The sequence below is a fragment of the Glycine soja genome, chromosome 10 (genome assembly GCF_004193775.1).
Source record: "Glycine soja cultivar W05 chromosome 10, ASM419377v2, whole genome shotgun sequence".
Classification (NCBI taxonomy): Eukaryota; Viridiplantae; Streptophyta; class Magnoliopsida; order Fabales; family Fabaceae; genus Glycine; species Glycine soja.
The window spans coordinates 14,297,320-14,369,408 of record NC_041011.1 but is presented as its reverse complement, the minus strand read 5'-3'; the positions used below and the strand labels follow the sequence as shown (position 1 = coordinate 14,369,408).

Sequence of the window (72,089 nt, the reverse complement as noted above, 5' to 3'; positions counted from 1 at the left end):
CCCAGTTATCCACAAAGACCATCCCTAAATCAACCACAAAGTCTGTCTACCGCACTTCCAATGACGAACACCACCTTTCGCACAAACCAAAAACACCAACCAAAAAATGAATTTTTGCAGCGAGAAAGTCTGTAGAATTCACCCCGATTCCGTTGTCATATGCTAAACTTGATCCCATATCCACTCGATAATTCAATGGTAGCCATAACCCCAACCAAGGTTCCTCAACCTCCATTTTTCTAAGGATACGACTCGAACGCAACGTGTGCTTATCATGGAGGAGCCCCGGGGCATTCCATTGAGCATTGTATGACCCCGAAGCATGAAGTGTGAAGTCTAATTGATACGGGCTGGCTGAAATTTGAGGAGAATCGCTTGTTGAATCCTAACATTGACAAGCAACACCATACATGGGGCAATTCTGGAAGCTGTTGTTATGACTCATCAGGATTTTCAAGTTTATGCCATTATTATAAACCACAGTTACAATGCTAAATGATATGGATAAAATGGACATCCTTGTCTCTCTCATCCTCTCACAAACACATCTTTGCTTATTCAACTTCCACCGGAATGTGAGTGTAAGCCATTGGTCTGTTTGCTCAAGCAACCTGCGCTCCTGAGTGTTGACTTCCAAGACCGTTCAATCAGAGATTACTCATCTTGCACATTGGTGGGGGTGTCGTAAAACGACGAGTAAAGTAAAAAAAAAAAAAGAAAAAGAAGAGGGGGCATTTGATTGACTGTGTTTTCAAGTAAAAATATAGACGTTCATGTGACTTCATTTTATCATTCCGGAAAGTTTGTCTTCTTAGAGAAGCGAGTTGTCAAGAATAGGATGTTGGACAAATGGCCTCAGTTATCTTAAGAAAGGGGGGGTTGAATTAAGATGCAAAGACTATTCCCCAATTGAACTATCACTCTTTCTTTTTGGATTAACAATGCACCCTTAACATGAGTTACTCAAAAGACAATTCAAAATAAACTTCTTTAAAGCAAAAGATAAATAGCAATAAATAAAAAAAGAAGTTTAAGGGAAGAGAGGAATGCAAACTTGATTTATACTGGTTCGGCCACTTCCCGCGCCTACGTCCAGTCCTCAAGCAACCCACTTGAGATTTTCCACTCTCTTCGTAAAACTCCTTTTACAAAGTCTGAACCACACAGGGACAACCCTTCCCTTGTGTTCAAGAATCCTCTACAACAAGAGACTCTCAGTCTCTTAATCCCTTTTCAGAAGTAAGAAGAAGAGAAGAAGAAATCTCTCTTAAAAGGGATAGATTGTACAATGAAGACCAATCAAAATTCCTTATTGAATATGCAAGTGGTTGACCAAGGAATCTTTTTGAGAGGATAAGACAGTTCAGTTCAGAAAAACTCTTAATCTTTTGAGAGGATAAACTTTGTGGGCAATGAAAACTCTCTTTAAATTCGTGCTTCCAAGCCACCTTTGATGCTCATTCATAAATCATTTGAATAGATGTGACTCTTGGAAATTATTTTCCGAAAATCCCCTCTTGTAATCGATTACAAGACTTGTGTAAACGATTACAGGTTTTAAAAATTTGAATTAAAACATTTTCAACTGCTGGTAATCGATTACCAGAGTGCAAATCTCAATTTGAAATGATAGAATTCTTTGGTCAAACCTTTTGTTTTTCAATTTGGAAACTTCTTCCTAAGATTCTAGAGATCAACTTGATCATATATCTTGATTTCTTGTCTCGAATAAAACTTAGAAGCACTTGATCCTTCGGCATCATCAAAACATCAAAACATATTGCTTCTACATAGGAGTCATTTGACTTAATCCATCAACTGAAAAAATCCTTCAACTATTTCTCGTCCTTGGAAAATTCTTTTTGCAAAAATCAATTGCTTCTTTCATTCTCCCTTGCTACAAGGTTGTGAAAACAAAACAACGATGGATACCTTAGAGCCCTACACTGGGGCAATGAAAGGCACTATGCATAAACCTCAAATGAACCTAGGGGCAGATTAGAAGTTCTTACCCAATAGGTTCCTTGCTACAAGGTCATGACGAAAGATAACAATTGGTACCTCAAAGCCTTACACTGGGGCAATGAGGGGCATCGTGCATGAGCCTCAGGTGAACCTAGGGGCAGATTAGAAGTTCTCACCCATCGATGTTTTTTTTTTTTTAAAAAAAATAAATAAATAAATAAAATAATAATAAAAAGGGGACAAACCCTGGGATTTCAATGGATTGATTAAACATCAAACGGCTCCATTGCCGTCACTCCAAAATGGTCAAGTGACTAAATCAAAAAGAACATACACTCTAAGGGATTTCCCGGAGAGATTTGCAAAAAGATAGGATGAGGTTGCATGAATTATCACCTCTTTCAAAAGGACAGTCAATCTGTGTTTTCCAAAAAAAATTAAATCAAAATCAAAATCACAAAATAGGGAAAGAATGTCATGAACGTTGTACAACTTTCCGTTACATTGCATTGTTTCATATGAAGTCTTCATTTACCGCATTTCAAGACAAAGGTTGCATGCATCTGCATCCCTAAAAATCATGTTAACTGCATAGATTTCCTACATCTAATATCCAGTCATGTGGATTTGGGATGACCGACCCTCTCGATGAGTCGATCTCTTGCTTTCTCATAAGGGTGAACCCTTGGGTACTAGTACCCTCACCTTCAGAGGACTACACGTCCTCGCCTTCAGAGGACTACACGTCCTCGCCATCATAGGACTACACGTCCTCGCCTTTAGAGGACTACGCGTCCTCACATCAGAGGACTACACGTCCTCACCTTCAGAGGACTACGCGTCCTCACCTTCAGAGGACTACGCGTCCTCACCTTCAGAGGACTACGCGTCCTCACATCAGAGGACTACACGTCCTCACCTTCAGAGGACCACGCGTCCTCACCTTCAGAGGACTACGCGTCCTCACCTTAGAGGACTGCACGTCCTCACCTTCAGAGGACTGCGCGTCCTCACCTTCGTAGGGCTACACGCCCTCACCTTTAGAGGACTACACGTCCTCGCCAACAGAAGGCTGCACGCCCTCACCATCAGAGGACTGCATGTCCTCACCTTCGTAGGGCTACACGCCCTCACCTTGAGAGGACTACACGTCCTCGCCAATAGAGGGCTGCACGCCCTCACCTTGAGAGGACTACACGTCCTCGCCAATAGAGGGCTGCACGCCCTCACCTTGAGAGGACTACACGTCCTCGCCAACAGAGGGCTGCACACCCTCACCTTGAGAGGACTACACGTCCTCGCCAACAGAGGGCTGCACGCCCTCACCTCCAAAGGACTACACATCCTCGCCTTGAGAGGGCTACACGCCCTCACCTTTAGAGGGCTACATGTCCTCATTTTCAGTGTGCTCGACATCCACACCTTAAGAGAATTTAAGGTCCTCTGTCCTTAAATGCTTAACCGAGACTCGTGCTCCCGGTTAAGGGGCCAGTAGTTTCCTTTTATCAGTTTCTGGGCCACCCCCTAATATTGGAGGGCGGCCAACTGTGCGAGCACAACCAGAGAGGGAGGCTATCACGCAGCTACTATGCATACCGGGGCATGATTTCACCCGTGCCGCTGAAAGAGATGAGTGTGGATCATGCGCACCAACATGACTACTCTTACACAGATATAAATGACGTTGTTACTTAGCAACATTCTGCCCAGCGACCGTAATGCCAATCTCCCCCTGCGGAAGTATCAGTTGGTCTGTGCCGTCCCGACATAGGTAGGTATGCATTATTTCCAACTAATTTCTAATGCCATCTACTATTTGCAGGGATCGCGCCCACAAGACACCCAGTGGACCCGGAAAAGTCCAACAGGACCCTGGGGTTTCCAGCTCTGGTTACGGGCCTCTATCAGTCCTACAAGGTGCCCGTACCCCCCCGGCAAGGTCACGTCATCATAGGTAAGTATGCACATCGCTCAACTGATTTCTGATTTCATCTATTGTTTGCAGGGATCGCGCCTGCAAGACACCCAGTGGACCCGAAAAAGTCCAACAGGGTCTTGGAGTTGTCAAGCTCTAATTACGGGCCTCTGTTAGTTCTACGGAGTGCCCGTTGCCCCCAACAAGGTCATTAGGTCCCGCATTAGTCGGGCTTTCATCAAGAAGTACTGCGCCCCCAGGCAGGCGCAGGGCGAAACACCACAGCAACATTGGGATGGCCGGTAGCGGGCAATATACACACCGCCACCACCTCTAGAGTTCACCTCAGCTCATCCATAAAAAGGTTAGAGCGTTGCCTACGACATTTGGCCGACCAATAGGCGACCAAGTCCAAAGCCAAAGGTAAGCAAAGTACTAAGTCCATGACCGACAAATCATTAGGCGTCCAGCTCAAGACGTTAAAGAAGCGCTACTAGGAGGCAACCTAGTAACTTTTAAATTTCTGCTTGCTATTTGATCACCTTTTGTTTCTCAAGTCATATTGGGACACACCTAGTTGCTCATGATCCTAAGAATTTAAATAAAACGACCACAAGCTCGGAAGGTAGTCATACCTCATAAATATATGTATGCATGTTTAGGTAGCAAGATACCTTAGATATGCATGTATGTAGCAAAAAGATACCCCGCAAAATATATATATGTATGTTTAGGTAGCAAGATACCTTGGATATGCATGTATATAGCAAAAATACCTCACAAAAATATACACATGTTTAGGTAGCAAAAAAAACCTCATGAAAAAAAAAAAACAAAAAACGAACAAGAAAAAGAAATAAACAAACAAATAAAAAAAATGAAAAAAAAGGAGAAAAAAGAAAAATAAGTTGTCTAGCTGAAAAACCAACATGCTTTTGAAAAGAGGTGACTTCCAACTCTTCTTTGAAAAAAAATTCGCTGATCATAGCTAGTTTTTGAAAAAAAAATGTGTGTACACCTGAAGGGTGAATGCTGTGAAATTTTCCCGAGTACCCAATATGGACTCGAATGAATGCACAAATTGATAAAAAAACATATTTTGGAAACATTGGGTTGATTTAAAATAGAGGAAATGAATCCTGAGCCCTAGCATCACATGACCATAAAAATTTGACACTTGAGTGTCCGCATAGGTGCATGCATGACCAGTTTTGCATAAAATTTCCAAATCATCATTTTTGCATTTGTGTCATGGAAATAATGTGGGGCATCCCTTTTATCCTTGAACCAAACCAAACCCTGACATGTATCATGTCTAGCCATTCTACAAGTCTTGAGCCGAAATCCTGACTCACCATAAACCTTGACCCAGGGTGAGAATGTCAATCCTTACCCTCGGAAGCAAAAAAAAGGAAAGAAGGAAAATTTCCAATCAAAGAGAAAGCAAAAAAAAGGAAAGAAGGAAAATTTCCAATCAAAGAGAAAGAAAAAAAAGAAAAGAAGGAAAATTCTCAATCAAAGAGTGGGAGAAAGCAAAAAGAAAAGAAAGAAAATTCTCAATCAAAGAATGGGAGAAATTAAAAAAGGAAGAAGAAGAAGGAAAGAAAGCTCCTGATCAAGGATCGAAAGAAAACAGAAGAAATGTGCAGAAAGGTCTTTGGACCGGACAATATCTGAACAATACAGAATTGTCACCAAATGAACGAAAAGAAGGAAAGGAAACCATGACCTAAAGTGGTCTTCTCCCTTTAATTGCCAACCAAAATCTTGTGTGCTAGCGACTTTTTTGCCCCGCACTAAACCAAAACAGAAAAGGAAAAAAGCCAAAAAAAAAGCCAAAAAAATCAAAAGCCAAAAAAACCCACCAAAAGAACCCGTTTCCAAGGGAAGTCCTATTGATCCATGATCACGCATGTAATCTTTGATTTGATAGGAAATGATTTGTAAAATCAAGTCATGACATGTCTATGGTTCGGAATTAGGATAAAACACTTATCTGTGCGAGATTGATACACTTTGAGTGGATTTCTTCTATTTTTGTCGAACCCAGTGTTTCCTCTAAATGGTCATTTAGAAACGAAATGCTAAACATCCAAAATCTCATTTATGGTTATGAGAAAATTTCATCAGCATACTCTCCTTCCCCGATAGACGCATTGTTTTTCACTCAAAAAAGCATATGCTGCTCTAATCAGTTGGAATGTTTGTCTCTTTACTAAAGCATGTTTGCATTTTAGTGGAGAAAACACCGAGACTTTTTCAAGTCTCACAAGTTATCCAGAACTACGTAGGTCTGAGTTCCTCATTGGAGAATACGTAGGAGCAAGAGCCTCGCTTTTGTCGACCGCACTGCTTTTTGTTACCATGACCCAAAAGCTGGTAGCCCGCGGAGACACCTTACGGTTATCCGCACCTCGTCATCCAGTGATCCCAAGTGTGATTGACGAGCGGAGGCCAATGTGGTCATCTGCGCCCTTTCCGGAGGTGTTAGCATTTTCTGGTGGAGACTTTTTCAAGTCTCACAAGTTATCCAGAACTACGTAGGTCTAAGTTCCTCATTGGAGGATACGTAGGAGCAGGAGCCTCGCTTTTGTCGACCGCACCGCTTTTTGTTACCATGACCCAAAAGCTGGTAGCCCGTGGAGACACCTTACGGTTATCCGCACCTCGTCATTCAGTGACCCCAAGTGTGATTGACGAGCGGAGGCCAATGTGGTCATCTGCGCCCTTTCCGGAGGTGTCAGCATTTTCCGGTGGAGACTTTTTCAAGTCTCACAAGTTATCTAGAACTACGTAGGTCCGAATTCCCCATTGGAGGATACGTAGGAGCAAGAGCCTTGCTTTTGTCGGCCGCCCCACAATCTCTGTCATACTGACCCTGAGGTCATGTGACATGCGGAGACAAATTATGGTCATTTCGCACACCTTTTGCCATTCAGACACAGTCGTGTCCGATGGCACGCAGAGACAAATTATGGTCATTCTGCACCCTTTTGTCATCCAGAGGCGGCGGGCCCGATGACATGCGGAGACAAATTATGGTCATTCCGCACACCTTTTGCCATTCAGACACAGTCGTGTCCGATGGCACGCAGAGACAAATTATGGTCATTCTGCACCCTTTTGTCATCCAGAGGCGGCGGGCCCGATGACATGCGGAGACAAATTATGGTCATTTCGCACACCTTTTGCCATTCAGACACAGTCGTGTCCGATGGCACGCAGAGACAAATTATGGTCATTCTGCACCCTTTTGTCATCCAGAGGCGGCGGGCCCGATGACATGCGGAGACAAATTATGGTCATTCCGCACACCTTTTGCCATTCAGACACAGTCGTGTCCGATGGCACGCAGAGGCAAATTATGGTCATTTTGCACCCTTTTGTCATCCAGAGGCGGCGGGCCCGATGACATGCGGAGACAAATTATGGTCATTCCGCACACCTTTTGCCATTCAGACACAGTCGTGTCTGATGGCATGCAGAGACAAATTATGGTCATTCTGCACCCTTTTGTCATCCAGAGGCGGCGGGCCCGATGACATGCGGAGACAAATTATGGTCATTCCGCACACCTTTTGCCATTCAGACACAGTTGTGTCCGATGGCACCCAGAGGCAAATTATGGTCATTCTGCGCCCTTTTGTCATCCAGAGGCGGCGGGCCCGATGACATGCGGAGACAAATTATGGTCATTCCGCACACCTTTTTGCCATTCAGACACAGTTGTGTCCGATGGCACGCAGAGACAAATTATGGTCATTCTGCGCCCTTCATCAATCGCGGCCAACAAGCCCGTTGACACGCGGAGATTTACATCATCTTCCGCGCTCACAAGATCTGTCATACTGACTTTTGAGTCACGCTGACGGGCAGAAATACCCGAGTGGTTATCCGTATAAACATTCTTTTGCTATCTGTAAGACAGAACGCTTGATAGCATGCACAGACTGACATCGTCTTCTGCACCTTTTGTTCCCCCGGGAACAACAAGTCATTTGCATGCGGAGATTTTATGGTCACCCGCGACTCTCGTCAACCGAGAGGAACGAAATTAGTGTCTTATCTTTACTTTCCTTTTATCTCCAATAAAAGACAAGTAAAGAGGGGCAACTGTCATACCCTAATTTCGTCCGGGGACCTTTGCTTGATGACATGCAACTTTTGTTTGGTCCTTGTGAGGTGCTTGGCACCCATCATTAGGCAATTTGTGAAATTCCGGGACATGCCGGAAAACAAAAGAAAATATTGATGCACAATCCGTAAGGTTCCGTGACACACCGGAAATCAAATGGAAGCATCGTTGCACAATTAGTGAGGTTCCGTAACATTCCGTAAGTCAAAAAGGGGATGATTATGTAATCCGCAAGGTTCCGTAACATTACGGAAATAAAACAAGCATCGTTACAAAATTCGTAAGTTTCCGTAACTTTACGAAAAAGAATTACCAAAAAAAAGGGCAGGGGTGTACTTAGTAAAAATGGGGGTGCAAATAGCAACCAGGCCCACTTGGGCCTTCCAGAAGATTCCTCCAGAAGGCTGTTGCTTCTGGAGGAAGCAACCTTGCTCGCCTGGGCGAGCTGGGTGGCAAGCTTCTCCCCCAATTTTCTATAAATAGGGGGAGAAGTGAAGTGAAAAAGGGTTCAGCCCCTTAGGCACTTCTCTCTCTTTCGAATTTGCTTAGAAAAATTGTTTCCGTGAAGAAAATCCAAGCCGAGGCACTTCCGTAACGTTTCCGTGAGTGATTTCGCGAAGGTTTTCGACTGTTCTTCATTTGTTCTTCATCGTTCTTCGGTCTTCAACGGGTAAGTACCTCGAACCAAGCTTTTCGATTCATTCTATGTACCCGTGGTGGTCCACATTGTGTTTCGTGTATTTTCCTTCTCGTTTTCATTTACTTTCCGTACCCCTTTTGACGTGCTTAAGCCATTTTATTTAAGTCATTTCTCGCTAAACCTAAAAAAAAATATATTTCCACCGATTGTTTGAATTGTATTATCCGTTAACTTCGGTTAAAATGAATTCCGATCGTTCGGTTGTGCCGTAACCACGTTGGAAATAAAAAAAAGAGGTAAAATAATAATATAATTATCAAAAAAATGTCTTTTAGTAAAATGAAGCGGAAAATCAATCGGACGTTTTCTCTTTGGGATTTCTCATTCTTAATTGAATTGACTAATAACTAAAGTGAAACTAAGGCTAAAATCAACTCGCCTAGTCAAGCTCGTCCACAAAAATAGGTTTTTGAAAGTTTATCATTTCAAATTCTTACTAAGTAAAATGGATCATTTTTAAGGTCCAACGCCTTAAAATGATCACCTTTCAAGTAAAAACGAATCACTTGATTCACGCATAAGAAAGAACTACGTAGGTCTGATTTCCTCATCGCAATTGAGGAATATGTAGAAGCAAAGGGGAACACCCTTGTCGACCACAAAAAGAGAAAAATATAAAAAATGGCATGAAAGATATAAAAACGTAAAGGGACTGTAAAAATCAAAGTCATGTTTGCACATTCGATTAAAGGCTGTCGTCCCTTGTGACGGACGTGTGGGGTGCTAACACCTTCCCCGTGCGTAAATACAACTCCCGAACCTTTCACTTAAAAGTTCGTAGATCGCGTCTTTTCCGGTTTTTCCGACGCTTTCCTCAAATAAACGTTGGTGGCGACTCCGCGCGTATTCCTTTCGTGGAACACGCAACCCGTGAGTCTCGCGTCGCCCTCCCGTCAAAGGGTAGGTTGCGACAGGTACAATAGTACGCATCCTACAACTGCTCATTGTCATCCCCATTGATGACCCATCTTTGAGTTCAAGAGTTGTTTATGCCGATGATTTTTTTTAATAATTTATATTTGTAATAAAATACTCTTATAGTGTTAAACGACTTTTTTTTCCTATTTTCTATATCATACTTTTAGTACTTATATTGTGAGAGATTTTTAAAATTAATCAAATATTTTGTAGTAACACTAAAAAAGGGTCTTTTATTCTGAATCATAACAAACTACCTTAAAAATCTTAATTAGACATATATTTGAGCAGTTTTATAATGTACATTTGATTCCTTTAAATATTTTTCTTTTTCTTTTTTGGCACCCCGACACATCATTTACAACTCTTATTGAGGTGACATATCGTGTCACCTAATAAATATTAAATATAAAGTATCCAAAAATACAAATAAAAATAAAATCCTAACAAAATCGTTGATGTTTTTCTCTCAATCCCTCTTCATCTCCAAAACCACCTTCTCTTTCAACCCTTCTTCATCCCTAACTTCTCATTTTTCCTTGTCAAGATCATTTAAATACCCTTTGCACACTTTTGCATTAAAGCCCTTTGTTTGATTTATTGTTTGATCCGAAAAACAAAAAACTACCTTCTCTAGTTCTTGGGGCTATTGTCCATCGCAAGTTAAAAACAATAAATCATGACTGATGATAATGCCACCTCTAGCACCACCATGGACAAAGTATGAAAAAAGTTGACATCCTCTACTTGAATTGATGATAGGGGTGTTAGCAAAATACAAAAACTATTTCATCATCTTTCTCCTCTAAACCATAACTTGATTTTTTTTTTATTTCTCTTCTTTTTGCAAAGGAACACAAGCATGAGTTACTGTGTTGATTTGATAAAAAAAAATATTGAATTATTATCATTAAGTTCTCATTAAGTTCTATTGAGAGAGACACATAATGAGAGGTAGCCAAGCTTCAAATATTTGAAGTTCTAGCTAGTACACTTGAATTATTATCTTTTTTCTTAAGCTCATTTACCTCTGCCTGGTAGTGGCTGGGATTGAGTAGGCTTATGTGACAGGGCAACAGAGATTGGGAAGTTAATTTATGGTTTTGGGTTGCAGATGAGTGATTTCAGTGATAAGCTAATGATAAAGTTTCTGTGGGGATGTAACTGTGTTTAGATGTTTTGAAGGTATTTCTAGATTAAAGGTTAACATTCATAAGACCTAAACCTTGCTGACAAGATGAAAATGGTTATGGGGAGGCAAACTTGCTGAAAGAATTTTAAGTGTCATGATTTGTTGGCTCTAGCTATCTGCTTGGAGCCAACTATGTAATTGGATTTTTGGATGTTACTATTATTCATCAATTAGTTACCATTGTCCGCAACGTTTTCAGTTTAGAGTGGGGGCATGCGGACAAGCATGTGAGTATGACTATGTACTATGTAGTGCATATATTGGTCATGGGAGAAAAGCCTATTGGCAAATGACTAAATTGATCTTTCTCCCAAAAGAAATGACAGGAATAAACTCTTTTAAGCACACTCCTTCTTTGCATCTTCTATTGGTCAAAGAAAAGGCATGAGTGGAATCTTAATAATAAAGGCACTTTCTAAATGATAATGTTGTTCTTCTTTCTATGATAGTACATGATAATGGTAGAGGACGTAGCTACTTGTTACAATATAACTACCGTGGTACTCGAGTCAAGGGAAATCAGATAAAGTAACAGTAGTAAAATTGTGGACATCTGATTAAGTGGAGTCCTTGTTTTTTACAGTGTGGGAAGCGTGTTAAGTACACATATCTCCCCCAACATTTTCACATCAAAGAACCAAAGTAACAAAAAGCAACAAATAATTGCTTCCTAGAATATATGCACTATTTTTCCTTTAAAATAAGACTTTGATCATGTATGGTTATTAGTATTAGAGTAAATTACTCTAACATGTCTTTAAAAAAAAATTATAACCACGAGTTTTTGTGAAATTATACATTTTTTTTACATTTATACTAATTTTCTTAATTATTTAAAAAATATTAGACCAACACTTCTTCTATATTACACTAATTCCTCAAATGTTGCTAAAAATGTTAAAAAAAGATGAAAATTTTGTGTAATTTCACAACTAAGATGATTAGTGAATTTTACTCTACTCTTTGATTTATTTTTTTCTAAAAAAAACAGTAGAGGAGAACTAGAAGAAATTAAGTACTAAAAAATTACCGAAATTTTTTCCCAAATCAAGGCTGGTCCAAAACACTATCTGCTGCAGCTTCTACCTGATACTCATTTTGAATATTTGAAGTTTTGAACTGACCTTTCTAGTTTCGACACACAACTATTCAATCAATATAAAAGAGAATCAAACTTCAAAATGCTGACACATAGTTCACCTACAAGGCTACTCTACTGAATAAACTTCATAATAATTGATGAAAGTTTTTTTTTTTAACTAACATGGTACTTTCTGTACCTGGTCTTGGCTACTTCTGATTAAAAAGTGCAAATGCTATGTTGAAAGAACCAGCACAAGGACAAGGACAAGCGTGAATTATAATAGAAGCAGAGGAAATAAGGGGGGACACAGAGGATGGGATTTTTGTGCTTTTGTGGAAACTTAAGATACCACCTAAGGCAGCGGTATTTACATGGCGGCTTATCAAAGACCTCTTACCAACGAAGATGAATCTAAGAGGGAGACAAGTAGAGATAAGTGACCCAATGTGCCCGTTATGCAACAATTCGGAGGAGGTTGCAGCACACCTTTTCTTCAATTGCAGTAAGGTCCTCCCCTTGTGGTGGGAGTCACTCTCATGGGTTAATTCAGTGGGTGCTTTCCCGAAAGAACAGAAAGATCATTTCATGCAGCACAGCAGAAGGAATGCTACACGAACAAAAGATATAAGATGGAGCTATTGGTGGATAGCCCTCACAAGGACCATATGGCAACATAGAAATAAGGTGGTCTTTGATAACCAAACTTTTAATGCAAGCAAGCTGATGGATGAAGCGCTTCTTCTAGTCTGGTCCGGGCTTAAAGCTATGGAGAAAGATTTCGATACACATTTTAATCAGTGGTCTTCCAATTTGACAGATGCCTTTGTGTAATTAGAAAAGGAGGGTACATGCTGAGACCTCTTCCAAGAGGTGCAACATATATGTACTTAAGTTATGGGGTGTATCTGGTCCATAATAGCTAAATGTTAATTTCATCTTTTGAACCAGCTATGTGTTTAAACTATACTTGTACCTATAGTACCTCTCGTACTCTTTTATATATATAATATATATCTACTTTTGCTGAGCCAAAAAAATAGTGTGTGTTTTGTGCAACAGGAGCAGGAAAATTCCACGGTGGTGCGGAAGAGGTTTCTAAAGGAAAAACATGAGGAAAAGACAAAATAGCTGTTATATATAAGCTGGAAGCAAGTCCTAGTTATTATCATCTAATGCTAACAGAAAAAATAACTAATGTGGCACACAATTATGACGTGATATCATATGTTGCTAAGTTAGTCATGTAAAAATACTTGCTTAATATGACGTGAAAGATTAAAAAAGGTCAAGTAGTTTAGTAAAAAGAATTGAATGGATCATACGTCTTGATCCTATATGTCACAAAGGGTCATTTTAGAAGACCACCAAAATAACACATTATGCAACCCCTTAAAATTGCATGTCAGCTATTTCCATTAGTAATTGTATGATATTGCGACAAAAGGACATAATAAAGATCATAGTAGAGGGTTCAAAAGAACAATTACATGCCATGAATAAAAAGGAAAAACGCATACATGTTTTCAGGCATCATACATGTTTGTCATTTGTGGAATTTGAAAAATATTTTTAAAACTATTATAATAAATACCAATTACTAGAAAAAATAAACAAACCTGCAAATAATTAAAGGAGTTCTTCACAATGTGATTCTTTGGTGCCTAATTCAGCCAGAAAAATAATAAAACTTTAGTCAATCAACCACATCTATGACAAAAATTTGCCTAATATGTACAAACTAATTTGTGCTAATCAACTTCATATTATAAAAAAAAAATTGCAAGGCATTTACTAAAGAAAGCAGTGAAGACAGAGTTTCAAGACTATTCAACCCCAGCTTAGATAATCTGCCGTAGACTACCCTAGTATGAATAGTTTTTTCCTAGAATTTTGGTTCCCAAATATCTCCAATTTCCACTTTTAATATATTCCTTGGTAAAGTATTCAGCAACTGCTCCAAAATAGCATGGGACTAGTGGCTTTGGAAATGGAAATAGTGACTCCAAATATTCTGTTTTTGAAAAATCAGAAAGACCAAATAAAGAGAGAAAGGTTGTGGAAGAATGCAACTGACAGAACAAGTATGACTAAAGGAAAATTATCAAATATCCTGCAGCGTGGAAAGAGAAGCAAAAGAGATTCAAAGAAGCTACAAAATACGACATAATTGTTCAATATCCTCTACAAAATCAAGAGTTCACTAAAAGAAACTGACAACAGCAATAATCAAACCCCCTATTTTATCCCCACCCATAACAAAAAAAAAACTCCTCCCAAGTAAATTGAAATAAGCTCATAACTGAGAAATGCAAACATAAGCAAGAGGAAAATCATGAAAAATCCATCATATACAGTCCACTTTCTTGCTTTATTTATTTTGACAGAAAGAAAATATTCATTTTTATAAAAGCAAAAGGCAGTTCTTCCAACAAAACCTGTGGATCCTCAATGGCAATAACACTTGGTTGTCCTATGTTTAAAAAACCTGAGAAATGACAATGGGAAAATTTTAATAACCTATAGGGGATAAATTATACAACATAACAGAAAATAACATTATTTCACAACCAACAATTTCATTTATTCATCCAGTACGCCTATCTTGTAAAATTTTGCTTGTCATTCCAGTTAATGTCATGCTGTATATGAATATATAATTGGATTTTAAGTTTTTTTGTCTTAATCACATGTATCTTCCACTTGAGACAATCTTTAATTTCCAACACAGATCACCATTATTGACAGTAAAACTCTCCCTTCAAGTATTTAAGACAACTATGTACTAGGATTCAAACAAAGTAATTGGATTTTAAGTTGAAGCAATATGTTTGACAATGTTTGCATTGTTGGATAAAATATTGAATTTTACTACTAACAAAACATAAATGAATCATCACTTCAAAATTAGTTTTAACCAAGATTGATTTCAAAAAAACCATTTTATCCAAATCATTTTAAAACTTTTATTAATAAACATACAAACATGAGCAAGAATTTAATAACACTTTTCGTATATTAAAGAAATTGGAATATTAGTGAAAATAACATAGAGTAACAAGATGTTACTCCTACAGGACCTGATGCTTTTGGTCTTTCTGCATTATTTTTAGTGGTGGAAAGTGCAAACTATATGATCTTAAGGTATATCTGCCCTAAAGATCTCATAAGAATCCTTGTTAAGAAGGATCAAAGAATTGAAAGTGCTAATATCCTGCCAAGTTTAGTTGATTGCAGAGTTTTAAGAGTTGTTGTAATACTTTATTTTATATTGTTTTATCTTAATTTTAGGCACATGTAATTTTTGGTTTTAGATTTAAGATAACTATCTTAATCTTTCAAAAAAATTCCGATGACCCTAGTTATTGAACTTGTTTTGCTGCCTTTTTTGTTCTCTTTTATTTCTTACTTATCATGCAGCTGGTATATTACCTAGTTTCCATGTTTCTTTTATTAGTCTTCTCAAGAGGAGGCTATAAAACAGAAGGATGTCTTGGCTACAGAAGTTTCCTCTCTTAGAGGAGAGTTGCAACAAGTAAGAGATGAGCGAGACCGGCAATTATATCAAGTACAAACTTTAAGTTATGAATTAGAGAAAGTTAAAGAATCTAGGAAACACTTCTCCACTGAATTGGACAGCTTGACCTTAAAAGCTAATGATATGGAGGTTGGTTTGTATACCTTATTTATTTTTATTAAATATCACACCATTCTGTCATTGTGGAGTCATGAGAGGATGAGCTTCCATCCTCCAGGAAAAATGTTCTTTGAAAGATAATCAGATAAAGGCATTGGAAGAGCAACTAGCAACTGCGGAGAAGAAACTGCAGGTAATCAAGAATTTTTTTAAAAGTTGTATACTACTAGGTATAGAACCATTTGATATATTTGTTAGATAAAGAATGTGAAATTTTACCTAATTGCTTAATTCTTTTGTTGGTCCTTGACATATACATTATGATGATTATTTATCTTATTCATAGATTTTGTTCCTTGTTAGGTGTCTAATATATCTGCATACGAGACAAGGACAGAGTACAAAGGACAACAAAAATTTGTGAATGAGTTACAAAGACGCTTAGCAGATGCAGAATATATACTTATAGAAGAGGAGAGGCTGAGGAAAAAATTACATAATACCATTTTGGTAATTCCCTGAACCAAAATGTTGATAATAATAATAAAATAATAATTGACACCTTAATAATCTTCATATTAACAGGAGTTAAAAGGGAACATTCGTGTATTCTGTCGAGTGAGGCCTTTATTAGCTGATGAAAGTTGTAGCACAGAAGGCAAGATTTTCAGTCATCCAACATCAATGGAAACTTCTGGACGAGCCATTGACCTAGCCCAAAATGGTATATTTGTTGTGATCATGTATTTTAAACAATTCTTATTTCATTTTCCTTGAATTAGATTGTGCTGTAAAAATATCAACTCATGTTGCTCTTGTTTTGTTCTTAGGCCAAAAACATTCTTTTACATTTGATAAAGTTTTTACACCAGAGGCATCACAAGAAGAAGTTTTTGTAGAAATTTCACAGCTTGTACAAAGTGCTCTTGATGGTTACAAGGTAATTTCAAAGTTCTTCTGTCATCTCTAAAGCACTATTCATTTAAAATCGTATATACATATGGATCAACCATTTAATGCACTATTATTAGTCAATTTTGGAAAAGCAGAATTCTAAAACCCTTTATTTTCTATACTCACTTTCATGTTGTATTGTATTTTTGCCCTTCTTTGCCCTTTGATTCTTTGGTTCTGACATATCAGTGTTATGAGACACATGTCTATCTGTTAGATTTGGTGTTGGATGTTTCCTTTCTAGCATGAATGTTTGTAAATCAATATATATACTATATACATTGATGTCTAATAATATGGTGATGTTTTTTCTTTTCCAAGTTTGCATCTTTGCCTATGGTCAGACAGGGTCAGGGAAAACCTATACAATGATGGGAAGGCCTGGACATCTGGAGGAGAAGGGCTTGATACCTCGTTCATTAGAGCAAATATTTCAAACAAAGCAGTCTCAACAACCTCAAGGCTGGAAATATGAAATGTAGGTAACAGAGTATTTTTCTTCTTGATTTTTCACCATTGCAATGTGTATAAAATTTTAAATATGACACAAAATTGCTGATAAGGTTTTCCTTGCAAAATTTATAGGTGTCAATGTTGGAAATATACAATGAAAGGATCCGTGATCTGATATCTACAACAACACGCATGGAAAATGGTACTCCTGGAAAACAATATACAATCAAACATGACGCAAATGGAAATACACAAGTTTTTGATCTCACAGTAGTGGATGTTCATAGTGCTAAAGAGGTTGCATTTCTTTTAAATCAACCTGCAAATAGCAGGTAACTAATTTCTAGTGTTTATTCTATTGTCTTGTAAGGTGTAACAAACTATTGCATCTTTTAGCTATATATGAAGGTGATGCTATGCTGTCCTAATTAAGGAGATAATAAATTTTACACTCTTCACAATTTTTCAAGTTGGACACAGAGGCAAATCGCATGTACTGATATAAGATGTCGTTGCCCATTCTCTATGGCTTTCTTTCCCTATTCCAAATTTCCAATATTTTTTTTGGTCTAGATTAAAGTTATCATTCACTAAGACAATCTTATTGGAATCTAATAAAATGAGTACAAAACCAAATTTCCAATAGCTAACAAGCCACAGTTAACAATGACAGAATCAACATCCAGAATTCTGGATCTATGTTGACACATCTATCATAAAAATACAATATCTATTTAAAATTAAAAATATATGAAGATTGGTTTTATTATTAGGAATTGCATACCATAATTTTAATATTATGCAGGTGTTGAAGAACAAAATAACATTATTTCTATGAGTTGACAATTTGAACTAAACACAGGTGTGAAATATGACAATACGAAAAAGTCTGAAGAGAGCCCATATAATAACAGCCTGGAACCAATAGAAACAGATGCAAAACTGTATTTCAGATTCAGAAGATACGCACCGTTTTGTACTTAGTTTCTATGAGTGACCTTTTCGTACTTAGTTCCAAATAGCAGCCTGCAGTTGATAGATGTATACTATAGTAACTTGTTACACACAATTTATTTTTTTCAAAGGATGGTTATCACAATACATTTTTCCCGAGCAGAGTTTCCCCACGATAAGTGTGAACAACACTAGTACAGTAACATGAACAATGAGTGGAAAGGGATTGCAGCATGTTCGAAAATCACTTTCTCAATATCAGCGTCTTAGAGCATGTTTGGAAATCAAATGGGATACCAATTGGGAAAGAGGGTTTCTAGTTTAAGTAAAGGTACAACCACAAACAATTCAAATACTAACAATTAAACATAAAAGGGCACGATTTTCACTTATTTTGCTTCAAATCCTTTTTGCATATTGAACGATGACATTGTCAGGGCAAGTGAACAAGTCGATAATCACATATTCAAGCATTACCAAAGAACAACTCAAAAACCCTTAATACTATAACATATTGAACCATTTCCAAAACAGAACTCAAAAACATCGACATCCTTACCTTCAGGAACACTCGAAAGGTGGCAACGCCACTCAAAAAGGCACGACTTCGGCTACGTGGCAGTGGTGGGAGCAGCAGGTCCACTTCAGCTTCAAGTACTTCATGGCGGGAAACAAAACGTCAAGGTGGTAGCGGGACGGAGTTCACGACGGGATGAAGTAGTTCAGGCAATAGCGGGGGCGCTAGGTTTTTGGAGGGTACGAGAGAGGGTGTTTACCGCGAGACTATATAAACTACAAAATTTACGACGGTGTTTAATGACACCGACTTTGTATGTGACTATTTCTAGGACAGTGTACCTACAAGCACTGTCTTTGATGACTTCCATCAAAACTACAACGACGGGGTTATAGACAAATGTCGTTGTACAACAAACGCGCCACATAAAAAACTTATATAATTACGTAAATGCCACCGTGTTGACAACTACGACGGGTTCTTCAACACCGACGTAGAATGTGCGTCGTCAAATCATATTTTTCTAGTAGTGTTGGTTCCTTTATTTTTTCATTGACACTTTTCCCTTCTTTTAAATGGGTGTCATTTTGAAGTGGCAAACTTTGCTTTATCTACTTGTGTGTAGGAGTTATTTTAATAACATAGATGCATGTCTTAGCCCCATTTGCAGAACTGTTTGGATAGGGAGCCAAACATTAAGAAGAAAGAAATAATCTTTAAAGGATCTTCAAAATTAATAACGGAGAACTCTCTACTTTGCCCTTGTACAGTTTAGTTGGTGCTATATTTTTTATTTCATGATTTTTTTTTCTATGTAGTTCTAGACTTCTAGTGATATCTTTTGCCATTATTTTTATTTTACAATTCTTTTTCTTTATATTTTTTCCTTTTTGTCAAATGCATGACCATCAGTATCTACCCATTGGATGTTATTTGTAGTGGTGTAGCTCTTCTCATTCATCAGTATCTACCCAATGAACATTGGCTCAACTTCTTTATGAATCTACAATGCTACCTAGAATTCAGCCTGACTGGCCTGCTAGACTATCACAATGATAAATCAAAAGTTCAATCACAAATAGGTTTTGAGAGCAGCATGTGCATACACACTTGTGCATGATAAAAAGTAATTTGATAAAGTAAACAACAACAAAATGATATACAGTTAAATGTCTCCTTTTTTCATGGGGCAATAGAAAGTTTACCTGTATTGCCAGCAGTCTAATCAAATGAAACCAATTAGCACTCATTTTTTATGCACTTCATACAACAAGAAGGTACTTGTCAGATCAAACCACAATCATATGCCATGTACTCATGCTTTTCCAAGATTAACATTTTGATTTATAATCAATGTTTTCATAATATCAGAACTTTCCAAAGCTCAATTTCAAAACCATCCATAACTTTCTCTATTTCTCTTACATACACACTCTCTCTCTAAAAATTCTTTAGTGCAATTATCTATTCTTAAATTCATTAGAAGAGATTTTCTATGGACATCATCGAATAGGCACACATCAAATTGACATTTCATCAAGCAATAATGGACAACAAAGGTGATTTCATATTCAAGCATTAAATCCTAATTCCAACAAGTTCATGTGATTTATACACAAGAATGAGAGTCAAATAGAAAAGAGGTACAAAAAACTGATATAACAAATCAGAAATAATGAGCGTCGTAATTATGCTTCGCAAACCATGGCCATCTTATGTGCGTGCTTTATTACACAATCATGATTACCTAAACGGAAAAGGAAAAAATGATCAAATCACAATGAAATAAAAAATAACTGAGATCGTGGCAAAGAAAACCAAAATTTCAAACTCGAAATCCAAAATCACAAAAACGCGAGCCATGCAAACGAAATCCAGCAAGCAAAACAACAAACTGTCAAGTAATTATCCAAAAATCGATGATTTTTTTTTTGAAAACTACAATATCAAGAGACAAACATTAAATGAGATATGGGACCCAACAAATTTTTTTATTTCAACTAACAAAACTTACAAAAGTTTGTGTTTTACATGAGTAGAATTTTTTACCTATTTAATACAAAAAAAAATTACCCAAATAATACAAATATAATTTTTTTTAAACAAATGATATATAAAATAATGTACACGTTACAAAATCTAAACAATGTTTTTTGTTTTTTTTTAATACTTTTTTCTAAATCTTTAGAAATCTGGGAATCGATTATTTGTATAAGTTTGTTTCTATTTGACAATATTTCTCTTCGTCAAATACTTAAAAGGTGGATGTACACTCCAACACAATGCAAGCTTATGAATGATATGAATCGAACTCATTTGCTATATTCAATTTCTAATTATAATTATTATCCATACTTTATTTATTTATTTATTTTATCAAGAAACATTTAATGTGAATTTAATTAATTAAAACACGTCACTTAGTAAATCATTAAAATTTATACATTAATTATATTTTTGTATTAAATTAAATAATATAATAATGAAGGAAAAATCCCTCGAGAAAAACATAATTTATAGAAATGAACCACTCCTCTCACATTAAAGTTCTACCAACACATGTATGGGGCGTATACAAATATTGTTTTTATCAGGCGTATGAGAATGGTTCTATAGTACCCTTTTGAGATCCTATCCATTGTTATCCATATTGATGATCCATTTTTGTGCTCAAGAGCTACTCATATTTTTTATACTAGTAATAGGTATAATTTTTATTTGTAATAAAATACTCATACAATGTTAAATGGTTTTCTAGAATACTTTTTAATGTTATTAATATAATATTTATAAATAGGTACATTTGTCTTGTTTGTTATTTTATTAAAAAAAAATAAGCTATTTAGAACAAGTAAAAGTCAAACACATATTTAAGAAAGTTAGATTTGAAGAAATGTATTAGTATGATAAAATCTATGGTATGAGCCAATTTTTTTTATTTAATTAAAAATGTAAATATATATTTTTTAAAAACATTTTGAAAAACAAAAGTCAAATGTATAAATAAGAATGTTAGATTTGAAAAAATTATTTTTAGTATAACAAAATGTATGGTATGACACAATTTTTTTATTTACTTAAATTTAAAGAAATTTAGCTTTAAATCATTTTGAAAAAGAAAAATACAAACATATATAAAACAAATTAAATTTAAAAATTATGATTATAACATTTAATTATGTTAGTATAATACATTTAATAACATTGGAGCTAATTTAATCCATCTTTTTCTTCTTTTTCTACATTATACTTGATAATTTCTTTTAATTCTTATAGGTACGTAGTGAATTTATTGTGATAGATTTTAAAAATTAATCAAATGTTACGGTGGTAACACTACAAGAAAAGGGGCTTATACCGACAATCATAACAAATTGGCTTAAAAATCTTAATTGGCCATATATTTTAGAAGTTTTAAGCTGTTTTTAAACTTTTAAATATTTTTCTCTTGCTCTTGTGACCATTGGCCATCGCAAGTAGAAAACAATAAATCGAGACCGATGATAATGCCATCATGAGCACCGCCATGGACAAGGAATGAAATAGGTTGATATCCTCTACGTAAATTGGTGACAGAAGCATTAACAAGGTACAAAAAAATTCCATCAACTTTCTCCTCTAAACCTTACCTTGATTTTTTTATTTCTCTTCACTTGCTAAAAAATGCAAACACAAGTTATTGTGTTGATTTGATAAAAAAAAATATTGAATTGGGAACTAATCTTTTGCTATCAACTTAATTACTAGAAACATTTAAATTGCTTAAACTAAGAGCAACATGACAGATTTTTTTTTTGTTTTGAGCTTTTATTGTTGATAGCTAACAATATTTATTTATGGTTGCAATGTATTTTCATGCTAGATCATTAAATATGTTTCACAATGCAGAATAATTTATTCTTCTTAAGAATTGTGATTTTTAAATTACACTTGAATCTAGATTGGTCTCGATTTAGGCACAAATTATGATATTTTCCGGATCAACAAAAATGTTTTTGTTTGGACATTTTTTCTCTGTACATAATATTAATTTATGTATATCTAATTTTTAATATTTCTATTCTTTATTGTTATTTTATTTTTCTAATTATCATGTGATGTCTTGGATTTCATTTGTTAGGTTTTTTATCATTCTAATCACATTGATAATGATGTTGATTCAACTATGTTATTTTTTTCTGACCTTTCTCTTAAACAATAGTCAAGATGTACATGTGATTGATAACACCAATTCAATATATACCCTATATTGTATATAAGATTATATTTATTAGACAATATTTGCCTTCATGAAATACTTGATGTTAAATATAAAGTATCCAAAACTACAAATAAAAATAAAAATCCTAACAAAATCGTTGATGTTTTTCTCTCAATCCCTCTTCATCTCCAAAACCACATTCTCTTTCAACCCTTCTTCATCCCTAACTTCTCATTTGTTAGCTTTTATTGTTGATAGCTAACATTTTTTAGCTTTTATTGTTGATAGCTAACATTTTTTGTCGATGATACCATTGTATTTTTGGGCTAGATCATTGACAATATTTAACCATGCAGAATGATTTCTTCTTTTACAGCATTATGATTTTTCAATCACATTTGGATTTAGATAGGTTCTGATTTAGACACAAATTATGATATTTTCTTGATCAACTAAAAGGTTCTATTTGTACATCTTTTTGTCTGTATATGATATTAATTTATGTATATCTAATTTTTAATATTTCTATTCTTTATTGTTATTGTATTTTTTTAATTATCATGTGATGTCTTTGATTTCATTTTTTAGGTTTTTTTATCATTCTAATCACATGGGTAATGATGTTGATTCAACTATGTAATTTTTTTCTGACCTTTCTCTTAAACAATAGTTAAGATGTACTTGTGATTGATACACACCAATTCAATATATACCCTATACTGTATGTAAGATTGTATTTATTAGACAATATTTGTCTTCATGTTAATTTAACTATGTGATTTTTCTCTTGACATTGTGAAACGATAGTCAAGGGAACCTATGATTGATACGGTTGAATTCAATATATATCCTTTATATATTGTGTATAAGATTGTTTGCATTAGACACTATTTGTCTTCATGAAATACTTGAGTGGTAGATGTACACCCCATCACAATTGTAGCTTATGAATGAGACCCGTTCAGATTGATAGCTATATTCAATTTATAACTATAATTATTTTGCATACTCTTTTATTTACTTATTTAATGTGAAATTTGTTAGAATTTAATTATATGAATTGAATAATATAAAATATATCATTTACTAAATCATTAAATTGTATACATTAATTGTATTTTTGTATTAAATTAAATAATACATTAATAAAGGAAAAGTCCCTAGAGCAAAACTTATCTTTTTGAAATCAACCACTCCTCTCATATTACAAATGCGGGTATGAGGGCGGTTACATGTATTGCTTATAATGCGAGTATGAGGATGTTTACTATTATACTTTTCCTACCCTACCTATTGTCATCCTATTGATGACCCATTTATGTGTTGTTGCTCATGATGATGATTTCTTTATACTAGTAATGAACATAATTTAGATTTGTAATAAAATACTCATATAGTGTTAAATGATTTTTTTAGAATAGTTTATAATGTCATTAATATAATACTTGTCTTGGTTATTATTTTATCAAAATTTTAGAAACATTAGTAAATATGTTATTTTGAAAAAGTAAAAGTCAAACAAATATTTAAGAAATTAGATTTGATGAAAGGTATTACTATAATAAAATCTATGGTATAAAGCCAATTTGTTGTTTGATTAAAATTTTAAATAAATTATTTTATAAAACATTATGAAGAATAAATTTCAAATATACATATATATATATATATATATGAAAAATTTATTTGAAAAAGTATTAGTATGATAAAATGTATGGTATGACACAATTTTGTTATATAATTAAAATATCATAATTAAAATACCATATATTAGTTTTAAAATATCAACCATATATAAAAGAAACTTACATTTAGAAATTAAGAGTATAATATTTAATATTGGTAATAAAATTTATTGAATACTATCATAGCTAATTTAATCTCTCTTTCCCTTTTTTGTACATCATTCTTGATAATTTCATTTAGTGCTTATATGAACGTAGTGAGTCTATTCAGAGAGATCTTAAAAAAGAATCAAATGTTTTGGTGGTAATACAACAAAAGGGGGCTTGAATCTTTTAAATGATTTTCTTTTTCTTTTTCTATTTTTGATTTTGTAATTCTTGGTTGGATTTGATAAAGCTTTTATGAGATCCTCTTTGAGTGAGTTTCAGGTCATCAAAGCTTTTAACATCAATATTCATGCACCCAAGGCTGGTAAAATCTTTTCATGGTTCCGTTCGCTATGGTAGGTTATTTCATGATTACTCTGGTGGTTTCTTAGGAGGATATGTTTCATATGTGGGTATCTTTCTTTCTTTACAACTGAACTAGAGGGAGTTGTTTTGGCTATTTCTATAGCTCATTCCAAAGGTTAGGGCAAGCTTTGGCTGGAGGTGGATTCCCTTTTAGTCCTCAAGGCTTTTAGTGTTATCAATGTGGCTCCTTAGGATTTAAGAAATGTCTGGATGAATACTTTATTCTATTGTGGCCCAAATGGAGTTTCGTGTCTCCCATATTTTCTGAGATAGTAATGTATGCGCTGATCATTTGGCTAACTATGGTGTAGAATTACTCTATTATGTTGGAAGATAAACTTTGAATTTGGATGAGGTGTACAAGGGGAGATACTTGGTATTGCAAGGACAAAAAGATAAAGGTAACCTTTGTTATTTGGATGGACAAGCCTTGAAGAGAAACCATGATTGCAAAGTGAAGAAGAAAATGAAGTTTTCTAATATTGTAGAAGTGTTGGGAGATACTTCCGTTGGAGGAGGAGTTTGTTCACTTTCAAATTGATCGAAGGATATTTCTCTTTTGGCTTGAGGGGGAGAATTGTAGTGTTTCAAGCGAAAAAGATAAGGTGCATTTAATACATAGTGGGAATTGAATTTTTATTACAAAGGTTTAGCTGGTTTAAATACAAAGTGAAAGATTGCATTTTACTAGATGAAACGTATTTGATTCGATGAATTGGAAGTTGTTTTTGTTTCAACTTCCTAGAGAACTTATTTATTATAGTCAGTGTCAATCTTCACTATAAATAGAGAAGAGAATTAATGGAGAAGATACGCATGAAGAGAGTGTGTGTGAAAAGAGAGATTGTGAAACAAAGTCACTTTGTTGAGAGAAAAGTGTCTTTGTGTGAGAGTGTTATCATTTCTCATAACCGTTGTGACATCCTCTACCCCGACATATAAATAAATAAATAAAATATATTGGTAAACAAAAATCAAATGGGTAAAAGTTTCACATTCATTTCAATTACCAAATAAACTCATTAAAAATATATTCGACTCAAAATAAGGCCGTCAAATTTACAAAAATATTTTGTTAAATCAGTGAGGTGAAATAAAATAGACTAACATCATAAAATTAACATAAAAACTTATATCCCAATGTTACATCTTATCAGAGCGTTGTGTCCCGACGTCCTTCAGCACAATATTCCTTAAAGCAGTTCACCTAGCCATCTGCTCCCCCGAACACAAAGTTCAAGATCATTACAGGATCCAAACACAAACAGCAAACTGGGAGTGAGTTATCACATTCCTAACTAATAGAGAAACAAGACAACTAGATATACATATCATATAAACCAAATAAAATTTACTTACATGTAATTCACGTAATTCCACCACTTTGTCATTCAAAGTTCACTTTTCATCCATCAATCACACTTTTCAATCATCAATCACATTACACAAGAATCACATGCTCTGATCAAGACATAATAACACCTCAATTTCATAATAAACAATTAGCAAGCGCATGAGACAATTATGCTAAGACTCAAGCCTACATGCAATGTGGTACCATGCCAGTGAAAAACCACCCTGGGGCGCTTAGGAGTACATAACAAGACACACCACACAATGGGTTTGCCAGGTCACTCTCACTAAGTAAAATCATAGGGAGACCAGTCAGGGTCACGATGTTTTGCGAGAATGCTCCAACCATATGGGATCAGCAAAGGCTTAAAGAAGCACTCAAACTCGATGACCCCCAAGGCCTACACTCTGAAGAGTCTGTCAGGGCCTCTCCCTCCTGATTCAGGTCCAACCCCTAAAATCATTTTAGCACACAGACACTGCTAGTGAATTATACAATACCCACGACCTCACACTCATGTCTTAAACACGTACAACATATTGCGCTACAATTTAACACTGGTTCCTAAATAGGAACCTACACTTTCTCTTTAACACTGATTCCTAAATAGGAAACCTACACTTTCTCTTTAACACTACGCATTTACACTTTTCTCCAGATAACACTGGTCGGGTTATTGTACAATTCACAGCTTACAACACAAATAATGTCACATCAAGAATTAATCACACAGTTATTCACAACCAAAACTCATTCACAATTTCACATCTCATAATGTCACAATCCACCATCACATGTTTTCACGTATCTCACAATTCAACACCTGTTCTACTTTACACTTTTACTCAATCTCAATAACAATATTATAATCTCAAGCCAACATATTATTCCACAATTCATCACATATTTCATTTATAAGCACTGCTCATGAATTATACAATATCACGACCTCACACTCATGTTTCAAACATGTTTAACACAATTGCGCTACAATTTAACACTGGTTCCTAACTAGGAACCTACACTTTCTCTTTAACACTGCGCATAAACACTGGTCGGGTTATTGTATAATTCATAGCTCACGATATAATTAATGTAACATCAAGTGTTAAACACATTCACTTATTTACAATCGAATATCATGTCCACACTTTAACATCTCATAACATCACATCAACCATCTCATAACATTCCTAATGATATTCATAAGGTACAACATACACATGTTCATCAAATTTAACCATAATATTCTCAAACTCCAACACTTAATAATTTTTGGAATCATACTATAACACTCTACAATATTATTTACATAAATTATTAATATAAATAACAACCTCTATATATATATAAGCTAGCATACATCATATTGAATCACAAATTACAAAGTAAGCTTTCAATGCACAAATTCTAAATAATTATATGAACACTTTGGTCAATTTCAATTATGATATTAACTTTTTAAATTATATATAAAAACCTAAACAGCAAGAAAAAGAGAAAATACAAAATCAATATCTCTCTCTAAATTTCTCCTTTATTTCAACAATTCATATTAATTAGAAAAAGTACTCGATTTATAGGGTTCACGCTCAACACAATAGCATATCAATTCCACAACAATTGGTCTGTCAAACATATATAATTCATTGTAATAATTATAAGGATAAAATGAAAATTACAAAAACACCCCAAAACTCATTCCAATTGATATCTCTAAGGATCCCTACACATATTCTCACTAATTCCCAATTGTGAATACCTCTTCCCTTACCTCTAAGCGGACTCACGTGTCTTCAGCCAGCGATAGCAGCATCTCTAGCGGTTCTCTGAGATTCCTCCAATTTTTTTCCTCTAGCTGCTCCGATAGAATTCCTAAACGTTAAAGAGACAGAGAAGGGATTGAAGCCTCCACTTGTACTGTCACCATGCGATTTATTTTTCTCCCTCCACAAATATTATCTCGCAAATCCCAACGGTGAAAGCGTGTGAAATTGAATTTTGAACAACATATCTGGGTTTCTACGGGAAAGGAAAATGCTACAATGCGAGGGGTATTTCTCTTAGCTCATACATAATATCGAAATTCCCAACGGTGAGAATGCTCGTAATTGGGTTGCGAACGTGGTGCTCAAATTTCACGACGATCCAACGGTGAACGAGTCCGAGATCGTTGTTTTTCTGAGACAGGTTAGGTGGCCTGCGGGAAAAAGAGAGGGTTTTGGGAGAAGGGGGAAGAAACAACATTGTGAGGCAGAGGAGGCTGTCTGAAAACTGACCTAGCATGTTGTTATTTATAGCTAGGGGCATTTACGACCTATTGTTTACTCTATTTATTTATTTATTATTTTATAAAAACAAACTTTATTTTATTCTCTATCAAACAAATAAATAAAATACCCTTCTTATTTTCTCTCAAATCATTATTTTAATTAATAATTATATCTCCTTATTTATTTATTTATTTATAAAATCTCATCATTTATTTTAAACTCTATTTATTTATAAATAACAATCCTTTTTAATCTAGTTTACGAAAATTGGGATGTTACAACCGTTGAGTGTGGTACTCAGGTTTGTAAAGTGATACACTATTTGGGGTGGATTACAATCTTCTAATCAATTATGTGATAGGAAAATATTATTGAGACAGTTCCGTGGACGTAGGTAAGAGGTGTCGTACCACGTTAAATTATTGTGTTTGTTATTATTTTTCTTCCGATGTAATCTTTGTTGTGTTCTCATAATCCTTTGTAGGTGTGAGTAATTTGAGGGAGTGTTGATTATAGAACAAATGTTGAGGGAGTGTTGATTATAGAACAAATGTATACCTTCCTTTATACATGTTATTTCCCAAATTGTTAATTAAGATAACATCCACATTCCTTTTATATTGGTCTTGCTAAATATTGCTCCTTATTCTCGATAAATTATGATCCTTACAAATTCAATGAATATGGGACCATAATTGATTACTATCTTATAAAGTTTTTATAATATTGAATGTATTACACTTTTAGAATAAGTTAATTTGCTCAGTGAAAATTATTTGGATGTGTTGAATTTGAAGACTTGGAGAAAGATGAGGTTTCAAAAAACAAGGCAAAACAAACAGACATAAACGAGGTTCAAGAAGCATTAAAAACAAGGTATAATTTTTTTTAATAATCCTCCTATTTATTTACTAGGCACTACTAATAAATTTAGTCATTTTTATACTTTTTAGTGTATATTTAATTTCTGATCAACTATATATCTTTAACTTTTGCATTAATAGTTCTAAGAAGACTACTTCGGTAGAAAAGAAAGAGATAGTAGCGGGAGAGAGTTCAACATCTACAACGAAGAAAAGAAAAACTTTACTAATTAGAGCTTCTAATGACATTGATGTATCATAAGCTACTTTTTTATTCTTAATTAGTGTATATTTACTTTTTTATAACCTGAACTTATAGTTTACTTCTGAGTTTTAGATACTATGTAATAAATTGTTAATATATCTTGTTTGTAACTAGTGGTCTTGTTTGCTTGTATCCAGGTCATTATGGAGCTGCGTAAGAAACGGCGTACGACAAATAAAAGCTTTGGAACTAATTAATATTGACCAATGACGAGACAATCTTAAACTATATATTGGGATGCCTTTAATTGTTGTTTAATTACTATGCCATTTTGATTTTGTTGTTGCCTCAAATTTCTTGTTAAACTTTTCCATATTTTTTAATTCCTCTATTTACAACTAGAATGAGAATCAAACATGTCATAAATGCTTGAACTTTAGATGATAATTTGCAACTACACATTTAGTTGGAATTGGTAAGAATTTTTTATTTCAATATTCAATATTCAATTTTGCTATTTCTTTTATCACTAATTGTGAAAGTTTGTTTATAAAATGTGAGATCAACACTTGTAATCATTCTCGCATCATTTTACCAACAATTGCATAATGGAGAAAAATTTTCTCTGTTAATTTTTACGATTATTGGTATTAATATGGTATTAGTAGTATCATTCACCATATTGACTTGATCTGTTTGTGTCAATTCACTCTCAATCTGCTTCTTCTCTTCAAAGGAAGACTTGAAAGTCATTTTTTCTATATCCTTTCTGTAAACATGGCTTGGTTCTTGCTTCTTAGTCATTGATTAGTGTGAACTACAAGTCTTAACCTGGGATTACATAAATTGAAGTTTTTCCATCCTTCATACATTGTGCTCATTATATAGATCCTTATCTATTCCCAGAACAATGAGGAGCAAGCCAACCATTTTCGTTCAAGTCTTCCATTTTCATTGAAGATGCTCATACGAAATTCTAAGATGGTCTTACACCTTTGAGTTGCTCGCTTGGAAGGACTGTGCATTTACACCTTTAAGCCACTTATTCGAATTAAAGATGGTCTTGCAAAACTTATATCAAAAATTGGGAGACTCAATTTTGTAGCTTTACCTTATCACTGGAAAAGGAAGAAAAGTTAGAGAAGGCAACACAATCCTTGGAAGACTCATCCAAAAAGTGTGTTGAGAATTAAGATTGCATGTGTAAAATTGACAATTTCAACTAAAAATTATGAGTTACAAGCTTACCAGAAGCGCCAATCAGTGGACTTTGTTGTTGGCGATTTTGTCTGAGCTATCATGAGTAAAGATCGTTTACCCACTCATTAATACAACTAGCTTATTGCTAGAAAAATCGAGTCATATTCATAGTTCTAATGCTTTCAATGTTAATTTCCTTATTGTGGTAATGCTTCTTCTGATGATGAGATGGCTTTTGATCTGTGGATGAATCTTCTCCACCCCGAAAAGGATCCTGCAGTGCAAGATTGACCAAAGTTGACCCAAAAAAGTCATTCGTGTCCATTTTTTTACAAAGGAGTACACTTTTTTGAATGGAAATGACCTTCTAAGGAGACTGCATTCCCTACTAGCAATGTGTTGATTGATATTTTAGCCAAATTCTATTGTTAAAGGGTAAAATTTGCAATTTTATCTTTATTGTTTTTTAGTCAAATTCTATCGTTTAAGAGACCATGAAAATACCCTTTGCACATTGTTCCATTAAAGCCCTCTACTTATTATATTTTGTGATCTGGAAAACAAGACCATACCTTCTCCTACTCTTGTGACTATTGGCCATAGTAATTTAAAAACAATAAATCGGGACTAACGACAATGCCACCTTGAGCACTGTGACACCCTCTACCCCGACATATAAATAAATAAAATATATAAAAAATATCGGTAACCAAATTCACACGGGTAAAAGGTTCACATTCACTTCACTATTATCAATTAAAACTTATTAAAAATATATTCGGCTCGAAACAAGGCCGTCAAAATTTCCAAAAATATTTTGTTAAATCAGTGAGATAAAATAAAATAGACTAACATTATGCAATTAATATAAAACTTATGTCCCACTGTCACATCCTATCAGAGCATTGTGTCCCGACGTCCTTCAGCACAAGGTTCCTTTAAGCACTTCACCTAGCCATCTGCTCCCCCGAGCACAAGGTTCAGGATCATCACAGGATCCAAACACTAACAACAAATTGGGAGTGAGTTATCACATTGCTAACTACTAGAGAGAAACAAAACAACATATAGTAGCCAAATACAATTTACTTAGCATATCTCACATTATTTCATCACTTTGTCATTCAAAATTCACTTTTCATCCATCAATCACACTTTTCAATCATCAATCACATTACACAAGAATCACACGTTCTGATCAAGACATGATAACACCTCAATTTCATAATAAACAATTAGCAAGCGCATGAGACAATTATGCTAAGACTCAAGCCTACATGCAATGTGGTACCATGTCAGTGAAAAACCACCTTGGGGCGCTTAGGAGTACATAATAAGACACACTACACAATGGGTTTGCAGGGTCACTCTCACTAAGTAAGATCATAGGGAGACCAGTCAGGGTCACGATGTTTTGCAAGAATGCTCCAACCATATGGGATCAAGATAGGCTTAAAGGAGCACTCAAACTCGGTGACCCCCAAGGCCTACACTCTGAAGAGTCCGTCAGGGCCTCTCCCTCCTGATTCAAGTCCAACCCCTAAAATCATTTTAGCACACAGACACTGCTAGTGAATTATACAATACCCATGACCTCACACTCGTGTCTTAAACACGTACAACATATTGCGCTACAATTTAACACTGGTTCCTAAATAGGAACCTACACTTTCTCTTTAACACTTGTTCCTAAATAGGAAACCTACACTTTCTCTTTAACACTGTGCATTTACACTTTTCTCAAGATAACACTGGTCGGGTTATTGTACAATTCACAGCTTACAACACAAATAATGTCACATCAAGAGTTAATCACACACTTATTCACAACCAAAACTCATTCATAATTTCACATCTCATAATGTCACAATCCACCATCGCATGTTTTCACGTATCTCACAATTCAACATCTGTTCTACTTTACACTTTTACTCAATCTCAATAACAATATTATAATCTCAAGGCAACATATTATTCCACAATTCATCAAATATTTCGTTTATAAGCACTGCTCATGAATTATACTATACCACGACCTCACACTCATGTTTCAAACATGTTTAACACAATTGCGCTACAATTTAACACTGGTTCCTAACTAGGAACCTACACTTTCTCTTTAACACTGTGCATAAACACTTTTCGGGTTATTGTATAATTCATAGCTCACGATATAATTAATGTAACATCAAGTGTTAAACACATCCACTTATTCACAATCGAATATCATGTCCACACTTTAACATCTCATAACATCACATCAACCATCTCATAACATTCCCAATGATATTCATAATGTACAACATACACATGTTCATGAAATTTAATCATAATATTCTCAAACTCCAACACTTAATAATTTTTGGAATCATACTATAACACTCTACAATATTATTTACATAAATTATTAATATAAATAACTACCTCTATATATATAAACTAGCATACATCATATTAAATCACAAATTTCAAAGTAAGCTTTTAATGCACAAATTCTAAATAATTATATGAACACTTTGGTCAATTTCAATTATGATATTAATTTTTTAGATTATATATAAAAACTTAAACAGAAAGAAAAAGAGAAAATAAAAAATCAATATCTCTCTAAATTTCTCCTTACTTTATTTCATCAATTCATATTAATTAGAAAAAGTACTCAATTTATAGGGTTCACGCTCAACACAATAACATATCAATTTTACAACAATTGGTCTGTCAAACATATATAATTCACTGTAATAATTTTAAGGATAAAATGAAATTACAAAAACACCCCAAAACTCATTCCAATTGATATCTCTAAGAATCCCTACACATGTTCTCACTAGTTCCCAATTGTGAATAACTCATCCCTTACCTTTAAGCGGGCTCACGTGTCTTCAGCCAGCGATAGCAGCATCTCTAGCGGTTCCTTGAGATTCCTCCAATTTTTTTCCTCTAACTGCTCCAATAGAGTTCTCAAACGTCAAAGAGACAGAGAAGGGATTGAAGCCTCCACTTGTACTGTCATCATGCGATTTATTATTCTCCCTCCAAAAATATTATCTCAAAAATTACAACGGTGAAAGCGTGCGAAACTGAATTTCTAACAACATATCCAAATTTCATGAAAATCCAACGGTTAACGAAACCGGGATCATAGTTTTTCCGAGATAGCTCTGGGTTTCTGCGGGAAAGGAAAATGCTACAATGTGAGGGGTATTTCTCTTATCTCAGATTGATCGAGGCCGTACCCGAATCAAATAAACATGAAAATGCAGTAACTAGGAAGTGATCCTAGGTCGTTTCCCAACGAGCAGTGACAAGCCAAATGTTCATAATATACTTGCAGTAACAGTAACGATGGGGGGGGGGGGGGGTTGGTTATTTGGTAATTAAAGAGCAGACAAATAAAATGGAATACGAAACTACTAATATTAAAAACGGGTTGTTTCCTCTGATTCAGAAGCCACTCTCTTATCCTGGGTTATGGAGAATTCGTCCCTAACAGTCAACCACTTAATCCAACCCTATTTCAATTTACTAAGCGAAAATCAACTTAGGGTTTTCAATACGTGATTAGGCACCATATACACCAGTTAGCCCTTCGTCCAATAAGCATGAACGCAAGTTAGGCTCAGAGGCAATTAATCGAACACGAAGCGTGCACTGATTAATATTCACGAAATTGGGATAACTGGTGAAGGGAAAACTGCCAGGAAACCACATTACAAACGAAACCTCAAAGAGAGTTGGGCTTCGTCCTCAAAAGGAAACAACACCAGAAAATCTAGCCTTCCATGGATTCAAACAAAAAACGCAAATGAAACATGAAGCAGAAACGTAAATGAACAAGAACGTAAATGAAGCAGAAACGTAAATGAACAGAAACGTAAATGAAAGTAGAAGAAGAAGCAAGAATGAACTCGTAATTAGAAGCAGAAAACGAAAATTTGCATTAAGAACGAAAACTGTAACAAGGGCACAAAAAAACGTGAAAACCTAAAACCAAAGCTCTGAATAATGAAAATAGCATAGCAGAATAGAATGCCCTCACGAATCCCAAGGCAGCTATTTAAAAAGAGTCACTCAGAGTCACTGGGCCCTATTACAATACTCTGGCCCAAAACGAAATAAACACTGAACAACATAAAATAAAATTGCGAAATTTCCTAATTAGAAATTAACTAAGGTAAGCGCTGCTTTATTTGCCCTCTTCAAGTCCACAACCAAAATCCGGATTAAGCCCAATGTTTCATTAATTCCTGAAATTAGATTAAAAACATCAAATTAGCTAAATGAGCCCAAATAATAAAACTGCCTAATTAATTGACAATTAAGACCAATCAATAATTAAAATGGTGCAAAAAGGGTTTAGAAAATAGAAGAAAATGATGGCACATCAAAACCCCCCATACTTAGCCTTTTGCACTCCTGGGCAAAATGAAACAAAGAACAAAATCCAAGGATATGAAAGGGAGACAAACAAAAACATTCACATATTTCTCAATGAACATCAAGGAATGAAAGGAATGGGTAACATCTAACATAAGGAGATCCAAAAAGTCAAGACATTCATGAAAATCATCCAAGCAACCCAATCATGGCAAAATAGTTAATCAGCTCAAGAATGAAAAGTGATAAAGCCTCACAAGATATACACTCTATCTCTCAAGTGTCTAGGCTACTATTTACCCTCAAAGCACCCATGAAAGCAAACACCACATAAACTTGGCAAGATTCTAAAATTGACAATCAACCCATAAACACAAGCACATGAGGATCAAAAGGTCTTTTAAGGTTGTAATGGGGTCAAGGACAAGGTATGGAGAAATATGGAATAAGTGGCTAAATCCCAAAGGAATAGAGGAGCAAAGGGGAATAAGTGCATATTAAAAAAAATAAAAAGAAGTAAAGATAAAAATTAAACATGAAGAGTAGAACCAAGAGTTTCATCATTCTTGTGCCATTTAAGATCTTATTCACTCAACTTTATTGCTTTTCTTTTTCTTTTTTTTTCGAATTTTTTTTTTCGATTTTTTTTTTTTTTTTACTCTTTAGCCTTTGAGAAACAACATTTCATTCAGCATGTCCAACATTTAACCAATATACAATGTACATCAAGTATGGCCCAAAATACATCATGAAGCATAGCCAACAAAACAAGTTGTCCAATGAAACAAAAACCCCCCACACTTATTCCCAAAACAATTCCAAAGCTCCAAAATTCCTTAAGGATATGGTAATATCATGGTTTTTCACTTAAGGCTTGCAGTGAGCTTCAAAACAAGGAAAGGGAAACAAGGCTCAAAAGGGCTATCAAAGGAATTAATTCAAGGTAAGTCCATTTGGCTAGAAGCTTATAAGAACAACATTGCCTTAATCATTTCCAAATATGCATGTGAATTAGGACGCATCAACAAGAATCAAGCCAAGGCTATTGTGCAAGCAATCAATGGGGCAAAACACACCAAATGATTATAATGATGGATGGCTCAAATTCTCACAAAGGTAAAATCATCACTTTTAAATTGAGCTTTCAAAACTATCATGACATGTAGAGAAGAATCAAGGATTTCAAGTCACAAAATGTCAAGAACTTTTATTTTCAAAACAATTACCCATTTCTTGAACATATCCTGTAATTCAAAGAAAAACATGCAAAGTCGTACGTGCACATGAAATTGACCCAAAATATTAAACTGAAAATCCGACGAAACTAACAACATTAACAAATTAACACAACTAACAAATTAACAAAACCAACAAAACTAGAAAAACCAAAGAACACTCCCCCCCATACTTAAACAACACATTGTCCTCAATGTAGCACAATTAAAAGATTAAAAACAATTAAATCATCAAAGAGAATCGGACAAGTGTAATAAAAGCAAAGAAGGAGATAGGAAAAGAAAAACTCCCTAAGTCATGGTGGAGGAAGAGTAGGGTGGAGTAAGGAAGTCTCTTCCACCACTACGTCCACTAAAGAAGGATTCGTGAGGAATGGCTTAAGTCGATGTCCATTGACCTTGAAGCTCTTGTTTGTGGAGTCGCTTTTGATCTCAACTGTACCATAAGGAAAAACATTAGTAACAACAAAAGGACCAATCCACTTAGACCTCAACTTACCACTCATGAGTCCAAGCCTAGAATTATACAATAACACTTTTTGCCCAACCACGAAGTCTTTTTTAACTATCATGCTATCATGGAACTTCTTGGTCTTTTCTTTCTAGAACTTGGCATTCTCGTAGGCTTCTAGGCGGATTTCATCTAACTCACTCAGTTGCAACTTCCTTTCCTCGCCAGCTTGATCCATAGAGAAGTTGCAAGTCTTCACTGCCCAGTATGCTTTGTGCTCAATTTCCACTGGAAGATGACATGCCTTTCCAAAGACAACCCGATAAGGAGACATTCCTATGGGTGCTTTGTAGGCAGTCCGATGTGCCCAGAGAGCATCATCAAGCCTGGTACTCCAATCTTTCCTGCTTGGTTGCACAATCTTCTCTAGAATTCTCTTGATTTCCCTGTTAGAAATTTCTGCCTGTCCATTAGTCTGGGGGTGGTATGGTGTGGATACCCTGTGTACCACCCCGTACTTTTTAAGCAGGGCATGCATTGTCCTGTTGCAAAAATGGGTTCCTTGATCACTAACAATTGCTTTTGGTACTCCAAACCTGCAAAACAGATTAGACCTGACAAAGTCTACGACAACTTTAGCATCATTAGTTCTAGTGGGCTTGGCTTCCACCCATTTTGAAACATAATCAACTGCAAGGAGAATATAAACATAACCAAAAGAGACAGGAAAAGGACCCATGAAATCTATACCCCAGACATCAAACACCTCACAGAATAGCATAGGTTGCTGAGGCATTTGTTGTCGCCATGTAAGTGTATTTCCTGCTCTCTGACACTGCTCACAAGTGCTGCAGATCTTCCACGCATCTTTAAAGATGGTGGGCCAATAAAAACCACAATCAAGCACTTTGCGAGCTGTCCTTTGAACACCCAGATGACCTCCCGGTGCGGAAGAATGACAGAACTGCAGGACTGAGTCAGTCTCATGATCTGGAATGCACCGTCTAATGACCTGATCACTGCACAATTTCCACAAGTAGGGGTCATCCCAAATAAAATGCTTAGTATCACTTTTAATCTTATCTTTTTGGGCCTTAGATGCTAAGGAAGGAAAAACAGAGGCAACTAAATAATTGACAATGTTAGCAAACCAGGGAGTAGAAAGAGAGTCAGAAATACTATACAATATATACAAATGATCATCCGGGAAATCATCCCGAATAGGTGAATCTGCATCAGAGACACGTTCGATCCGACTCAAATGATCAGCAACTAGATTTTGTGCTCCGCTCCTATCACGGATCTCCAAGTCAAACTCTTGGAGCCAGAGCATCCATCGGATCAACCTAGGCTTAGAATCAGCCTTCTTCAACAAGTACTTTAGAGCTGCATGGTCAGTATAAACAATAATGCGAGTACCAAGCAAATAAGATCGAAATTTTTCAAGAGCAAAAACTATGGCTAGAAGCTCTTTCTCAGTAGTAGTATAATTTGCTTGGGCAGCATCTAAAGTCCTAGAAGCATAATATATCACCCTGGGAAATTTATCAATTTTCTGAGCAAGGACAGCCCCCAATGCATAATTTGATGCATCACACATAAGCTCAAAAAGGGCTGTCCAATCGGGTGCCTGGATGATGGGGGTGGTAGTCAACGCTCTTTTGAGGCAATCAAAAGCCTCTTTGCATCTGTCATTAAAGTCAAACTCCACCTCCTTTTGCAACAAGTTGGATAGTGGAAGGGCTACTTTGCTAAAATCCCTTATAAAGCGCCTGTAGAATCCTGCATGACCAAGAAAAGATCGCACCTATCGCACACAAGAGGGGTAAGGCAATTGTGAAATAACAGAAATTTTTGCAGGATCTACTTCAATGCCCTTATTGGAAATAATGTGGCCTAAAACTATACCTTGCTCAACCATAAAATGACATTTTTCAAAATTTAGAACAAGGTTAGTTTCAATGCATCTATTCAAAACTTTTTCCAAACTATTCAAACAACCATCAAAAGAGGATCCATATACAGTGAAATCATCCATAAACACCTCTATGCAATTTTCTAAAAAATCACTGAAAATACTAATCATGCACCGCTGGAAGGTACCAGGGGCATTGCACAGACCGAAAGGCATCCTCCTATAAGCAAAAGTGCCGAAGGGGCAGGTGAATGTGGTCTTTTCCTGATCCTTATGAGCAATAGTAATTTGCATATAACCAGAAAAACCATCAAGGAAACAGTAGTGGGATTTACCTGCCAGGCGTTCAAGCATCTGGTCAATGAATGGCAGGGGAAAATGGTCCTTTTTGGTAACCTGGTTCAGTCTCCTATAGTCAATGCAGACTCTCCAACTGTTCTGCACCCGAGTAGGAATCAGCTCCTCCTTCTCATTTTTGATCACTGTGAGGCCAGTCTTTTTCGGCACTACCTGGACGGGACTCACCCATTGGCTGTCGGAGATAGGATAAATGATTCCAGCTTGCAAAAGCTTGGTTATCTCCTTCTTCACTACATCAAGAATCACCGGGTTGAGTCTTCTCTGTGGCTGTCTTACTGGTTTAGCTCCATCCTCTAAATTTATTCGATGCATACATGTGGATGGGCTAATACCAGGAATGTCCGCCAGGGTCCAGCCTATAGCCTTCTTATGCTTCTTGAGAACTGACAACAACTTCTCCTCTTGCTCATCAGCAAGGGAGGCAGATATAATCACTGGAAAACTCTTGCTATCATCCAAGTAAGCGTATTTTAAATTTGATGGCAGAGGCTTCAATTCTGGTGTGGTCGGCTGGACAGTGGTAGAAGGAGATGGTTTCTCAGCCTTTACCTCATAAAGAAAGTCAGAGGTATGTGTACTTCCTGAAACATGGTTAGTCCTATCTGACTCTATAAAATCAATCTCAAGAGGTAAAACACCACCACCAGGCATGCAATCAATATCACTCTCAGATTCACTCTCAGCATCAAATTCAGACATATGATCAAGTACAATTTCAGACTCAATGCATGAAGAGTGAGAGGCATGCAGATTAGAATAAAGATCAGTCATGTATTCATCAACAACATGGTCAATTATTTCAGCACGAAATACAGAAAGATCTTCAGATGGGTATTTCATAGCATCCAGAATATTAAAATGAACAGTTATATCACCAAACTCCATGGACAGTGTGCCTGCATAAACATCTATCTTAGTTCTAGTAGTTTTCATAAAGGGTCTGCCTAGAATGATGGGAACTGATCCTTGAGAAAATCCATCTTCCATATTCAAGATATAAAAATCAACAGGGAAAATCAGTTCACCAACTCTAACTAAGACATCTTCTATGAAACCAACAGGATAGGCAACACTTTTATTAGCTAAATGAATTACCACATCAGTTGACTGCAAGGGACCTAGAGATAGAGAATTAAAAATCGACAGAGGCATAACACTAACAGAGGCTCCTAAATCTAGCATGGCATTGTCAAACTTACTATTCCCTATAATACAAGGTATGCTGAATGTACCTGGATCTTTGCATTTTTCAGGAATTTGAGGAACAGATTTACCAATCAATGCGAAGACATTTCTGCCCATGCTAATTCATTCACTTCCTTTAAGCTTCCGCTTATTAGTGCACAGCTCCTTCAAGAATTTGGCATATCTTGGAATTTGCTTTATTGCATCCAACAGAGGTATGTTTACCTCTACTTTTCTAAACGTTTCCAAGATCTCCTTCTCTGCCTCTTCCATTTTTTTGTTGGAAACTGCTCTTGGAGGGAATGGAAGAGGGGGAATGTGCTGCTTCTGCAAATCAGAATTACCTGTGGAAGAAGATTCACCTGCACAGAAATTGTTAGGTAGATTTTTGTCATCACCTTTTTCTGGAATAGAGTGAAGTTTGGAAGGTTCATTTGCAGATGAGGAAGGTGCTACGGGTTGAGGTCCTTGACACTGCTTTCCCGACCTCAATGAAATGGCACTGACATTTTTGGGGTTTTGGACAGCTTGAGAAGGCAGCTTGTCAGAATTCTGGGACTGTTGTTGATTCAATTGAGTAGCTAATTGTCCCATCTGATTGGTTAAGCTCTGAATGGAGGCTCTGGTCTCTTGCTGAAACTGCATGTTCTGCATAGTCATTTGCCTCACAAGTTCTTCGAGGGAAGGTTGTGGAGGGGCCTCAACTGTTGGCTGTTTCTGGGGTTGTTGCTGTTGTTGGATTGGTGGAGGAATGTATGGTCTACTTGGGCCAACAGCATTTTGGAAGGAAGGAGCAGGCTGCTGTTGTTGTTGCTGAGGGCTGGACCATCTGAGGTTAGGGTGATTCCTCCATCCAGGGTTGTATCTGTTGCTGGAAAGGTCATAATTGCTCTGCTGTGGTTGATTTTGCTGCTGAGGTTGAGGAGGTCTATTGTAAATATTTGCAGCATAAGCTTCAGGCTGCTCAATTGCTCCAGGTTGCTGCATGGAAGGGAAAAGGTCTGTATGGTGGTCAGCAGAGGAGCACAAACCACAAACCCTTGCGACAGGTACAGATTTCTGATTCAAGGCCAGCTGGGTTACCAAGTTGACCAACGCATCCAGTTTGCCTTCAAGCTTCTTAGTTTCAGATGATGCAGATGGGTTTGTAGCTACCTCATGCACTCCTCTAATGACTATGGCATCATTTCTGGCGCTAAACTGCTGGGAGTTGGAGGCCATCTTCTCAATTAAATTTCTGGCTTCAGCAGGAGTCATGTCTCCAAGGGCTCCACCACTGGCAGCATCTATCATACTTCTCTCCATATTACTGAGTCCTTCATAAAAATATTGGAGAAGAAGCTATTCTGAAATCTGATGGTGGGGGCAACTGGCACATAGTTTCTTAAATCTCTCCCAGTACTCATACAGGCTCTCTCCACTGAGTTGTCTAATACCTGAGATATCCTTCCTGATGGTTGTGGTCCTGGAAGCAGGGAAAATTTTTTCTAAGAATACTCTCTTAAGGTCATCCCAGCTCGTGATGGACCTTGGAGCAAGGTAATACAGCCAGTCCTTTGCCACTCCCTCTAATGAATGAGGAAAAGCCTTCAGAAATATGTGATCCTCTTGGACATCTGGGGGTTTCATGGTGGAGCAGACAATGTGAAATTCTTTCAAATGTTTGTGCGGGTCTTCACCTGCAAGGCCATGAAACTTTGGAAGCAAATGAATCAGTCCAGTCTTAAGAACATATGGGACATCCTCATCAGGGTATTGGATGCACAAGCTTTCATAGGTGAAATCAGGTGCAGCCATTTCCCTTAGAGTCCTCTCACGAGGTGGAGGTTGTGCCATGTTCTCAGAATGTGCAAAATCAGAATGCTCAGAATCAGAATGCTCAAAATTATAATGCTCAAGATCAGGATGTTCAAAATCACCAATAACAGAATGCACAGATTCACCAGTTATGGAATGCTCAGAATGATCAAAAGGTATAAAATGATGCCTAACTAATCTATGAAATGTCCTATCTATCTCAGGATCAAAGGGTTGTAAGTCAGATGGATTGCCTCTAGTCATACACTACATTCAGCATGCACACAACTAGTTGCCTTGTCATGTAAATAAAGGTGTAGGTTTGAACTACAGCTACCCTCAAATGATATTCAAATGACTTGAAATTTTGTGAGCAGCCTTATAAAATGATGAGAAGATAGCACAAAAAATTTCAGACAAAAATTCAAAGTCTAACTATGAAAGCTAAAATTGGTAGGTTAAGAAAAATAAGTGAATAAAACTTGAAAAATAAAAAACTTTTGACAGAATCGCTTTTTTTGGACGATGGAGACCTCAGCCGGCCTATGGCGGCGGCCACGGCGTGGGAAATTTTTTTCTACCCCAAATGCATATATAATAATTGCGATTCTGATAACCGGAGCAAAAGTTATGGCCGTTTGAAGTTTTGACAAACACAAAATTTGCTAGTTTTTTGGAACTTTCAAATCTGACCAAACTAAAGGCTCTAGCTATTTTTCCCACAAAATATGGATTAAAAGAAGTTACCACAAAAAAATTCAGCCAAAAATAACAACCCTAGCTACTAAAACAAAAAATCCCAATTAATTCAGCATGGGTGGTCGCTAAAATCCGTCTCTAATTGATTTCTACTACTACTCTGTTTTTCCGCAAGCTGATTTCTACTATTACTCTGTTTTCAAGCACAATCTTCACAGCAAAACACCCAAGACTGAAACAGGGGAAATGCTTAATGGTAAAACTGAAACAGAACACACATTAAACAAAATACCAGGACACTAATCAACACTAACACACATACTAACACAATACTAACAATTAAACATAAAACACGAAAGGATTAAACACACAGCACTAGCTAGCTATTATGAACCTTTGGACACTGCTCCCCGGCAACGGCGCCAAATTTGATCGAGGCCGTACCCGAATCAAATAAACATGAAAATGCAGTAACTAGGAAGTGATCCTAGGTCGTTTCCCAACGAGCAGTGACAAGCCAAATGTTCATAATATACTTGCAGTAACAGTAACGATGGGGGGGGGGGTTTGGTTATTTGGTAATTAAAGAGCAGACAAATAAAATGGAATACGAAACTACTAATATTAAAAACGGGTTGTTTCCTCTGATTCAGAAGCCACTCTCTTATCCTGGGTTATGGAGAATTCGTCCCTAACAGTCAACCACTTAATCCAACCCTATTTCAATTTACTAAGCGAAAATCAACTTAGGGTTTTCAATACGTGATTAGGCACCACATACACCAGTTAGCCCTTCGTCCATTAAGCATGAACGCAAGTTAGGCTCAGAGGCAATTAATCGAACACGAAGCGTGCACCGATTAATATTCACGAAATTGGGATAACTGGTGAAGGGAAAACTGCCAGGAAACCACATTACAAACGAAACCTCAAAGAGAGTTGGGCTTCGTCCTCAAAAGGAAACAACACCAGAAAATCTAGCCTTCCATGGATTCAAACAGAAAACGTAAATGAAACATGAAGCAGAAACGTAAATGAACAAGAACGTAAATGAAGCAGAAACGTAAATGAACAGAAATGTAAATGAATAGAAACGTAAATGAAAGTAGAAGAAGAAGCAAGAATGAACTCGTAATTAGAAGCAGAAAACGGAAATTTGCATTAAGAACGAAAACTGTAACAAGGGCACAGAAAAACGTGAAAACCTAAAACCAAAGCTCTGAATAATGAAAATAACATAGCAGAATAGAATGCCCTCACGAATCCCAAGGCAACTATTTAAAAAGAGTCACTCAGAGTCACTGGGCCCTATTACAATACTCTGGCCCAAAACGAAATAAACACTGAACAACATAAAATAAAATTGCGAAATTTCCTAATTAGAAATTAACTAAGGTAAGCGCTGCTTTATTTGCCCTCTTCAAGTCCACAACCAAAATCCGGATTAAGCCCAATGTTTCATTAATTCCTGAAATTAGATTAAAAACATCAAATTAGCTAAATGAGCCCAAATAATAAAACTGCCTAATTAATTGACAATTAAGACCAAACAATAATTAAAATGGTGCAAAAAGGGTTTAGAAAATAGAAGAAAATGATGGCACATCACAGATATAATATCGAAACTTCCAACGGTGAGAATGCTCGGAACTGGGTTGTGAACGGGGTGCTCAAATTTCACAAAGATCCAACGGTGAATGAGTCCGAGATTGTCATTTTTCTGAGACAGGTTAGGTGGTCTGCAGGAAAAAGAAAGGGTTTTGGGAGGAGAGAGAAAATACGAAATTGTCATGCAGAGGAGGCTGAGGAGTCAGTCTGAAAACTGATCTATCATGTTGCTATTTATAGCTAGGGACATTTTCGACCTATTATTTACTCTATTTATTTATTATTTATTATTTTATAAAAACAAACTTTATTTTATTCTCTATCAAACAAATAAATAAAATACCCTTTTTATTCTCTCTCAAATCATTATTTTAATTAATAATTATATCTCCTTATTTATTTATTTATAAAAATCTCATCATTATTTTTAAAATTTTATTTATTTATAAATAACAATTCTTTTTAATCTAGTTTACAAAGCTTGGGATGTTACAAGCACCGTCATGTACAAGGTATGAAATAGGTTGATATCTTCTTACTGAATTGGTGACAGGGGTATTAGCAAGGTACAAAATATTTTCCATCATCTTTCTCCTCTAAACCCTAACCTAATTTTTTTTATTTCAATTCACTTGTAAAGGAACACAAACACGAGTTACTGTGTTGATTTGATTAAAAGAAAATACTGAAATGGGAACTAATCTTTTGCTATCAACTTACCATAAGCATTTAAACTACTTAATTAAATTATGAGCAAGCTAATGATTTTTTTTTTGTTAAAAAGCTTTCATTGTTGATAACTAACATTGTTAATTGATGACCGTGATGCATGTTTGTGCCAGATCATTGACAATGTTTCATAATGCAGAATAATTTATTCTTTTGCAGCATTGTGATTTTTCAATCACACTTGGATTTTGATAGGTTTCGATTAAGGCAAAAATTATGATATTTGCTTGATCAACTAAAATGTTCTTTGTACATATTTTTCTGTGTATATAATATTAATTTATGTATATCTAATTTTTAATATTTCTATTATTTATTGTTATTGTATTTTTCTAATTATCATGTGATGTCTTGGGTTTTATTTGTTAAGTTTTTTTATCATTCTAATCACATTGGTGATGATGTTAATTTAACTGTGATTCTATTTTTCTAACCTTGCTATGAAATGATATTAAAGATGTACTTGTGATTGATACAATCCAATTCAATATATACCCTATATTGTGTATAATATTGTTGGTATGAGATAGTATTTGTTTTCATGAAATACTTGAGGGGTGGATGTACACCCATCACAATTGAAGATTATGAATGAGATCCATTTATATCAATAGCTATATTCAATCTCTAATTATAACTATTTTACATACTTTTTTATTTACTTATTTTATATAAAAAAAGTGATTAATGTGAAATTAATAAGAATTTAATTATATGAATTTAATAATATAAAATATATCATTTAATAAATCATTAAAAGAAAACTACATTTGAAAAACTGATTACAATAATTAATACTATTAATATAATATATTTAATACCATTAGAGCTAATTTAATCCCTTTTTTTCCTTTTTTCTACATCATACTTGATAACTCCTTTTAGTGCTTATATGTGCGTAGCGAATCTGTTGTGAGAGATTTTCAAAATTAATCAAATGTTTTTGTAGTGACACTACAAAAAAGTGGTCCTTTACTTGCAATCACAACCATCTGCCTTAAAAATCTTAATATGAAATATATATTTCAGCAGTTCTATACTGTTTGAACATTTTAAATGTTTTTCTTTTTCTTTTTTGACACTTGTCCTAGCATGTCACTTATGATTCTTATTGTGGTGGCATGTTTTTTGTTTATCGTGTCACCTTCATAAATATTAAGTATAAAGTATTTGAACAACAAATAAAAATAAAACCCAAAATAAATCCTTGAAAACCGATGTTGATATATGATAAGTTAACATCGGTTTCTTCTAGAAAACTGATGTTAACATTAACATCATTTTGTTAACATCGGTTTTTTTTTTTTATTGAAAACCGATGTTGGACATACATTTTAAAATATATCAGACGTGAGCCCTATTTGTTCGCGCTTTCTTCTTCTCCATCTAAGCTCTCTTCTTCTCTATCTAACCTTCTTCTTCTCCACCTAGGTACATTTCATGACTCTTTCTTCTCTGTAACATGTTCTATTGAATACCTAGGTCTGTTTGGGGAACTTGTGCTCACTGCAAGGTCCTTTGTTTGTTTCTACTACAAGGATTTGGTTTGTGGAACTGGTGCTCACTTTGTAGTTTGTTTCGGGTGTTCACTCACGCTCATAGGGTCTCATTTTGATCGAGGTAAGTCATGCTCACTTTGTAGTCCTTTGAATGCTTAATGTCTATTGTAATGTGTATAGCACCATGGCAGCCACTTCGCACTTTGAGTGCGATGTTCCAATACTTGTGACCACTGCAGTTTTGGCAGAGTTTCCAAAAGTAGAATAATGGGTAGCATAGTGTAGTGTAGTGTTGTTCGTTTTGATTGAGGTAGCGTAGTGTTCCAATAGTTGTGATCACTGTACTTGGTCTCATTTTGATTGAGGTAGCATAGTGTTTTTCATTGGGGCAGGGCATGAGGAGATTGAATAATGGGTACGTAGTGTTATCACAAAACCCCTAAATTCTTCCCTAGATCAGAAGTGAGCACAAAACCTGATAAATGACTAAGATGTCTTGCTACATGATGGTTCAAGTTATGCATTGTATCTTCTTGAGCCAAAACAATGTTGTGAGTGCATGATTTGTCTCCCAGTGACAAAACTACACTTGCAGTGATCAACCAAGCTTCCTATGTGCACTAGCAAATTAAAAAGGCTATGTGGGTTAGTTGACTGATTAATTATAAGCAGCGACTTGTATTCTGAACTTAATGATATATATGTTTTGGTAACATACTGTCTTGTTTCATACAAGTAAGTTTTTTTCTTAATTTGTCGCATTTGAAACATAAATACTTTGATGATAAGAGAATAAAAGTTCACTGCTTAATTGACCTCATGTAAATTTGATTTAACAAATCCATATGATTAGTCCCTCCAACTCATTTGTCCATTAGTACTCATTCGATCATTTGAGACTAAATATGTTGATTGCTGAAGAGTGAATGTACTACTTACTTCTGAATAAATGATTTTTCAAACTTCCTTTCTGCATAACTCACAAAGTAGAAGCTTGTTTTTACAATCGGTGCAGTAACCAATAAGTTTGACCATATTTTCGTGGTGAAGCTAACCAATCTGTTGGATAAACAGGGAGCTGTAGGACTAGCAAAACCTGCAGATAGGCCGGATCATGAGGTCGATGATCCTCTATATCTGATGACATTAACCATCCCACAACTTTTTCTGAAGCCATCACAGGTTATGTGGGATGCTACCGTGTTTGGGGTGTTTAATGAACACTTCCCATTGTACATAAAGAATGAAGATCTGTCTGAAATAGCACACGATGGTCAATGTCTCAACATATCTATTATACAGTTGTAGATTCTATAAGTCAATTTAGATTATTGTTAATTACCTAAATTATTGTTTTAAATTCATACATAATTTACTTTGTGTTAACAACAATAGGCATATGACTGAGACAAGTATGCGAGCAGGAAATGCCGAAGTGTATGGATTCCTCGAGCGACAGTCCATTCAGAGATCTAATTTGAATCAAAAAGTTACATGAAGAACTGGATGTCTACCTAAGAGCCTACCTGAATGGGTAAGTTAAACTGAACAAACGAATTTAAATAATGTATAATACTATAATAGCCTATATTGGTATCCACTGCAGTGCACATTGGCAAATGGTCATCATTTTGCCTAAGGAAAATCTTTTCGTCTAGTTTTGTTTATTGCATAATAGGCCAGACAACCACCTGAAAGGAATAATTAATAGGTCAATGTTATTTTTCAATACATATGCATTAGCATTAGTCAGGAACATCATTATTTTAATTGTACAATAAGAATCCTTGTGTCATACCCTAATTTCGTCATTATTTTAATCTCGAGACATCATTATTATTTGATGATATACAACCTTTGATTGGCCGCTTCGAGACACTTCGCGTCCTTTTTTGCACAATGAATGAAGTCTCGAGACATGTCAGAAATCAAAAGGAAGCAGGCTTACGCAATCCGTGAAATTCCGTAATGTGGCGGAAATCGAAAAGAGGTGTTTTTGCGCAATCCGTAAGTTTCCGTAACTTCTTCGAAAGCTAAAAAAGAGTAAATACATAATCCGTAAGGATTTCTAACCTTGCGGAAGAAAAATAAGTATCGTTACGAAATTCGTGAAGTTTCGTAACGTTACGGAAAAAGAATTACCAAAAAAATAGAAGGGGGTGCACTTAGTAAAAAGGGGGGGTACAAATAGCAATCTGGCCCACTTGGGCCTTCCACATCCTTCCTCCAGAAGGCTGTTGCTTCTGGAGGAAGCAACCTTGCTCGCTTGGGCGAGCTGGGTGGCAAGCTCCTCCCCTATTTTGCTATAAATAGGGGGAGGAGTGAAGAAGAAAAGGGTTCAGCTTCTTAGGCACTTCTCTTTCTCTCTCGAAATTGCTGAGGAAAATTATTTCCGTGAAGAAAATCCAAGCCGAGGCGCTTCCGTAACGTTTCCGTAACGTTTCCGTGAGTAATTACGCGAAGATTCTCGACCGTTCTTCAAGATTCATCGTGCGTTCTTCGTTTTCTTCAGTCTTCAACGGGTAAGTACCTCAAACCGAGCTTTTCAATTCATTCTATGTACCCGTGGTGGTCCACATTTTGTTTCATGTATTTTTATTTTCGTTTTCATTTACTTTTTATACCCCCTTTTGACGTCCTTAAGCCATTTATTTAAATCATTTCTCGCCTAATCTAAAAATAAAATGAATTTCCACCGATCGTTTGAATTGTATCATCCGTTAATTTCGGTTAAAATGAATTCCGACCGTTCGGTCGTGCCGTAACCACGTTGGAAATCAAAAAAGAGGTAAAATAATAATATAATAATAAAAAAAATACCTTTTAGTAAAATAAAAGCGAAAGATCAATCGGACTTTTTCTCTTTGGGATTTCTCATTCTTAATTGAATTGACTAATAACTAAAGTGAAATTAAGGCTAAAATCAACATTGCCTAAGTGAGGACCCTCAAGGCAATCCTCCATTCTCCCCCTTTTTCGGAGCCACATGAATGTTATTGCCTAGGGCTTTTCATGTGACCTCCACTTTTGAGTTTGGAGCTGTGTTTCATGATTGCCTAAGTGAGGACCCACAAGGCAATCCTCCATTCTCACCCTTTTTCGGAGCCACATGAATGTTATTGCCTAGGGCTGTTCATGTGTCCTCCACTTTCGAGTTTGGAGTTGTGTTTCATGATTGCCTAAGTGAGGACCCTCAAGGCGCACCTCCATTCTCACCTTTTTCGGAGCCCCATGAATGTTATTGCCTAGGGCTGTTCATGCGTCGTCCACTTTCGAGTTTCGAGCTGTGTTTCATGATTGCCTAAGTGAGGACCTTCAAGGCAATCCTCCATTCTCACCCTTTTTCGGAGCTCCATGAATTGCATTTTCGTTCATGTGTGCTCCACTTTCGAGTTTGAGCTGTGTTTCATGATTGCCTAAGTGAGGACCCTCAAGGCAATCCTCCATTCTCACCCTTTTTCGGAGCCCCATGAATGTCATTGCCTAGTGCTGCTCATGTGTCCTCCACTTTCGAGTTTGGAGCTGTGTTTCATGATTGCCTAAGTGCGAACCCTCAAGGCAATCCTCCATTGTCACCCTTTTTCGGAGCCCCATGAATGTTATTGCCTAGGGCTGTTCATGTGTCCTCCACTTTCGAGTTTGGAGCTATGTTTCATGATTGCCTAAGTGAGGACCCTCAAGGCAATCCTCCATTCTCACATTTTTCAGAGCCCCATGAATGTTATTGCCTAGGGCTGTTCATGTGTCCTCCACTTTCGAGTTTGGAGCTGTGTTTCATGATTGCCTAAGTGAGGACCCTCAAGGCAATCCTCCATTCTCACCCTTTTTCGGAGCTCCATGAATTGCGTTTTCGTTCATGTCTCCTCCACTTTCGAGTTTGGAGCTGTGTTTCATGATTGCCTAAGTGAGGACCCTCAAGGCAATCCTCCATTCTCACTCTTTTTCGAAGCCCCATGAATGTCATTGCCTAGTGCTGTTCATGTGTCCTCCACTTTCGAGTTTGGAGTTGTGTTTCATGATTGCCTAAGCGCGATCCGTGAAATTCCGTAATGTGGCGGAAGTCGAAAAGAGGTGTTTTTGCGCAATCCGTGAGTTTCCATAACTTATTCGAAAGCTAAAAAAGAGTAAATACGTAATCCGTAAGGATTCATAACCTTGCGGAAGGAAAATAAATATCGTTACGAAATTCGTAAAGTTTCGTAACGTTACGGAAAAAGAATTACCAAAAAAATAGAAGGGGGGTGCATTTAGTAAAAAGAGGGGTGCAAATAGCAATCTGGCCCACTTGGGCCTTTCAGATCCTTCCTCCAGAAGGCTGTTGCTTCTGGAGGAAGCAACCTTGCTCGCCTGGGCGAGCTGGGTGGCAAGCTCCTCCCCTATTTTACTATAAATAGGGGGAGGAGTGAAGAAGAAAGGGGTTCAGCTTCTTAGGCACTTCTCTCTCTCTCGAAATTGCTGAGGAAAATTATTTCCGTGAAGAAAATCCAAGCCGAGGCGCTTCCGTAACGTTTCTGTGAGTAATTACGCGAAGATTCTCGATTGTTCTTCAACATTCATCGTTCGTTCTTCGTTTTTCTTCAGTCTTCAACGGGTAAGTACCTCAAATCGAGCTTTTTAATTCTTTCTATGTACCCGTGGTGGTTCACATTTTGTTTCATGTATTTTTATTCTCGTTTTTGTTAGACAAGTGGCCTCAGATATCTTAAGAAGGGGGGGTTGAATTAAGATATTCCAAACTGTTTCCCCTAATTAAAAATCTATTTCTCTTTTTACTCAAGTTATGAATTCCCTTAAAGACAATCTTCTTAAATATTAATTCAAACGAAGCAACTTGAATGTGAATATAAAGCAATAATAAATAAAAGAGATTAAGGGAAGAGAAAATGCAAACTCAGTTTTATACTGGTTCGGCCACACCCTTGTGCCTACGTCCAGTCCTCAAGCAACCCGCTTGAGAGTTCCACTAACTTGTAAATTCCTTTTACAAGTTCTAAACACACAAGGACAATCCTTCCTTTGTGTTTAGAGATCCTTTACAACAAGAGACTCACAGTCTCTTAATCCCTTTAGAGAATGAGAAGTAGAAGAGGAACAAATCTCTCTTGAAAGAGATGGATTTTACAGATTGAGCACTCAAATAATTCCTTAAAGAATTGCAATCAAGTTGGCCAAGGAATTCTTAAGAGGATAAAATGAAATTGCTTTTTGAGAGGATAAACACTTTGTTGTTCTGAAAATCTCTCTGCAATTTCGTGTTTAAGTCACATATATATAGACCATTGGTGGTCATGAGTAAAGCCTTTGAAAAGTTGTGACTCTTGAAATTATTTTTCTGAAATTCCTGTCTGGTAATCGATTACAGTAATTGTGTAATCGATTACAGCTTTTAAAATTTGAATTAAAACGTTTACTAACTGCTGGTAATCGATTACCAAAATTGTGTAATCGATTACAGCTTTTAAAATTTTGAATTCAAATTTTTATAGCTGTTATAAAACGTATTTGGCCACTGGTAATCGATTACATCCTCTGGTAATCGATTACCAGAGAGTAAAACCTTTGAAAAACACTTTTTATTTTAAATCACTTGGCCAAACCTTTGCTAATTCAATTAGGAATTCCCTTCCTAATATTCTAGTGATCATCTTGATGTTGTGCCTTGTAATCTTGAAGTATTGTCTTGAATTTTAATCTTGAAAAGCCCATTTGCATCAATTGCAACACATCATCATGATCATCATCAAAACATCAAAGCCAATTGCATCTACAATCTCCCCCTTTTTGATGATGACAATACAATACCTGAAACCAAGATTCAAGCAAGCAACAACCAATTGTATATAGATAAAATGTGCATCCGTTTTCTCCCCCTATATCTCGGAATACATGATCACTTGATTTCTAAATTTGTTAAGCTTTTTCTTAAGCTTTTGCTACAACCTTTTTCTCCCCCTTTGGCAACATCAAAAAGCCAAAGAACTCGGGAATCAACACAGTTATAACAATGGAGTAGCAAGATATAAGCATCAGAGTATTAAATATAATAAGCCAAACTCACAAACAAGAAATAATTAAACCAGAATCCAAATAACTGAAAATGTCAACAACCACAAAACATCCAAGACTGACGTGTAAAATCCACACGATAAATAAGCAAAGTACTTAGCATAATAATGTAAATTCTAAGAAACTAAAAGCCAAAATACACGGCTTATAAAAGATAAATAATCATAACCTAAAAGCTAAGAAGACGGAGGAGGTGGTGGAAGATCGAAACTCTGACGAATGTAGCCGACATCCTCTTCAAGCTGTGTAAGACGAATGTCCATACCGGCAAAGCGTGAATCTAACGAGTCAAAGCGGTCACCAACATACGAACGAAGACCTCGTAATTCGGAGAGGACTTCATTCATGAGTGCGGAATCCTCACGTTGAGGAGGAGGTGAAGGAGTACGTTCATCTTGAGGAGGGAGTGCATCCTTCTTCAGCCATTGTCCATTCCGATCTTTACGATACCCAAAGGAGGTCACTGCTCCAGCACCAATTGCAAAGGAACGCTTGACTTGAACAAAGGGTTCATCATCAAGCGGAATTTGAAAATGACGCAAAAACAGAGTAATCAAATGTGGATAAGGAAGAGGTGCATTGGCCCGTAATGCCTTATGCATTCGGTACCGAACCAAATGGGCCCAGTCGATCTGACGACCGGTTAGAAAAGCCCACATAAGAATCAAATCCTCCTCAGAGGCTTGTGCTAAATTTGAAGACCGAGGAAGCAAAATTCTAACAATGATATAATGCATGATGCGATTATCAAAAGTTAATGACCCGGCCAACAATCTACCGGTCATGTCAGCTTGATCATTGCAGACCATGCGACGAGCATCATGACTCGAATAATCGAATTTCCAGTCATCAACAATGGTGCCCTCAAAAGGTGCACCTTGACTGGGTAAATGAGTCAAAGAAAAGAAAAGTGACTGATCAATGACCATAGAAGTACCATGCACCTCAGACATAATAATACCATCCTGAATTTTCAAATTGCAGTAGAAGACCTTTACAAGTTCAGGATAATATGGCAATTTAAATGACATGAAATCAACAAGACCAGAATTCTGAAACACTTGATAGCAATCAAACGTTTCATCATTAAAGAACTCTACGTCTAGGTACTTAGGGTCTAAGATTATTCTAGAAGAGAACTGAGAAAGGTACCGTAGACGTTGATCATCGGATGAAAACAATGTTGATGATCTTGGAGATGACAAAGAAGGAGGAATAGGTGCTGTGGGTGCTCCGGATGGGCCGTGACGGCGATGGACAGCAGCGGTAGCGGTGGAGGATGATCCCTTTCTCTTCTTTGATGGCTCTGCCATTTGATGAAGTTTTTCTGGATTTTGATCGGTGGAAGTGAAAGAGGAGTGAAAAAGAGGAAGATTGGGCTTTACGGGACGTGATTTGGTGAAGAATCGAGTGAGAATCGAAGGTTTGAAGTTCTAGGTATGGAGGAAAACGTGGAGGAAGCTTTGGCTGCGCACGAGCTCCGATTTCGTGAGTATTTATAGAAGATGACGCATTGTAATCGATTACAGGTATTGGTAATCGATTACAGGCCCAATAAGCCTTCTGGTAATCGATTACAGGATGTTGTAATCGATTACAGGCTGCCTGTTCATGTGTAATCGATTACAGTGGATGGTAATCGATTACCAGAGCCTATCCTAGGCTAGTTTCTAAGAGAATATCTATATTTATGCTCAAATACATCCTATATGACTAATTTTCACTACTAATACACTAAATTCAATCATTCAATTACTATATACACAAGAAATCATAAATTCTATCATAAAAAAACAAGAATTCAAACAAGATCAATCAAAATAATCTACAATCAAAAGGTAAAAAGTAAATCAACCAATCAATCAACCAATCAATCAACCAATCAATTCCTATTTTTCTAAATCTCTTACATCTAAGAGACCTAATTCTCTTCTAATAGAGAAAAACACTTCCTTGGGGAGAGGTTTAGTGAAAATATCAGCAAGTTGATTCTTAGTATCAACAAATTCTAATACACAATCTCCCTTTAAGACATGATCTCTAAGAAAGTGGTGTCTAATCTCTATATGTTTAGTTCTTGAATGTTGAACTGGGTTTTTGGATAGATTTATGGCACTAGTATTATCACACTTAATAGGTATGCGATCAAGAATGATGCCATAGTCAGATAATTGTTGCTTCATCCATAAAATTTGTGCACAACAACTACCGGCAGAGATATACTCCGCTTCAGCAGTAGATAAAGCAACACTGTTTTGTTTCTTACTATGCCATGAGACAAGAGCCGATCCAATAAATTGACAAGTTCCACTTGTACTTTTTCTATCAGTTTTAGACCCGGCAAAATCAGAATCAGAATATCCTATTAAGTTACATGTTGAATTCTTAGGATACCATAATCCTAAATTGATTGTTCCTAATAGATATCTCATGATTCTCTTTACTGCACTTAGATGTGATTGTTTGGGGTTGGATTGAAACCTAGCACACATGCATACACTAAACATAATATCAGGTCTACTAGCAGATAAATAAAGAAGAGATCCGATCATACCTCGATATTGTTTTATGTCTATAGACTGACCAGATTCATCTTTATCTAAGTAACAATTAGTGCTCATCGGTGTAGACATGTGTTTTGCACTATCCATCCCAAATCTTTTGATCAATTCCTTGCAGTATTTGGATTGATTGATGAATATACCTTCTTGAGTTTGCTTGATTTGTAATCCCAGAAAGTACTTTAGTTCTCCCATCATTGACATTTCAAATTCACTTTGCATATCAAGGGAAAACTCCTTGCACAATGAATCATTAGTGGATCCAAAAATTATATCATCAACATATATTTGAACCAACAAAATATCATTATGCCTTCTCTTTATGAATAATGTGGTATCCACTTTACCTCTGGAGAATTCTTTTTCAAGAAGAAAACTACTTAATCGTTCATACCATGCCCTAGGGGCTTGTTTCAAACCATAAAGAGCCTTTTGTAATTTATAAACATGGTTTGGTTTATCAGAAATTTCAAAACCAGGGGGTTGTTCAACATATACCTCTTCTTGAATTAAGCCATTTAGAAAGGCACTCTTAACATCCATTTGATAAAGTTTAAAGTTCATTATGGATGCATATGCCAAAAGCATTCTAATGGCTTCTAATCTTGCAACAGGAGCATATGTTTCTTCATAGTCTATCCCCTCTTCTTGATTATACCCTTTTGCTACTAACCTGGCTTTATTTCTAATAATTATACCATGTTCATCTAATTTATTTCTAAAAACCCATTTTGTTCCAATAACAGGATAATTTTCAGGTTTTTCTACTAATTTCCATACATTGTTTCTTTCAAATTGGTTTAGTTCTTCTTGCATGGCAATGATCCAATTATCATCTACTATGGCTTCTTTTATATTTTTAGGTTCAATCATAGATACAAAAGCCATATTATTGCATAAATCTTTAAGAGAATGTCTAGTTGTTACCCCTTTTGAGATATCACCAATAATATTGTCGAGGGGATGATCTCTTGAAGTTTTCCATTCTCTTGGGAGTACATCATTGGATTTGCCTTCTTCTGGAGGATCTTCATTGTTTCCTTTGTCATTTCCTTTGGAATCTTGTTCATGAATGTTCATATGTTCTAAAGAATCTGCAATGTCATCTAGCATATTCTTTGTTGACAATATAGCATTAGATTCATCAAAGGTAACATGAATGGATTCCTCTATATTCATAGTTCTCTTATTATATATTCTATATGCTTTGCTTTGTAAAGAATATCCAAGAAAAATGCCTTCATCAGATTTTGCATCGAATTTTCCTAGATTATCTTTACCATTATTAAGTACAAAGCACTTGCACCCAAAAACATGTAGATGAGAAATATTAGGTTTTCTACCGTTAAATAATTCATATGGGGTTTTCTTTAAAATAGGTCTTATCAAGGCTCTATTCATGATGTAACATGCAGTATTGACAGCTTCAGCCCAAAAATACTTTGGAAGAGAAGTATCATTTAATAAAGTTCTTGCAATTTCTTCCAATGACCTATTTTTCCTCTCAACAACTCCATTTTGTTGAGGAGTTCTTGGTGCAGAAAAATTATGTTCAATACCATGTTCATCACAAAATAATTCAAAATCTTTATTTTCAAATTCACCCCCATGATCACTTCTAATGGATGCAATCTTGAGATTTTTCTTGTTTTGTATGACTTTAGCAAGTTTCCTAAATGCATGGAATGAATCACTTTTATGTGTAATAAATAATGTCCAAGTATATCTAGAGAAATCATTAACTATAACTAAAGCATAGTAATTTCCTCCAAAACTCATGGTTCTAGATGGACCAAATAGATCCATATGCAATAACTGTAATGGTCGAGTGGTTGAAACAACATTTTTAGATTTGAATGAGACTCTTGTTTGTTTGCCCTTTTGACATGCATCGCATAATTTATCTTTTTCAAATTTCAATTTAGGCAAACCAACTACTAAATCTTTTGAAATTAATTTATTTAAGTGATCCATGTTTATGTGAGCAATTCTTTTATGCCATAACCATGGATCATCATCTTTACTAAGAAAGCAATGATTGTTTTCTTGTTTTATGCTTAAGTCTATCATGTAAACATTATTGACTCTATGTCCTACATGCTTTATATTAATGTCATGCTTATGTTCTATAAGACATTTCTGGGAATTAAATGATACTAGATAGCCTTTGTCACATAGTTGACTAACGCTAAGCAGGCTATGCTTAAGGCCTTCAACAAGTAGAACATTTTCAATGGAGTTTGAAGAATTTGTACCTATTTTACCCACTCCAAGAATTCTACCTTTGTTGTTGTCACCATATGTTACATGCCCGCTTTTCTTTGGAGATATGTGTGTAAAATTTGATGCATCTCCAGTCATATGTTTTGAGCATCCGCTATCTATGTACCACTTCTTTCTCAAAGATACCTGCATAATCAAGTTTTTGACTTAGGTACCCAAATTTTATTGGGTCCTTGCATGTTAGTATAAACTGAGGATCCTTTTGGGACCCATATCATTTTAATATTACTGTAATTTTTCTTGAAGTAGCAAGTTGATATGCCATGTCCTCTTCTTCCACAGTAAAAACAAGTGATGGAATTAGAATTACATTTTTGTGTGGAAGTGGAAAAGTTTTTATAAACATTTTGTAGTTTTTCAGATTTATACCCTAGTCCATTTTTATTTGACACATATCTTTGTTTACTTAATATAACATCTAAATTATTTCTACTATATGAAAATTTTGCAAGTGAATTTTTTAACTCTTTAATTTCTTTTACATATTTATCACAACAACTACAAGAATCTGTTATTTTCTTGTTATTAATAGTGGAGATATTAACTTTTTCATTTGTTTTAGAGATTGAAACTTCATTTCTAAGAAGATCTAATTCTTTGTTTAATTTTGAAATTTCATTTTCTAAATTTGAAATTGTTTTCTTTGATGATGAAACTAATTTTGCAAGTTTAATTGATTCTTTATGCAAATCAGCAAATGCATCTTGCAATTCATCAAAAGAAATAGATAAGTTGTTTGAAGATGTTACCTCTTCATCACTTTCGTAACTTTTTGCCATAAGGCAAAGATTTATCTCTTCATTTTCAGAATCATCAGAGGATTCCAAATCATTTTCATCCCATGTGATGTATGCTTTCTTTAGTTTCTTCTCACTATGATTTTTCTTTTCAGATTTTTCCATCTTTTTCTTGAAGATGGGACAATCAACCCTCAGATGTCCAGGTTGATTGCATTCAAAGCATTTTAGAGTAGAGGATGAATTTTCTGTCCTTCTCTTTGATTTAAAATTTGGTCGCCTCTGATTTCCTCTTACTTTAAGAAATTTGTTGAATCTTTTTACAAAGAAACTTAGATCATCATCATCATCAGCATCATTATCCTGATCACTTTCTTCTTGAATTGAGGATGATGCTTTAAGAGCGATTCCTTTCTTTTTCTTGTCATTTTCTTCATTTTGGTGCAATCTCAATAGTTCCATCTCGTGTTCCTGCAACTTACCAAATAAAGTGGCAAGAGACATGTTAGACAAATCTCTTGATTCAGAAATAGCCGTTACTTTGGGTTGCCATTCTCTACTTAAACATCTTAGCACCTTGTTTATAAGATCTTCATTTTGAAATTCTTTGCCTAAGGCTGCTAGATGATTTACTATATGTGTAAATCTCTTTTGCATACTCTGAATATTTTCATTTGTATTCATTCTAAATAATTCATACTCATGAGTTAGTGCATTTATCCTAGATCTTTTAACATCTGTAGTTCCTTCATGTGTTAATCGAAGAGTGTCCCACATTTCCTTAGCACTCTTGCAATTTGAAACTCTGAAATATTCATCCATTCCTAGGGCAGATGTTATTATGTTTTTGGCTTTTAGGTTGTATTGTACTCGTTTTCTATCCTCTTCAGACCATCTATCTCTAGGTTTTTCTATGGTTATGCTTTCACTTGATGAACTACCATCTATTGAAACTCTTTCTACTGTGGTGGGTATATAAGGCCCTATTTCAATGGCTTCCCAGATATTTAGATCTATTGCCTCGATAAAAATTTGCATTCGGGTTTTCCAGTAGTGGTAACCCTCTCCATTAAAGATTGGAGGTCTATTGATAGAATTCCCTTCTGGAAATAAGGAATTTGCTGAGGCCATCTTTTTCTTGAAGCTTCTAAACTTTGTACAAGAATGAAGCTCTGATACCACTTGTTAGACAAGTGGCCTCAGATATCTTAAGAAGGGGGGGTTGAATTAAGATATTCCAAACTGTTTCCCCTAATTAAAAATCTATTTCTCTTTTTACTCAAGTTATGAATTCCCTTAAAGACAATCTTCTTAAATATTAATTCAAACGAAGCAACTTGAATGTGAATATAAAGCAATAATAAATAAAAGAGATTAAGGGAAGAGAAAATGCAAACTCAGTTTTATACTGGTTCGGCCACACCCTTGTGCCTACGTCCAGTCCTCAAGCAACCCGCTTGAGAGTTCCACTAACTTGTAAATTCCTTTTACAAGTTCTAAACACACAAGGACAATCCTTCCTTTGTGTTTAGAGATCCTTTACAACAAGAGACTCACAGTCTCTTAATCCCTTTAGAGAATGAGAAGTAGAAGAGGAACAAATCTCTCTTGAAAGAGATGGATTTTACAGATTGAGCACTCAAATAATTCCTTAAAGAATTGCAATCAAGTTGGCCAAGGAATTCTTAAGAGGATAAAATGAAATTGCTTTTTGAGAGGATAAACACTTTGTTGTTCTGAAAATCTCTCTGCAATTTCGTGTTTAAGTCACATATATATAGACCATTGGTGGTCATGAGTAAAGCCTTTGAAAAGTTGTGACTCTTGAAATTATTTTTCTGAAATTCCTGTCTGGTAATCGATTACAGTAATTGTGTAATCGATTACAGCTTTTAAAATTTGAATTAAAACGTTTACTAACTGCTGGTAATCGATTACCAAAATTGTGTAATCGATTACAGCTTTTAAAATTTTGAATTCAAATTTTTATAGCTGTTATAAAACGTATTTGGCCACTGGTAATCGATTACATCCTCTGGTAATCGATTACCAGAGAGTAAAACCTTTGAAAAACACTTTTTATTTTAAATCACTTGGCCAAACCTTTGCTAATTCAATTAGGAATTCCCTTCCTAATATTCTAGTGATCATCTTGATGTTGTGCCTTGTAATCTTGAAGTATTGTCTTGAATTTTAATCTTGAAAAGCCCATTTGCATCAATTGCAACACATCATCATGATCATCATCAAAACATCAAAGCCAATTGCATCTACAGTTTTCATTCGCTTTTTATACCCTCTTTTGACGTGCTTAAGCCATTTATTTAAGTCATTTCTCGCCTAATCTAAAAATAAAATAAATTTCCATCGATCGTTTGAATTGTATCATCTGTTAATTTCGGTTAAAATGAATTCCGACCGTTTGGTCGTGCCGTAACCAAGTTGGAAATCAAAAAAGAGGTAAAATAATAATATAATAATCCAAAAATCCCCTTTTAGTAAAATAAAGCGAAAAATCAATCGGACGTTTTCTCTTTGGGATTTCTCATTCTTAATTGAATTGACCAATAACTAAAGTGAATTTAAGGCTAAAATCAACTTGCCTAGTCAAGCTCGTCCACAAAAATAGGGTTCTGAAAGTTTATCATTTCAGTTTCTTACCAAGTAAAATGGATCATTTTTAAGGTCCAATGCCTTAAAATGATCACCTTTCAAGTAAAAAGAATCACTTGATTCACGCATAAGAAAGAACTACGTAGGTCTGATTTCTTCTTCGATGGAGGGTACGTAGGAGCAAAAGCCCCGCTTTTGTCGACCTCAAAAAATAAAAAGAACTAGAAGTTAAGATAACACAATTCCCACAATTCTAAAAAATAGGTTGTTGTCCTTCGAGACAAACGTAAGAGGTGCTAATACCTTCCTCAAGCGTAAATACAACTCCCGAACTTAGAATTTTCATCTTGACCGGTTTCCTTCGGTTTTTTCTGATGTTTTCCACAAATAAATGTTGGTGGCGACTCCGCGCATCTTTCCTCCTTTGGAAAGCGCACCCGTGAGCCTCGCCCTCGCTCGCCCGCGAAGGGCACGTTGCGACAGTTGGCTACTCCACTCGGGAAAACGTGCGATCATGGACCAATAGGATTTTCTCGAGGGTGGTGTTTTTGGAGAGGAAGCTGGGTGTTTCGGTCTTTTCCTCTTTGTTCACGTGGGGTGGGATATTGCCAGTCGAAAAATGATTTCGAGTGGCAATCTGGCTTGAAGAATTTTTGCCCTCTTTCCTTCATTGATCGAGAATTGCTTCTTTTCCCTTTTCACTTCCTTTCGATCTTTGATCGGGAATCCTTCCTTCCTTTCTTCTATTCTTTTCTTTATTTTCATTTTTCTTTTTTGTTTCTTTCTATTTCTACCTTTTCTTTCTTTTCACTTTTCCTTCCCCCATCCCTTTTTTTGGGAAATCGGGTTTAGCATTCTATTTGCTCTTCCTTGAGGAGATTCCGCTGTCCTTTGCTTCGGGGGAAAGAATGAGGATTCCTTTTTTACAGGCCAAGGTTCAAAAAGGTCTAAGGTTGTGTTTCAATGGGGTCTTTTATCGTGGGAACCCAATCTTGATATCTGGGGCGAAACAAATTTGGGTGTCAAGGTGTCGGTCTCGGGCCGAACTCCCCTATCACTTCGTAAGGCACGCGTGACAATGATGATTTGAAAACAACGTGCAAAATTAGTCATGGCTACAGCCAGGTGGGCACTCAAGCATCCTGTTTATGGCATTGTGATACTACGGTTGGGAGTTTACACAGACAGACCCGACGTTTCCATGTTATTTTCTCTATGAACATGACTTTTATTCACAACGCTTCTTTCTTTTTATTAGGATTTTTGGTTCATTTTATATTTAGGACGACGTCGGGTCATAAGGATAATCTTCCGGGGTGGCTTGGCTTAAATCTTTGAGGTGAAGTCCGGAGGCAGGCCATAAGGATAAACTTGCGGACTATACCTTCGACCGAACACGGCCGTGTCTCTGTCTAGGCCCGGATTCAAGGCGGGCTGCAGCACCGACTCCGCTTCCCTAACTGTACTGGAGGCGGTTGCCGTGGCTTTATCCTCTATGGTTTTCTAGAGTTTTAACATGACTTCCGAGATGGAAGCCATTTGATCTTTTAAGGCCGATAGATCGGCCTTCATCTGTTCCTGCACGCCCTCTTCATTATCCATTTTTCTGGATCGAGTGTTATAGGGGTGCCTTGGTGTTTTCTTAGTTATGATGAAATTCCGAAAGAAATAAACAACGGTGAGTATGAAAATGGATGATCGGAGCACTTAGATCCACCCCAAGGTTTTTAGATAACGTAATGAGTCCAAAACTTCTCATTTTATAAAAAGAACAAAGCTTTCATCTAGCCAAGATTATACAAAGGTGTTTCAAGAGAAGCTAACGATTCCTAATTATATGGGCCATCAAATCTATCATGTGATGACAGTAATTGATTAGCCCATGAATCTCCTCAGGGGCAGTACACACTTCGGCCATGGCTTTTGCTTTGGCTAACAGACGCGGGAGGTCTTGACTTCCATTCAAGGTCAAGGCGAACCTATCCATCCACATAGTCGCTTCTTGATGCAACGCATCAATCACCCTCCCTCTTGCTTCTTTTTCGGCATACACTTGTGCAAAATCCTCCACTAGCTTTTGTTCATGGGCCATGGACTGGTTCAATTCTTCCTTGTATTGCCCTATGATGGCTAGCATGCTTTGCTCCGTGGCTTCCAAGTGTTGAGCCAAACTCCTTTTGGACCTCGCGCAAGTAACTAATTCTTCTTTTAAGATCATGCCATGCACCCGTGACCGATCTCTCTCCTCTATTCGGAGCTTGAGCTCATTGTTGCTACCCGACAATGCTCCTCGGAATTTCTCTCGGCCATATTCCTCCTTGCGGGCCCTTTTGGTTTCTTGTTCAAGGGCTCTTGCAGTGGCTGCGTTTTCCTCTTGTAACTCGGTGCACTCCTTTCGGATGTGTGTAGCAGCTGACTTGAACTTCTCCTTGGCGAGTCTTGCCTTCCCTAACTCTAATTTTAGAGCTCGGACTTCTTCATCTTCCTCCGAAGCTTCGAAGTCCTCCTCATCGATAACTTTCAACTTGGAGAGCCAATCTAACCCCCGCGTGTGAATTCTTAGCCATCCATGATAACCTCCGATGACGCCATTACGGATGCCCCTAAGCTCCTTGTCTTTCCTCAACGAACTTCTCCACGCCTTGTGGACTCTTTGTATCGCCTTGAGACTTTGTGCGCCTAGATTCCTCACAAGGAAAGGCGAGAGACATTCTTCGGTTGGCGCTCCCCTCATGGGGTACCCTAGTTGTCTTATGGCGAGTGCGGGATTATAATTAATACACCCCCTCATGGGGTACCCTAGTTGGCCCACTACGCCGTTCTGAGTTTGCTTCGTGCGATCCAACTCCTTTGCTGAATCTCCAATCATAGCTACAATCTTGCTCAAGGAAGGAAGAAAGCTGGAGAAAAGATACGGTTTCCTCCCCCCAAGAGGGCATCCTAATATTTCCTCAAACTCTTCAATAGTTGGGACCATTTGGAAGTCCCCAAACGTGAAACACCTCAACGGCTGGTCATAGTATTGGGTGAGGGATACGACAGCTTCCGTAAATACCTCCGCTGCGGTCAAATCTAGAATCTTCCCGTACACTTTGCGGAAGGCTTGCCTTTGGAGAGGTCCCATCAATCATCCCAATTCCTTGAGGCTAGTGACATCTAGACTTTTAACCTTGACTTGATAAAACCTTTTGCCGTTTTGATTTGTCCCCATCCTTTACCTAAAAAAGGGGTGGATCAAGACTCCGACATGAATGATGCAATGCGTATGCATGAAACAGAAAGAAAACAACACAAAGGGGTAATTCACGCCTACGAGACCGCGTAGAGCCAATTTTAATGCTACGTTTGGGCATGATGGCGCCTTGACGTAGCATGAAAAAGGTTACGTATTACTCTAAAGAAACCAAACACCACTAGCAAAAAACTATAAACTAGTGCTATTTATCAAAAGATGCATGAGAACAAATGGCTCGGAGCGTGTTTGCTCTTTGCCCCTATTTGGGAACCTATAGGACAATATCTAAGGGTCTCTAATAACTACCCCCCTACAATTCATAACTCACACGGCTGTTTTCTAGAGGTATCATCACTCAAGATAATAATATTGTGGCGGTATGGAATACCAGCGACAACACATTATAAAGAGAGAAAGCTCTAGACGAGGTTTCACTATTATCAAGCAAGTCGGAGACCTAGCATGATGATAGATTCACCTCCACTCCTTAAATTCCCATGAACCCGGGTATAGGGCCCCTTTTTTAGTCAAACCCGTGGGTGCTTAGAATGCAGTGTAAAGAATGCGAAATATACAACAATTATTTACATTTTACACAGTTCAACAAATGCACACACGAAGTTTCACAAATCCACAATTCCTTAAAATAGGCCTAACTCACAAAAATAGTCCCCAGTGGAGTCGCCAACTGTCGCAACGTGCCCTTCGCGGGCGAGCGAGGGCAAGGCTCACGGGTGCGCTTTCCAAAGGAGGAAAGATGCGCGGAGTCGCCACCAACGTTTATTTGTGGAAAACGTCGGAAAAACCGAAGGAAACTGGTCAAAAATGAAAATTCAAAGTTTGGGAGTTGTATTTACGCTTGAGGAAGGTATTAGCACCTCTCACGTTTGTCTCAAAGGACAACAACCTATTTTTTAGAATTGTGGAAATTGTGTTACCTTAACTTTATTTCTTTTTATTTTTTGAGGTCGACAAAAGCGGGGCTCTTGCTCCTACGTACCCTCCATCGAAGAGGAAATCAGACCTACGTAGTTCTTTCTTATGCGTGAATCAAGTGATTCTTTTTACTTGAAAGGTGATCATTTTAAGGCGTTGGACCTTAAAAATGATCCATTTTACTTGGTAAGAAACTGAAATGATAAACTTTCAGAACCCTATTTTTGTGGACGAGCATGACTAGGCGAGTTGATTTTAGCCTTAATTTCACTTTAGTTATTGGTCAATTCAATTAAGAATGAGAAATCCCAAAGAGAAAACGTCCGATTGATTTTTCGCTTTATTTTACTAAAAGGGGATTTTTTTATTATTATATTATTATTTTACCTCTTTTTTTATTTCCAACGTGGTTACGGCACGACCGAACGGTCGGAATTCATTTTAACCGAAATTAACGGATGATACAATTCAAACGATCGGTGGAAATTTATTTTATTTTTAGATTAGGCGAGAAATGACTTAAATTAATGGCTTAAGCACGTCAAAAGGGGGTATAAAAAGCAAATGAAAACGAGAATAAAAATACATGAAACAAAATGTGGACCACCACGGGTACATAGAATGAATTGAAAAGTTTAGTTTGAGCTACTTACCCGTTGAAGACTGAAGAAAAACGAAGAACGAACGATGAATATTGAAGAACGGTCGAGAATCTTCACGTAATTACTCACGGAAACGTTACGGAAGTGCCTCGGCTTGGATTTTCTTCACGGAAATAATTTTCCTCAGCAATTGAGAGAGAGAGAGAAGTGCCTAAGAAGCTGAACCCTTTTCTTCTTCACTCCTCCCCCTATTTATAGCAAAATAGGGGAGGAGCTTGCCACCCAGCTCGCCCAGGCGAGCAAGGTTGCTTCCTCCAGAAGCAACAGCCTTCTGGAGGAAGGATCTGGAAGGCCCAAGTCGGCCAGATTGCTATTTGTACCCCCCTTTTTACTAAATGCACCCCTTCTATTTTTTTGGTAATTCTTTTTCCGTAACGTTACGAAACTTTACGAATTTCGTAACGATACTTATTTCCCTTCCGCAAGGTTACGAATCCTTACGGATTATGTATTTACTCTTTTTTAGCTTTCGAAGAAGTTACGGAAACTCACGGAATGCGCAAAACACCTCTTTTCGATTTCCGTCACATTACGGAATTTTCACGAATCGCGTAAGCCTGCTTCCTTTTGATTCTCGGCACGTCTCGGGAATGCATATATTGTGCAACAAAGGGTGCCAAGTATCTCGAAACGGCCAATCAAAGGTTGTATATCATCAAATAATAATCCCCGGACGAAATTAGGGTATGACAGTTGCCCCTCTTTACTTACCTCTCATCGGAGATAAGAGGAAAGCAAAGATAGGACACTGATTTCGTCCATCCTGCCCTTTCCATGATGACGACTCTCGTCTCTACTCCTTCTTTTTTATTCTTCTGCACAAAACAAAATACAGACAACAACAAGAACAACAAATATAATATACATATACACATATGCACATGTTTGGCGAAGGAACCGATCTGGAAAACAACAGAAGAACGTATTTCCCAGTCACCAGAGGCTTCGTGCTTGATAATGGAGGACACATGAACAGCGCTAGGCAATGACATTCATGGGGCTCCGAACAAAGGTGGAGTATGGAGGATTGCCTTGAGGGTCCGCACTTAGGAAATCATGAAACACAGCTCCAAACTCGAAAGTGGAGGACACATGAACAGCGCTAGGCAATAACATTCATGGGGCTCTGAAAAATGGGGAGAATGGAGGATTGCCTTGAGGGTCCGCACTTAGGCAATCATGAAACAAAGCTCCAAACTCGAAAGTGGAGGACAAATGAACAGCGCTAGGCAATAACATTCATGGGGCTCCAAAAAAGGGGGAGAATGGAGGATTGCCTTGAGGGTCCGCACTTAGGCAATCATGAAACACATCTCCAAACTTGAAAGTGGAGGACACATGAACAGCGCTAGGCAATAACATTCATGGGGCTCTGAAAAAAGGGGAGAATGGAGGATTGCCTTGAGGGTCCGCACTTAGGCAATCATGAAACACAGCTCCAAACTCGAAAGTGGAGGACACATGAACAGCGCTAGGCAATAACATTCATGGGGCTCCGAAAAAAGGGAAGAATGGAGGATTGCCTTGAGGGTCCGCACTTAGGCAATCATGAAACGCAGCTCCAAACTCGAAAGTGGAGGACACATGAACAGCGCTAGGCAATAACATTCATGGGGCTCCGAAAAAGGAGGAGAATGGAGGATTGCCTTGAGGGTCCGCACTTAGGCAATCATGAAACACATTTCCAAACTCGAAAGTGGAGGACACATGAACAGCGATAGGCAATAACATTCATGGGGCTCCGAAAAAGGGGGAGAATGGAGGATTGCCTTGAGGGTCCGCACTTAGGCAATCATGAAACACAGCTCCAAACTCGAAAGTGGAGGATACATGAACGCAATTCATGGTCTCCGAAAAAGATTGGCAGGACCGAACGGTCCACCGGGTTTTTCCACCTAAAAGGATAACATGCTTTTTGCAAAGAAAAATAAATCATTCGCGAGAGCACCACATCTTAGAGAAACAGTATACTTGTGCGAAGGGTAATCTTCCTTGTAACCGAGAATGAAGGGTAGGATGTCAACTTTTAGCTTTCAAATGAACATGCAAGGGAAACATCGGGCTAAGCTGAAAATAAATCACTCATAGTGTATAAAACTCACAAGGCAAGTGTTTTATCCTATTCCCAAACCATAACTGCACCATGACTTCATTTTGCACACGATTTCCTATCGAATCAAAGATCAAACGTACGATCACGGACCAATAGGATTTTCTCGAGGATAGTGTTTTTTGGAGAGGAAGCTGGGTGTTTCGGTCTTTTCCTCTTTGTTCATGTGGGGTGGGATATTGTCAGTCAAGAATGATTCCGAGTGGCAATCTGGCTTTGAAGAATTTCTGTCCTCTTTTTTTCATTGATCAAGAATTGCTTCTTTTCCCTTTTCACTTCTTTTCGATCTTTGATCGGGAATCTTTCCTCTTCTTTTTTGTTCTTTTCTTTATTTTCATTCTTTTTCTTTTTCTTTCTTTCCATTTCTTCCTTTTCTTTCTTTTCACTTCTCCTTCCCCATCCCTTTCTTTGGGAAATCGGGTTTTAGCATTCTATTCGCTCTCCCTTGAGGAGATTCCGCTGTCCTTTGCTTCGGGGGAAAGAATGAGGATTCCCTTTTTTATGGGCCAAGGTTCAAAAAGGTCTAAGGTTGTCTTTCAATGGGGTCTTTTATCGTGTGAACCCAATCTTGATATCTGGGGCGAAACAAATTTGGGTGTCAAGGTGTCGATTTCGGGCCGAGCTTCCATATTGTTCCATAAGGCACGCGTGACAATGATGATTTGAAAACAACGTGCAAAATTAGTCATGGCTACAGCCAGATGGGCCCTCAAGCATCCCGTTTATGGCATTGTGACACTACGGTTGGGAATTTACACAGATAGACCCAACGTTTCCAAGTTATGTTCTTTCATCAGTTCAACGCATTCATCCATTCTTATCTCAGTTTATTCCGGAAAATAAACTCTTAGCATCAGTCCCTTGTTTCCAGAAGATGCGTTTGCTCTTTACGAATGATTTATACTTCTTAACTATAACATGTCGACCTTCACGGTCTTTCTTTCTTTTTACTTTTTGTTTTATTTTTATATATATTCACTAAAATTATACACCTGTGGTCCTTTATGAGGAAAACCTTCCTTTGTACATCTATATTTTTATACATGACAAACTTTTTCTGTACACGCATTAGAACTCTTCTCTTTACGTCACGCGGCCTATATACAAACCTTATTTATATTCAAAGATTTTTCATTTTTCCCAACACACACTTATAGTTCACACAAAAGTTTCTTCATATACACTCGTTGCTCACACACACAAGAATTTCTTTCCACGCATCATTTACACACAAAAACCTTCTATACACATTTTCCTTTTACATACATGTATAAATAAAACCTTTTCTTTTCTCTATGAACATGACTTTTATTCACAACGCTTCTTTCTTTTTATTAGGATTTTTGGTTCATTTTACTTTTAGGACAACGTTCCTAAATGAAAAACTCTACACGGTTCCGGAATTTCAACAAACACTATTGACAACAATGAAACAAGTACCGACGTAACAACTCAAACGATATGTATGTACAAAACAAAAGTCAAAACATGAAACAAACGTTAGTCCCTTAGTCAAACAAAAATAAGATGATATGTAAACAGAAAAAAACAAATGGAAACAAAAAAGAAATATGGATCAAGGGATCTCCCAATCATGTGGCCCCGCTTCCTCCTAAGAAATCAAGTAAATCGGTCATCTCCTCGTCCTCGCGGGCCTCATCTGCCTCTGCGGGAGCCTCTGCTAGTGCCTCTGCTAGTGCCTCTCCTGCCCGGGCCTAAGGCCAATCTCCAGGCCATGCGACCTCTACCCTGAACTGGTCCGGAGTAGGGCACGGAAAAGAAGTAAAGCCCTGGCTCTGCAGGCTGAGACTCATCTGATAAAGACAATCATGGGTCTGTACATGTGCCCGGTGGTTGGCCGCCTGTTGGCGAACCAAATGCCGCAAATACTGCTCCGTATCAAACAATTCGGCTGGACCGGCCTGATGAGGTGGCGGCGTGTCTGCGGCCTGTGGAGCATCCCCCTGGACCTGTCTCTACGTGCAATACTTCTCAATAAAAGCTCGGGTGATGGGCAGCCGAATCACCTTGCTAGGTGCGACAGGGACTCCGAACGACTGGCAGAGTCCTGTGATCAAAGCGGGAAATCCCAGGGCCCTGTTGGACTTATCCGGGTCCAGAGGGTGCCTGGTAGGCGCCATACCTGCAAATATATAGATGGCATCAGCGATTAGCTGAGCCACGTGAATACTCATCCGCGCCAGGATGGCGTACACCAGCTGACACTTCGGTAGGGGGAGGTCGGAATTATGGTCGTTTGGCTGGATGTTGCTGAGCAGCAGAGTCATCCAGATCTGAGTCAGGGTGGTCATGTTGGTGCGCATGATCCGCACCCGTCTCCTGGCAGCAGTCCGGGCAAAATCCTGCCCCGATATACATAGCAACTGGGCGATGGCCTCCTCATCGAACACATCGGACCGGTTCCTCCTCTGGCCATACTCGCACTCCTGACCCTCTTCCAGCACTAAAGGATATCCCAGGAGCTGGCCGATAGCATCTGCATCAAACGGGATTCACTGACCCCTTACCCAAGACCTCATATCTCGCACGCCTTCCTCCGTAGGCCAAGCATTAGCATAAAATTCGAGGACTATGTCTGGGTCGAACTTGGCCATGGGGGTAACCAGTGATGCCCACCGCCGGCGAACTATCTCCTCCTGGAAGTTGGTATACTCATCGTCCCTGAGCTGGACGCGTCGCTCCCGGAGAAATGACCATCCCTTGATGGCCTCGAAGCGCTGCTGGTGTTCAGCACTCCTAAAACGGTGACTGTCATACTCGGGAGCGGAATTGTTTCCTTCGGCCGCTTTATCCTTCCTAGATCTCTTTGAGGCAAGCTTCCTCGGGGCCATTTGCTGCGAGAACAAACATTTAGAAGTTAGTTTTACAAGATAATGCTTATCTTAACGCAAAAAATGTCATGCTAATCCCTCTGATTTAGACCAAACTGATATGATTCATTCATGCACACGCGCATGTGTAGAAAATATCCTATTACTCATGTCAACATACAAGAACATCCAACATATTCTAATTGCCATACACCTATATACATTCTGAAAAAGAAAAACACACTTTCATGCTCAAAGTGTTGCGTCAAACTTTACACCTAATTTATATCCTAAACATTTTGCTATCACAAACTACCTATATACATTTGAAGTACACCATGCAAATTTTTATTGTTTCTCTCATATTTATTTATATGCATATCGGAAAGCTAATTACATCCTGCAATCATTTGCATTAAAAAGGGCATTCCATGCTATCATACATTCATTTAGGAAAACAACTTGTTCATACTTGGTGAGGAATTTTATGCCCCTTATATTTACACACATATCTACACACCATTGAAAAGCATTTCCCATGTTACTTAGGTGCAAAGTACCAATCATTGGGCAGCCCAAATTCTTACAAACAAGTCCCTATTTTCATGCTTTTCTAATTCTAAAACCAAATTTTGGGTTCCTAGTCATGAGTATGTTTTCTTGCACTGAAGCTTAAAAAGTTTGGGTTCCTAAGCTTGGGATTGCATTTGGGCATCTATTTTGACTTTCCTATGCTGTCTCTACATACATAAAACAGCCCCACCATCCCAATTTTGCAAAATCATATTCATATATCATTGGGGCATTTCACCGAGCACTTGGTGGGCGCACGTTTGGACATAAATTGCAGGAGAATGGGGGCAATGTGGCATGCCCCATTGCTTCAGAATACAACATAGGCCTAAGGCCTTCTCATTCAAGTTCTCAACTCCATAAAACAAGCATGGATTCAGATGCAAATTGCTTCACGAATTTTGCAAAAAATGAGCAACTAATGCACCAAAACAACATCAATGGAGAGCCAAATAACCAAGGGAAATTGCACTTACTTGTGGGGAGTGAATTAAAGCGTGAAAAAGGAAGCAAAAAGTCAACAATGGAAGCTTGGGGATTGCTGTTCTCGTAGTTCCCGTGATCTTGGGGGTTTTTGAAGTGAGGGGGAAGAGTTTTGGGTGAAGAAAACGTTCCCCCTCCACCCCTTTATATTTTCGTACAGGGGTTGCTCGCCGAGGCGAGCTAACCTGTAGCTTTTTTTTTTTTTTTAGGGGTGCATTAACCATGCCTCCCCCCCTCTTATGGGTTAGCGTTTTGCCTAACTTGAACCTACTTAAGTTAGAATTAGGTGTCGATTACTTATTTAAAACAAACAATAGTAAAAGAAACTGCGAACGCAAAGGATACTGGGCTGCCCTGCAGCGACGTTCTCTGCTTGTTTAGCGCTGGGAAGGGGTGGCGCTTGGTCGGTCGCGATCCTATCCTTCATTC

The 72,089-nt window shown here is 36.9% G+C and overlaps 1 non-coding gene and 1 pseudogene across 1 annotated transcript; both read left to right on the top strand.

The window, feature by feature from the left end:
* Nucleotides 1–12,314: 12,314 nt before the first annotated feature.
* On the top strand, nucleotides 12,315–18,620 carry LOC114371444 (annotated as a pseudogene).
* A 22,969-nt stretch (nucleotides 18,621–41,589) lies between these two features.
* On the top strand, nucleotides 41,590–41,696 carry LOC114372783. Its single transcript, XR_003658346.1, has one exon. It is a non-coding gene; the product is annotated as a small nucleolar RNA R71 (small nucleolar RNA).
* The last annotated feature ends 30,393 nt before the right edge of the window (nucleotides 41,697–72,089 follow it).